Source organism: Cherax quadricarinatus, chromosome 51 (genome assembly GCF_038502225.1).
Source record: "Cherax quadricarinatus isolate ZL_2023a chromosome 51, ASM3850222v1, whole genome shotgun sequence".
Lineage (NCBI taxonomy): Eukaryota > Metazoa > Arthropoda > Malacostraca > Decapoda > Parastacidae > Cherax > Cherax quadricarinatus.
In genome coordinates, this window is record NC_091342.1 from 23,360,181 (window position 1) to 23,432,269 (window position 72,089).

Here is a 72,089-nt window from a genome sequence, read left to right on the forward strand (position 1 = left end):
AGGGGGACACGCACAGACCGACCCATAAATCCCCTCACCATTGTGATGCCGTGCATGAAAAAGGCTTTAGAAAACCCTCGTCAGCCAAGCCTATTCTCCCTGTTTTTTTTTCGCAGTCTAAAATAAAGAGGTGAAGGATAGAGGACACATGCGTATTTCCATTATTCCTTTTGCTTGTTCAGGCGTAGTCACCCATCTGTGTGTGTATGTTTACTCTTTTTACTCACCTGTTTGTGATTGCATGGGTCGAGCCTCAGCTCCTAATCCCGCTTCTCGGCTGGCCATCACTAGGTTCATACTCTCCTGGCTACTTGAACCCTTTCATTCCTATTCTTCAAGTCATGTATGGGTCATACCTCTACCATTTCACTAAGTCGTTCCACTTCCTGACCCTGTGACTCAACTGTGCTCTTAACTTACAGCTGTGCCCTCGTGTACTTGAGACCAATCTTTCAAACAGGCCACAGGTGATATGATTACATCGTAATCATGTCACCTGTGGTCCTGTCCTCTTACATTTGCAAGGTTTAGCTCCTCTGGTCTCTTTTCATGGATCGTACCTCTCAGCTCTTGGACTAGTCTCGTTACAAGTCTTTACACTTTTTAAAGTTTCTTGACATGCTTTATCAGTTGCGGGTTCCATACCGGCACTTCATACTCCAGGGTGGGCCTGATACATGTTGTGTATAGGTTCATGGATGCTTCCGTATTGAGGTTCATGGAAGCTACCCTTAAATTTGCCAGTCTCGCGATTGCTGCGGCCGTTATTCATTTAAGACTCAGGCACACTGCTTCCGGTTTTCTTTGCCCTTCCCCGATTTTCATAACTTTGCATTTGCTGAGGTTACATTCGAATAGCAACTTCTTAAATCACTCCTACATTTTGTCCAAATACGTTTGTAGTCTCTCATGATCTTTTTGTATTATCCTCGTTAGTTTCACATCATCTGCAAACAGGGACACTGACTGTATTTCTTTTGTCTTTTGTCATGTCGTTTACGTACACGAGAAACAGTATCGTTCCAAGTAGTGACCTTTGTGGGGCCCCACTCGGTACACCCGCCCCGCCCGACGCCTTTTCAATTCAATTCAATTCAAAGTTTATTCTCTATAAAGATTACTATGTTGAATTTACAGAATTTGGTTGTTGTGTGGTTTACATGTAGTTAAATAATGATTACAGAGTGTACCACTAGAACGCGTAGCGTGGCTAGGCATTTCGGGCAGACTTAGTTTAATTCTTTATTTTAAAATATTACAAATTATGAGGTAAGTTGGTATTATGGCTAAGTGACTAAATACTAGTTTGTGAGTTTAGCAATGTGAATGCTTTTGTTTTGGCACAGTACATAGTTTCAGTATTGGAGTATCATAGGATTCATTATTTTAAGATTGAGATTAATATTTCTGTTTATGGTCAAATGGGTGAGTGAAAGTGTGAACCACCAGGTGGTATTCGTCTAGTTAGTTGATGGGGTGTATCAGGGAGATAAGATGTTTTTTAATGGTAGTTTTGAAGGTGATGAATGTGTCTGCAGTTCTAGAGTTCTCAGGTAGGGTGTTTCAGATTTTAGGGCCTTTGACATACATTGAATTTTTGTAAAGGTTTAGTCGGACACGGGGAATGTCGTAGAGATGTTTGTGTCTGGTGTTATGCCTGTGGGTTCTGTCACAACTATCAAGAAAGCGTTTTAGGTCACGGTTGATATTGGAGTTTAAGGTCCTGTAGATGTAGATTGCACAGTAGTAAGTGTGGATGTACTGAACAGGGAGTAAGTTTAGATCTATGAAGAGTGGGGGGGTGTGTTGCCAGGGATGGGATTTAGTGATTATTCTTACTGCAGCTTTTTGTTGGGTTATTATTGGCTTTAGGTGTGTTGCTGCAGTTGATCCCCAAGCACAAATAGCATAGGTGAGGTATGGATAAATAAGTGAGTGGTATAGTGTGAGAAGGGCATTTTGCGGCACGTAGTATCGTATCTTGGAGAGGATCCCAACTGTTTTGGATACTTTTTTGGTTATGTGTTGGATATGGGTGCTGAAATTCAGGTTGTTGTCAAGGTATAGGCCTAGGAATTTGCCCTCATTATGTCTGGTAATTAGAGTGTTGTCGATCTTAATGTTAATTTGTGCATCTCCTGCTCTGCTACCAAACATAATATAGTAGGTTTTGTCAGTGTTAAGCGTAAGTTTATTGGCTGTAATCCAAGTCGATATTTTGATCAGCTCCTCGTTAACAATGGTGTTGAGGGTGGCAAGATTAGGGTGAGAGATGACATAAGTCGTGTCGTCGGTTTCAGGTGTTGGGATTCGTTTGGAAGATCATTGATGTATATGAGGAAGAGCAGGGGACCAAGGACACTTCCCTGCGGAACTCCAGTATCAAGTGGCCTTGTTGTTGATGCTGTGTCTTTAATGGTAACATACTGATACCTATTAGTAAGGTAAGATTTGAAATAAGCAAGCGCATGGCCTCTTATACCGTAATGGTCAAGTTTGTGGAGTAGGATGTCGTGGTCTACTGTGTCAAAAGCTTTTCTTAGGTCAATAAAAATTCCTAGTGGATATTCCTTATTTTCCAATGCTGTGTAAAGCAGATCTAGCATTTTTATGATTGCATCATTAGTGCTTTTATTTTTCCTAAATCCAAATTGGCAGGGGTTGAGTATGTTTTGTGCTGTTATAAATGAATATAGTCTCCTGTGCACGAGTTTCTCAAAGATTTTGGATAGCAATGGTGAGTTTGATATTGGCCAATAGTTGTTTAAGTCTGTAGGGTCACCACCTTTATGTATTGGTGTAACCCTTGCCATCTTGAGTAGTTTCGGGAAGGTGCTAGTTTCTAGTGACTTGTTAAAAAGTAATGAAATAGCATGCGAAAGGATATGGGCCACTCGCTTGTACAGTAATGGTGGGACATTAGACAGATTCCCTGAGTTGTTTTTAAGTGACTTTATAATCTCGGTGACTTCCGAGGGCTCAGTTGGTGTAAGATAGAAGGAATTTGGGAAATTCCCATCTAGGTAGTCTCCGGCATGGGCATTGGTATGTGGGATTTTATTGGCGAGATTAGATCCTATGGTTGAGAAGAAGTCGTTTATCTTGTTAGCTGTGTCAGTGGGATGTAGTGGTGTTTCATTAGGTTTAGTTAGGACAATATTCTTGTTTTTTTTCAGTTTGTGGGTCCCTAGAATCTGAGAGAGTGTTTTCCAGGTCTTTTTTATATCTTCTCTAGTGTCTGTGAATCTACTGGAGTAGTATAGTTGTTTGGCTTTCTTTATTACTTAGGTGAGAACTGATGAATAGTGTTTAAGAATATCTTTGTGTATTAAGCCCTGTCTATATTGCTTTTCATATTGGTGTTTCTTGTCAATGGATTTCAGAATGGTGCTGGTTAGCCATGGGCAACCAAGCCGTTTGTTTGTGATCTGTTTCGTTTTTATAGGACAATGTTGTATAGTCTAAGTAATTTGTTAAGAAAAATGTCTGTCCAGTCATCAATACCATTGGCCTTGGAGAATTCTGTAGGCCAGTCAACAATCTCTAGGTCAGCTGTGAACTTCCTTATTGAGGCCTCGTCATGGAGTCTAAATGAGACTTTGTTGTATTCAAGTGGTGGTTTATTAATGTTTGTCAGGAGGAAGGTAGGGTAGTGGTCTGTAGTGCTATCTGTGATTATCCCTGATTTAAGGTTGGCTACTATATTGGTCCATATGTGGTTGCACTTGTCTCAGTGAGCCTGGTTGGTTTAGTTATTGTTGGTATGAGAAGTGTGTTGTTCATATTGTTGATGAAATCAGTTACAGGCTGATCATCTAGTAATAATAAGTCGTTGTTTCCTTCATATTAAGTATTCCTTGACCCACTGTAGTGTTTTCCCTGTTATTCCTGCCTGCTGCTGTAGCTTTTGTGCCAGCCTTGTAAAGCACTTTATCGAACGCCGTCTTACAGTCTAAATTATACTGTCCATCCAATCCTTTTCCTCTCTCTCTCTTGCCTAACTTTAGTTACCTAGTCATAGAACTCTAGCATATTTATGAGACAGGATTTACCATCTCCAAAACCGTGCTGCTGGTGGTTTACGAATCCGCACCTTTCCAGGAGCTCCGTTGTTCTTCTTCTGATTATCTTTTCCATAGTCTTACATAGTACTATGCATCTCGGTGAGACTGATCTATAGTTTAAAGCTATCTGACTTTTTTAAATATCGGGACTACGTTCCCAGTTTTCCAGACTTCAGGCAGCTGCCCTGTCTCAAGTGATTTGTTGAAAATGGCTGAATGTGACTTGCATAGTTCCTCTGCTTCCTCTCTCAGAACCCACGGAGAGATGTCTGGTTCTAATCAAACATAATCTTTGATACATCTGGTATACCTTCGATGAGCTCCGAGAGTCCGGAGCCCGGCCATGGGTCAGGATCGTCTTAATCTTGCCTAATAAAATAACTTAAATCAAGCTATATGCAGACAACTGAATTTGAGATATCAAGTTAGTTTCCGTTTAATAATTGCACACTCAGCAAATCCGTCTTCGTATTCAGTTTTCCCTGGTTTTTCTCCTTCTTGGTTCTTCTTTATCCACCTCTTTTGGCCCCTTTCTCTTTACTTAAAATCTCATATTATTCTTTATTTTGTTACTTGCACTAATTCCATTTTTAAAGTTTCCATCTCTTCTCTCAAGACTATTTTAATTTTTTGTCAACTTATGTTCTCTTTCCTCACATCTGTACTATTTAATCTCTCTCTCTCTCTCTCTCTCTCTCTCTCTCTCTCTCTCTCTCTCTTTCTTTCTCTTTGTACATGTATGTTATACAGTACAGACAAGATGAAGAATTAGACACATGTGCAACATCTGGGTATCTTTATTTATAGATGTTTCGCAGTACAGTACAAGGACATAATGTGGAGACAGTAGAACTATATACAGAAGATGAGGTAATCAGTCCCTCAGCCTTGGACTTAGTGAAGAGCACCATAGTCTTGAAGATCTGAAGCACAGGCAGAAAGATCATCTCTTTTATTCTCTCTCTCTCTCTCTCTCTCTCTCTCTCTCTCTCTCTCTCTCTCTCTCTCATTACTATCCAAATATGTGTGTGTTAAAGTAGTATATTTACTCCCCAGCAGCACTCATTACAAACACTAAAACTCGAGAAACACGAAAACACAACACACAAAAAAACGCATCACACAACAAAAACACAACACTAAAAAACACACCAAAAACACAACAAGCACAAGAAAAAAAAAATTGAGCTGGCTGGTGTTTCCGCCTTCCTGGGTTTTCAATCACCTTGCAGGATGTTGTGTTTCTTTTTTTATTGGCAAACTATTTTATAAATAGTTTTTTTTAACCCATCGGAACACCACTCTCTTATATTAATTTATTTCCATTTAATTAGGGAAGATGAATTGGGCAAAACGTAATGACAAAATTATAGGACGTCTAAATATTAAGTTGGTAGTCGTAAGTCGGAGTCACACGTCGTAAGTCGGAGTCACACGTCGTAACTTAGGTCAGCTGAGTATACGAGTTGTAGTCACAGGTCTCAGATCACTAGTCGGGTCCTTCGCCACAGGTCACAAGTCAGGTCACAGAATGCGGGTCAGAGGTCACAAGTCAAGTGTCAGAACACACTACGAGAGGGAATACAGCTACAAGTAGTGTGGTGAAGCTTTACGGGTAGAATACAAGGTGCTGTCACCAGATCACTCGTAGAATGAGGTAATAACACCTGTTGCTGAGGCACATGTGTGGGAAAACAGGTGTGACCTGGATAATAATTTTTTTTTCAGCTAGATCAGGACTATCATGGTTGTCCTAACTACTGAACCATCATGACACTGTTACCATAGCATTGAAAGAAAGTGAAAATGTGGTGTACATGGATTATGCAAAGGCATTTGACAACTGCGATCCTGGTGTGTAGGAGTGGAATGACTGAAGTGGTGGCTGTGGTGGTGGCGTTAATGTTAGTAGTTGTAGTGCTGGTGGCGTTAGTGTTAGTAGTTGTAGTGCTGGTGGCGTTAGTGTTAGTAGTTGTAGTGGTAGTGGTGATGACGTTAGTATTAGTAATAATAGTGGTGGTGGTGGTGGTTGTTGTGGCAGTGATAGTATTGGTAGTGGTGGTGATGATTGTGGTAATAGTTGTGATAGTGGTGGTGGTGATTGTTGTGGTGGTGGAGGCGGAGGAGAGGAGTAAGGGGAGGAAGGGATGGGGGTAAAGGTGAGGTAGATACTCTCAGCTGTGAAATGTACACAAATAGCCTGATATATATTTAGCTTCACGCTTCTCTCCCACCTCCACTATTATCACTTCTTCCACCTACCTTACCTCCTTCTCCTACCTTCATTATGCCTTATCTCTTCCTGCCTATCCCCCACTTTATCTTCCATCTTCCCACTCGCTCTCTCGTGAAGATATCTTCATCAATTCATATGCGTGAAATACACTATGTTCAGAGCTGATAATTCCCGCGTGACAGTGGCTCCAGCTCTGCTGGAACGAAAAATGTGAAGCTACTGTAGCTAATGAAAGCTGAGAGAAATACTTGACGATATTCCCACTTTCCTACTGAAGTCTCCTAGCTCTGACTGACACAATGTCACTTGAAGCAAGAACTGCATGATGGGATATGACAGGGAAACATAGCTAGCTTTTGTTTCCACTATGTAACAATCATGCAGAAACATACTGCAGTGAAGCAACACTGCAGTGTAGCAACACTGCAGTGTAGCAACACTGCAGTGTAGCAACACTGCAGTGTAGCAACACTGCAGTGTAGCAACACACTGCAGTGTAGCAACACTGCAGTGTAGCAACACACTGCAGTGTAGCAACACTGCAGTGTAGCAACACACTGCAGTGTAGCAACACTGCAGTGAAGCAACACTGCAGTGTAGCAACACTGCAGTGTAGCAACACTGCAGTGTAGCAACACACTGCAGTGTAGCAACACTGCAGTGTAGCAACACACTGCAGTGTAGCAACACTGCAGTGTAGCAACACTGCAGTGAAGCAACACTGCAGTGAAGCAACACTGCAGTGTAGCAACACTGCAGTGTAGCAACACTGCAGTGAAGCAACACACTGCAGTGTAGCAACACTGCAGTGTAGCAACACTGCAGTGAAGCAACACTGCAGTGTAGCAACACTGCAGTGTAGCAACACTGCAGTGTAGCAACACTGCAGTGAAGCAACACACTGCAGTGTAGCAACACACTGCAGTGTAGCAACACTGCAGTGTAGCAACACACTGCAGTGTAGCAACACTGCAGTGAAGCAACACTGCAGTGTAGCAACACTGCAGTGTAGCAACACTGCAGTGTAGCAACACACTGCAGTGTAGCAACACTGCAGTGTAGCAACACTGCAGTGAAGCAACACTGCAGTGTAGCAACACTGTAGTGAAGCAACACTGCAGTGTAGCAACACTGCAGGGTAGCAACACTGCAGTGAAGCAACACTGCAGGGTAGCAACACTGCAGTGAAGCAACACTGCAGTGTAGCAACGCTGCAGGGTAGCAACATTGCAGTGAAGCAACACTGCAGTGTAGCAACACTACAGGGTTGCAACACTGCAGTAAAGAAACACTGCAGTGTAACAACACTGCAAGGTTGCAACACAACAGTGAAGCAACACTGCAGTGTAGCAACACTGCAGGGTAGCAACATTGCAGTGAAGCAACACTGCAGTGTAGTAACACTGCAGGGTAGCAACGCTGCAGTGTAGCAACACTGCAGGGTAGCAACACTGCAGGGTAGCAACATTGCAGTGCATCAACACTGCAGGGTAGCAACACTGCAGGGTAGCAACACACTGCAGTGTAGCAACACACTGCAAGGTAGCAACACTGCAGGGTAGCAACACACTGCAGTGTAGCAACACTGCAGGGTAGCAACACACTGCAGGGTAACAACACACTGCTGTCAGCATAGTTGCTGATCCCCCTTATATGTGTTGTATAGCGTATCATAGTACCATCCATGTGCTTTATATAGAAGATCCCTTTTAGGCCGAGTGATTGTTTGTGTGACGTCACGGGATGCGCATGTGTACGTACCTGCCTCCCTCTCAATCGGCGTATAGACATCCAGCTAGGCAGTGACACGGCAGGCTGGGCTCCATCTCCCATTACCACAGTCTGACAATATAGCGTTACCATCCAACAAGTGTGTCTACCTTCAACCCTCGTTATCTCCTTTAAGAACCCCTACGACACTGCAGGGTAGCAATACACTTCAAGGTAGCAACACTGCAGGGTAGCAACACACTGCAGGGTAGCAACACACTGCAGGGTAGCAACACACTGCAGGGTAGCAACACTGCAGAGTAGCAACACACTGCAGTATAGCAACACACTGCAAGGTAGCAACACTGCAGGGTAGCAACACACTGCAGGGTAGCAACACTGCAGGGTAGCAACACACTGCAGGGTATCAACACACTGCAAGGTAGCAACACTGCAGGGTTGCAACACACTGCAGTGTAGCAACACACTGCAGGGTAGCAACACTGCAGGGTAGCAACACACTGCAAGGTAGCAACACTGCAGGGTAGCAACACACTGCAGTGTAGCAACACACTGCAAGGTAGCAACACTGCAGGGTAGTAACACACTGCAATTTAGCAACACACTGCAAGGTAGCAACACTGCAGGGTAGCAACACACTGCAAGGTAGCAACACTGCAGGGTAGCAACACACTGCAAGGTAGCAACACTGCAGGGTAGCAACACACTGCAAGGTAGCAACACTGCAAGGTAGCAACTCTGCAGGGTAGCAACACACTGCAGGGTAGCAACACACTGCAGGGTAGCAACACTGCAGAGTAGGAACACACTGCAGTATAGCAACACTGCAGGGTAGCAACACACTGCAGGGTAGCAACACACTGCAAGGTAGCAACACTGCAGTGTAGCAACACACTGCAGTGTAGCAACACACTGCAGGGTAGCAACACTGCAGGGTAGCAACACACTGCAAGGTAGCAACACTGCAAGGTAGCAACACTGCAGGGTAGTAACACACTGCAAGGTAGCAACACTGCAGGGTAGCAACACACTGCAAGGTAGCAACACTGCAGGGTAGCAACACACTGCAAGGTAGCAACACTGCAGGGTAGCAACACACTGCAAGGTAGCAACACTGCAGAGTAGCAACACACTGCAGTGTAGCAGCACACTGCAAGGTAGCAACACTGCAGGGTAGCAACACACTGCAGTGTAGCAACACACTGCAGGGTAGCAACACACTACAGTGTACCAACACACTGCAGGGTAGCAACACTGCAGGGTAGCAACACACTGCAAGGTAGAAACACTGCAGGGTAGCAACGCACTGCAGTGTAGCAACACACTGCAGTGTAGCAACACACTGCAAGGTAGCAACACTGCAGGGTAGTAACACACTGCAGTTTAGCAACACACTGCAAGGTAGCAACACTGCAGGGTAGCAACACACTGCAAGGTAGCAACACTGCAGGGTAGCAACACACTGCAGTGTAGCAACACACTGCAAGGTAGCAACACTGCAGGGTAGCAACACACTGTAAGGTAGCAACACACTGCAGGGTAGCAACACACTGCAAGGTAACAGCACACAGCAGGGTAGCAACACACTGCAAGGTAGCAACACACTACAGGGTAGCAACACACTGCAAGGTAGCAACACTGCAGGGTAGCAACACACTGCAAAGTAGCAACACTGCAAGGTAGCAACACACTGCAAGATAGCAACACTGCAGGGTAGCAACACCCTGCAGTGTAGCAACACACTGCAAGGTAGCAACACTGCAGGGTAGCAACACTGCAAGGTAGCAACACACTGCAGGGTAGCAACACACTGCAAGGTAGCAACACACTGCAGGGTAGCAACACACTGCAAGGTAGCAACACACTACAGGGTAGCAACACACTGCAAGGTAGCAACACACTGCAAGGTAGCAACACACTGCATGGTAGCAACACACTGCAAGGTAGCAACACACTGCAGGGTAGCAACACACTGCAAGGTAGCAACACACTGCAAGGTAGCAACACACTGCAAGGTAGCAACACACTACAGGGTAGCAACACACTGCAAGGTAGCAACACACTGCAAGGTAGCAACACACTGCAGGGTAGCAACACACTGCAAGGTAGCAACACACTGCAGGGTAGCAACACACTGCAAGGTAGCAACACACTGCAGGGTAGCAACACACTGCAAGGTAGCAACACACTGCAGGGTAGCAACACACTGCAAGGTAGCAACACACTGCAGGGTAGCAACACACTGCAAGGTAGCAACACACTGCAGGGTAGCAACACACTGCAAGGTAGCAACACACTGCAGGGTAGCAACACACTGCAAGGTAGCAACACTGCAGGGTAGCAACACACTGCAAGGTAGCAACACACTGCAAGGTAGCAACACACTGCAAGGTAGCAACACTGCAGGGTAGCAACACACTGCAAGGTAGCAACACTGCAGGGTAGCAACACACTGCAAGGTTGCAACACACTGCAGGGTAGCAACACGCTGCAAGGTAGCAACACTGCAGGGTAGCAACACACTGCAAGGTAGCAACACACTGCAAGGTAGCAACACACTGCAAGGTAGCAACACTGCAGGGTAGCAACACACTGCAAGGTAGCAACACTGCAGGGTAGCAACACACTGCAAGATAGCAACACTGCAGGGTAGCAACACACTGCAAGGTAGCAACACTGCAGGGTAGCAACACACTGCAAGGTTGCAACACACTGCAGGGTAGCAACACGCTGCAAGGTAGCAACACTGCAGGGTAGCAACACACTGCAAGGTAGCAACACACTGCAGGGTAGCAACACACTGCAAGGTAGCAACACTGCAGGGTAGCAACACACTGCAAGGTAGCAACACTGCAGGGTAGCAACACACTGCAAGGTTGCAACACACTGCAGGGTAGCAACACACTGCAAGGTAGCAACACTGCAGGGTAGCAACACACTGCAAGGTAGCAACACACTGCAGGGTAGCAACACACTGCAAGGTAGCAACACTGCAGGGTAGCAACACACTGCAAGGTTGCAACACACTGCAGGGTAGCAACACGCTGCAAGGTAGCAACACTGCAGGGTAGCAACACTGGAAGGTAGCAACACTACAGGGTAGCAACACACTGGAAGGTAGCAACACTGCAAGGTAGCAACACACTGCAAGGTAGCAACACACTGCAGGGTAGCAACACACTGCAAGGTAGCAACACTGCAGGGTAGCAACACTGCAGGGTAGCAACACTACAGGGTAGCAACACACTGCAAGGTAGCAACACTGCAGGGTAGCAACACTGCAGGGTAGCAACACTGGAAGGTAGCAACACTGCAGGGTAGCAACACACTGCAAGGTAGCAACACACTGCAAGGTAGCAACACACTGCAAGGTAGCAACACACTGCAAGGTAGCAACACACTGCAGGGTAGCAACACACTGCAAGGTAGCAACACACTGCAAGGTAGCAACACACTGCAAGGTAGCAACACACTGCAGGGTAGCAACACACTGCAAGGTAGCAACACACTGCAGGGTAGCAACACACTGCAAGGTAGCAACACACTGCATGGTAGCAACACTGCAAGGTAGCAACACACTGCAGGGTAGCAACACTGGAAGGTAGCAACACTACAGGGTAGCAACACTGGAAGGTAGCAACACTGCAGGGTAGCAACACTGCAAGGTAGCAACACTGCAAGGTAGCAACACACTACAGGGTAGCAACACTGGAAGGTAGCAACACTACAGGGTAGCAACACTGGAAGGTAGCAACACTACAGGGTAGCAACACTGGAAGGTAGCAACACTGCAGGGTAGCAACACTGGAAGGTAGCAACACTGCAGGGTAGCAACACACTGCAAGGTAGCAACACTGCAGGGTAGCAACACTGCAGGGTAGCAACACTGCAGGGTAGCAACACTGGAAGGTAGCAACACTGCAGGGTAGCAACACTGGAAGGTAGCAACACTGCAGGGTAGCAACACTGGAAGGTAGCAACACTGCAGGGTAGCAACACTGGAAGGTAGCAACACTGCAGGGTAGCAACACTGGAAGGTAGCAACACTACAGGGTAGCAACACCTTATTTCCCCTTTCAGTTCAAGGGCTGCAGCAACCTTGATTGTGCTTAAGGGTTCTTATTCCAAGGAATTGGCACTTCCCTTGTTCTTCCTCGAATCAAAAGTTTTCATTCCCTTCCCTCCCATTCTCCAGGCGCCTTGCGACCCTTACGGGTTTAGCTCTTAGTCCTAAATACGATGTAGAGTATGGTCTCGCTTTTCATTTTTTTTTGTTTGCTTATTTGTTCCTGTTTTCTGTTTACTTGTGTAGTTTTTTTTAATGCAGTTGATCACTTCTCTACTTGTTTGATGTTTACCGTTGTACTTGTTTGATGTTTACCGTTGTACTTGTTTGATGTTTACCGTTGTACCTGTTTGATGTTTACCGTTGTACTTGTTTGATGTTTACCGTTGTACTTGTTTGATGTTTACCTTTGTACCTGTTTGATGTTTTCCTCTGTACTTGTTTGATGTTTACCCCTCTACTTATTTGATGTTTACCTCTGTACTGGTTTGATGTTTACCCTGTTTGATGTATACCCCTGTACTTGTTTGATGTTTTCCCCTGTATTTGTTTGATGTTTACCCTGTTTGATGTATACCCCTGTACTTGTTTGATGTTTTCCCCTGTATTTGTTTGATGTTTACCCTGTTTGATGTTTATCTCTGTACTTGCTTGATGTTTACCTCTTTACTTATTTGATATTATCTCTCTACTTACAAGTAATGTTAACCTCCAGACAGGATTACTTCTCAGACTCAGAAACTCAGCAAGTGGCAATAAACCTCCACAAATTGTTGGGTCTTTCTGGCAAAAACTCCTGCCAGTTTGCTTGGCACTATCAGCAGTGCTCACCTTTGGCACTCGGGTGATCCACCCATTCTCAGAGACATTGACCCACTCGACAAGAAACTCGCTTCGTTGGATGTTGTTTCGTTGTTCACTGATGTCCCAGCAGACCAGCGTATCGTCATCTTCCGTGAGGAGGTCTCCGACAACAGGAGATGGTCTGTGTTTTACAAGGAGTTCCTTACATAAATAACCCGCACATAGGAGAGAAGATTATGACCGAAACATCGTCATAAGTTTCTCTCTTTTATGTGCGGGTTATTTGTGTATTGTTCCAGCCACGGTATTGTGCCATTTTCTTTAAGGATTTCGTTGTACGTTAATAAAATGCAATATGCGACAGATAACATTTTATTGAGAAGACGTTTCATCTACTAGTGACTATATTATCTACTAATATATTAACATATTTGTCGATATATTCTACCACTGATGTACAAGAATTTCGTTCATCTTACAGAGTTTAGTAAATTCCATCTGTTTCTCCTTCGGTAAAAATGTTAAGCAGCAGTCTTTGACTTTTTTGCCTAAATTTCCTGAAACATTATCAAGCTACATCTGAGCGAGGAAAAAAAACAGAGGAGTAATATAATTATAGTTGTACCAATAATAGAATTATAATCCTATTAGTAATACAATTATAATGTTATTAGTATTACTTGTAGTGGAAATAGTGGTATAGTAATAAGAATAAATAGCATCTCAAGGCAGTGGAGAAGCACGTAACTACATCTTCCAACGCGTCCCCTAAGGCCTCACGAAGAAACAAATAACAAGAACAAATGAGCAGCCTCGGATCCTGTGCTAGGTAATAAAATAGCAGGTAAGACTAAGGAAATACAGACTTCAGGTCAAGAGAACACCTGACAACGTACTGAGAGGGGCAAGCATCTACAGAAAGAAAGCCAGGACTAAGATCAGTGTTAGCAATGCTGTGTATAAGAACCAATTCAACGAGGTGACGTCTGAGAAATCGAGAAGGGTATAGAGTTTTACAGACCAGTTTATAGGATGATTATGATTACTAATATGACAGAAGAGTTTTGTTGATGCCAGTAAGGCAGACGCTTTTCTCGAGTTATCAGAAAGAAAGCGGCCAGTTTCACCGAAGTATTGGTGCGTGCAGGAGGAACAAGAAATAGGGTAGACACCGGAAGTATCAGTGACAGAAGAAATGTAACTAGATTACTAAGATATTTATTAGTTTGGCGAAATGTAAATTTAATATCTACAGGAAGGAAGATGTTATTAATGTTTACCTCTGTACTAGTTGATGAATAAGATACATATGCAACACTTGGGCATCTTTGTTGCCTGCACAACAGGCTTTTTCTGTCGACTGAAGCCTGGTGTACAGACGAAACGTTCGGTAGTAAAGGTACCCAAGTGTTCTTGCACATGTCTTAGCCATCAACTTGTCGGTACTGTACACCATCAGTAATATGATACTCGTCTGCCACAACATCAAGACTGAGAGCCACTGCAACGCGAAGGCTCGCAGAAACGGGTGGTTTCTCCTAACATCTCTTGAGTGATGTACACTCACAGATAATAGGTGACCTATATCCCTTTTTAGAGTTTGCACCTCTCTAATATAATTGCAAAAGTCTCTTCCACAAATGGGCTATTCCAGGTACAGTGTGAACCAAGGTTTCAGTTATGTTTGAAATTAAAAGAGTATCCCACATGCAGGTGGCCCAAGTGTAGCTGGGTTCAACCGACCTAGCTACACCTCCTACAATGGATCCAACGACCTGGTGAATTTCCTTCACCAGTTCGTTGGATCCATTGGAGGAGGATAAAACTGGCCAGGCAATATAAAAGGTATACTGTTTTGAGGAGAGCTCTCGTTAATACCTCACGTAGCTACGTCATCTCAAAGTTTATTCTCTATAAGGATTACAATGCTGAGTTTACAGAATTTGGTTATTGTGTGGTTTACATGTAGTAAAATAATTACAGAGTGTACCACTAGAACACCTAGTATGGCTAAGCATTTCGGGCAGACTTAAATTAAATCTTAAGTTTAAAATATTACAAAATTATGAGGTAAGTTGGTATTATGGCTAAGTGACTAAATACTAGTTTGTGAGTTTAGCAATGTGAATGCTTTTGTTCTGGCACTTTACATAGTTTCAGTATTGGAGTATCACAGGCCAACTTATGACTAGTTAAGATTCATTATTTTGAGATTGAGATTGATATTTCTGTTTATGATCAAATGGGTGAGTGAGTGTAAGTGTTAACCACCAGGTGGTATTCGTGTAATTAGTTGACAGGGTGTATCAGGGAGATAAGATGTTTTCTGATGGTAGTTTTGAAGGTGATGAATGTGTCTGCAGTTTTAGAATTTTCAGGTAGGGTGTTCCAGATTTTAGGGCCTTTGACATACATTGAATTTTTGTAAAGGTTTAGTCGGACACGGGGAATGTCATAGAGATGTTTGTGTCTGGTGTTGTGCCTGTGGGTTCTGTCACAACTATCAAGAAAGCGTTTTAGGTCAAGGTTAATATTGGAATTTAAGGTCCTGTAGATGTAGATTGCACAGTAGTAAGTGTGGATGTACTGAACAGGGAGTAAGTTTAGATCTATGAAGAGTGGGGGGGGGGGGGGTGTTGCCAGGGATGGGATTTAGTGATTATTCTTACTTCGGCTTTTTGTTGGGTTATTATTGGCTTTAGGTGTGTTGCTGCAGTTGAACCCCAAGCACAGATAGCATAGGTGAGGTAGGGATATATAAATGAATGGTATAGTGTGAGAAGGGCATTTTGCGGCACGTAGTATCGTATCTTGGAGAGGATCCCAACCGTTTTGGATACTTTTTTGGTTATGTGTTGGATATGGGTGCTGAAGTTCAGGTTGTTGTCGAGGTATAGGCCTAGGAATTTGCCCTCATTATGTCTGGTAATTAGAGTGTTGTCGATCTTAATGTTAATTTGCGCATCTCCTGCTCTGCTACCAAACATAATGTAGTAGGTTTTGTCAGTGTTAAGCATAAGTTTATTGGCTGTCATCCAAGTCGATATTTTGATCAGCTCCTCATTAACAATGGTGTTGAGGGTGGCAAGATTAGGGTGAGGTATTATCAAGAGTTCGCCTCAAAACAATATAAACCCTGCCATAGCAACCAAGAGTTACCTCCACTTTACTACTACTGCCTACAACATGCGGTCATTAGATAAGTAAGACACGTGCAATAGTTGAGTATCTTTATTCCGGAATAAAGATTAACTATTGTACATGTGTCTTATCAACTTCTCGGTATTATATTCCATTATGTGTGACAGTCATGACAGGTGGTAATGATTACTTCTTGAGGTTATTTGTTGTGGTGAAGCCTGGAGAGGTATAGTCTCTGCCTGGAAGGGAGGGAGAGACTGCTGGTCGTTGTTCTCTAGAGGAAGACTTGAGGAACCAGACATCGACTACAGTTGTAGTTGTGTTGTTGGATGAAGCGAGTCCTGTTTTTGAGACTTCACTCTCTGATGCATACCTGACATGTGGTACGCCCTCCAGCGTCACTCTGACGTCACTGGCTTGCAGGAACCTGGCTATTCTCCCTGGTTTGTGGCAGTTATAGTCGTAAGGGTGAAACAAGGCTTAGCTGTGAGACACTGGGATGGAAGTCTTGGGAGAGCTAGGAGGGGGATGGGGGAGCAGTATACTGTAGTGGCCTAGCTGCGAGGTGGGAAATCACTTTCCCTACATGGGCCAGGAGCCATGAATCAGACCTTATAGTGACTGAAACAAGCAAGAATGACCATTCTACAATGGACAGTGTCAATCTCTAATAATTATTCCACTCACGTGTTTGGAGTTAACAGAGGAGGAGAGAGTGGTTCCCGAGGGAGAAGTTATGGAGAAGGGAAGAGAGAGAGAAGTTACGTGATAAGGAGAGTGAGTGGAAAAGGTTAAGATAGTAAGTTATTTAGGTACAGGTACACATAAATACAGTTATAATACATGGTGTAAATTACCTAGGATAACCCAAGCAGTCAGACAGACAGGTTTATGATGGGCACTACAGCGTTGACAAGGCTGTGGGTTACACTTACCTGTCATACATCTTAGCATTGACTAACACTGAATCACTTGCCACAACACAAGGTGTTTACTACAGTGAGAGAGTAAACATAACGCAGCACACCCTCCTTTCACCTTATCCTTCTCACACCTCCAACCCACCCACCAGTCCTTTACTACTGGCGGCACATAAAGGCTCCGCATCTTTATATATTAATGTATATATGTGCGAAGATATATCCAAATTTTTCCTCACAGACCCCCACTTACCCACCCACCCTCCACTTCACTTTACTCTGTCAACTGTATATAATTTCTGTTGCCCCCACTCTGTAATGTAGGTTTAAAAAAAAAAATTCTGCTGTGTATGAGACAGGTCATCCTGAGAGATGGTAACTCCCAGGTAATAGTAACTCCAGCTATGTTCTGTGGAAACCTTGGAAGCTGATGAACTGTTAATGGAATACTTGACGATGTCCTCATTGACCTACTGAAGTGTCCAGGCTCAGACTGACAGATTTTTTAACACTCTATGTGACGCATACTTCGTTATGGAATATGACAGGGAAACATAGCTAGCTTTTGTTCCCACAGTGTAACCGTTATATAGAACTTGGTAGCAGCACATTGTGTAACCGTTATATAGAACTTGGTAGCAGCACATTGTGTAACCGTTATATAGAACTTGGTAGCAGAACATTGCTGTTGTATTCAGTTCTGCTAAATAAAATAAAATAAATACTGGCGGGGCACCGCTGCTTCACTCTTCCTATCTTGACACAAAATATACCTCAAGGTACTGTGTCTACACTCACATATATAGTACTGCGTCTACACTCCACAACCAGCACTGTGTCTACACTCCACACCCAGCACTGTGTCTACACTCCACACCCAGCACTGTGTCTGCACTCCACACCCAGCACTGTGTCTACACTCCACACCCAGCACTGTGTCTGCACTCCACACCCAGCACTGCGTCTACACTCCACACCCAGCACTGTCAGCACTCCTCCACACACACACACACACAGCACTGTGTCGATACTCCAGGTAAGCTCTGTGTCTACACTCATGCACACAGCATTGTGTCTACGCTCCACGCCCAGCACTGTGTCTACACTCCACACACACAGCACTGTGTCGACACTCCAGGTAGGCACTGTGTTTAGACTGGAAAAATTCAGATTCAGGAAGGATATAGGAAAACACTGGTTTGGTAATAGTTGTGGATGAGTGGAACAAACTCCCGAGTACCGTCATAGAAGCTAAGACATTGTGTAGTTTTAAAAATAGGTTGGATAAATACATGGGTGGGTGTGAGTTGGACCTGACTAGCTACTAGGTCGGATGCACTGCTCCTCCCTTAAGTGACGTGTCTGACCTCACTAGGTCAAGGCATTGGCTTAAGCCGGTGAGCAGAATTGGAGCTGCCTCGCATAGACCAATAAGCCTGGTGCAGTGTTCCTTATTTCTTATGTTCTTATGTTTTTATGAGGGCAAATATTCTATTAGTGGGATGGATCTGTGAAGGACCTGCCTAGTATGGGCCAACAGGCTTACTGCAGTGTTCCTCCTGTCTTATGTTTCTATCTCCCACATGTCCAGCACTGTGTCTACACTCCCACACACACACAGCACTGTGTAGACACTCCAGGTAGGCACTGTGTCTAGACTCGACACCCATAGCACACTGTTATTGTTTCTATTTTAACAGTGCACCAGTGAAATCTTTCACTGCTCAGAAAACTTCTTCAAATGTTGGCACTAAAGCCAGTCGACACTGGTCGCGCTCACCTTAATGTGATGATAGAGCGTGAAACACACCTCACCCATCATATGCCATCATCCTCTAACGGCTGACTTGTATGCATGTAGTTATATATGTATATGTCGTGCCGAATAGGTAAAATTGGTCAGTTAGCAAGAACTCATTTAAAATATAGTCCTTTCTAAAATTTTCTTGTATACGTTTAAAGATTTGTTTTTAAATTTATGTTAATGGAAAAATTAATTTTCTACCAAAAGAACCTTAGAAAACTTATTATAAGAAGCGCAATTTAATATAACCTAATCCAGCTAAATATATTTTATATAGGGTTACAATAATTTAATAAACTAACACAATGAAATATATTTTTTCGTTAGATTCAAAATGATTTTTTGCGAAATTATTGCATACATAAATTTTCGCTTGCATTATTCGGCAAGAAATGCGTTGCTATTTAAGCCAAAATCGCAAATTTACCTATTCGACATGACATATATATATATATATATATATATATATATATATATATATATATATATATATATATATATATATATACACACACACACACACACACACACACACACACACACACACACGTTCAAGACTCTGTATACCATTTACGTCAGGCCCATACTGGAGTATGCAGCACCAGTTTGGAATCCACACCTAGTCAAGCACGTCAAGAAATTAGAGAAAGTGCAAAGGTTTGCAACAAGACTAGTCCCAGAGCTACGGGGATTGTCCTACGAAGAAAGGTTGAGGGAAATCGGTCTGACGACACTGGAGGACAGGAGGGTCAGGGGAGACATGATAACGACATATAAAATACTGCGCGGAATAGACAAGGTGGACAAAGACGGGATGTTCCAGAGAAGGGACACAGACACAAGAGGTCACAATTGGAAGTTGAAGACTCAGATGAATCAAAGGGATGTTAGGAAGTATTTCTTCAGTCATAGAGTAGTCAGGCCGTGGAATAGCCTAGAAAGTGACGTAGTGGAGGCGGGAACCATACATAGTTTTAAGGCGAGGTATGATAAAGCTCATGGGGCAGGGAGAGAGAGGACCTAGTAGCAATCATCGAATAGGCGGGGCCAGGAGCTATGACTCGACCCCTGCAACCACAAATAGGTGAGTACACACACACACACACACACACACACACACATGTGTGTGAACGACATGACGGAAGGGTTAGGCTCAGAAGTGTCCCTGTTTGCAGATGATGTGAAGTTAATGAGGAGAATTAAATCTGATGAGGACCAGGCAGGACTTCAAAGAGACCTGGACAGACTGGACACCTGGTCCAGCAAATGGCTTCTCGAATTTAATCCTGCCAAATGGAAAGTCATGAAGATAGGGGAAGGGCACAGAAGACCACAGACAGAGTATAGGCTAGGTGGCCAAAGACTGCAAACCTCACTCAAGGAGAAAGATCTTGGGGTGAGTATAACACCGAGCATGTCTCCGGAAGCACACATCAATCAGATAACTGCTGCAGCATATGGGCGCCTGGCAAACCTGAGAACAGCATTCCGACACCTTAGTAAGGAATCATTCAAGACACTGTACACCGTGTATGTCAGGCCCATACTGGAGTATGCAGCACCTGTTTGGAACCCGCACTTGATAAAGCACGTCAAGAAACTAGAGAAAGTACAAAGGTTTGCAACAAGGTTAGTTCCAGAGCTAAGGGGAATGTCCTATGAAGAAAGATTAAGGGAAATCGGCCTGACGACACTGGAGGACAGGAGGGTCAGGGGAGACATGATAACGACATATAAAATACTGCGTGGAGTAGACAAGGTGGACAAGGACAGGATGTTCCAGGGAGGGGACACAGAAACAAGAGGCCACAATTGGAAGTTGAAGACACAAATGAGTGAGAGAGATAGTAGGAAGTATTTCTTCAGTCATAGAGTTGTAAGGCAGTGGAATAGCCTAGAAAATGACGTAGTGGAGGCAGGAACCATACACAGTTTTAAGACGAGGTTTGATAAAGCTCATGGAGCGGGGAGAGAGAGGGCCTAGTAGCAACCGGTGAAGAGGCGGGGCCAGGAGCTAGGACTCGACCCCTGCAACCACAAATAGGTGAGTACAAATAGGTGAGTACACACACACACACACTGGGAGGTTCCACCTTTAGAACTGACTGAGGGCTCACAGCCTCAGAAAAGGGAATAAAACGTACTTCAGGAAAAAACTATTATCCACCTGAATATCCTATATGAATAGTTCATATAGGATAATAGTTCTGTTTGCGATTTCTTGAGTAAATTTTAAAGCAAAAACTGTAAACTAGTAGAAGAGTGTGTAGTGAGATGACTGGACGAATCTTATTGTGGCTAGCTGGTCTAGTGGCTAACGCGACGGGCTGGAGTTTTGAGACTCTCTGACCGCGGGTTCAATCCCGGCCGGGGTATGGTTTGTGTAGTGAGATGATGGTGAGGTAATTCTGCACACTTTTCCCGTTAATAAAATCTTAGTGATGATTTGAAAGTTGTTGTCAAATTCTATAGTATATTTTGTTAAGTATCTTTCAGAGGCTTTACGAAGACAACTAGTTAAAACGAGATTAATCTAAATGTTTAAGGCTGTTGCGGCTTAGGAATAGACACAGTGAGACTATTAGTCCAGGATGTAACTCTCGATGTTACTAAGATTATCCGGCGCTAACAAAAGGGACTTTCCTTAAAATTAGGAGGACATCGACCCTAAAGATTAAAGATTCTTTATTTCAGTATGATACAGTGTACAAAGGTGAGTGACATTTAGGTGTGCATGCAGAAAGCCCCTTAATATGCAGAGTATTTCTGGCACACTTAAGCTTCTCTTAAGATTAATAAGGCAATAATTAATTGATTGCTTATATATTCAGTCTCTTTGGTGATTGTGAAAATAGATTAGGAGTTACAGTGAATAAGAGAACTGAATAACCTATTAGTATATATGCTATATGGTTTTTATCGAGTTTAATTGTTTTAAGAATTACAGGTTGGATTATAATTATAGAAAATGAGGATTATAGCATATCAACAATGTAAACACATTCAATATTTTAATGGTTTTGCGGATTACAGAAATTGCTAACAAGAATATGTTTTCCATATGTTTGTGACAATAAGAATATGCATATATAGTTTTTTCATATTTAGCTGATGTTGGGATATGTAGGTTTTTTTTTTTTTTTTTACGGTAGCTTTGAAGATGGTGGGTGAGACAGTGGCTCTGGAGGTTTCCGGCAGGGAGTTCTAGATTTTGGGCCCTTTTATGTACAGTAAATTTTTACAAAGGTTAAACCGGACACTGGATATGTCACAGAGATTTTTGTGCCTAGTATTATGTCTTGCATAGTAAGTAGATATAGGTCTTTGAAGAGTGGGGAGGATTGGGATTGTGTAGCAGTGGACTCTGTGATCATTCGCATTGTGGCTTTCTGTTGAGTTATTAATGGCCTGAGGTGATTTGTTGTTGTGGATCTTCAGGCACAAATATCGTAGGTAAGGTAAGGGTAGATCAGTGTATGTATAATATAAGTTTATGGTACATTATGTATCTTTGAGAGGATGACAACTGTTTTGGACACTTTTTTTGTTTTGTGATGGATGTGGGTGTTGAATTTCAAGTTGCTGTCAAGGTGCAGATACAGAAATTTTCCCTCATTATGTTTAGCAATAAGAGTATTGTTAATTATAATGTTTAGTTGGACATCATTTGCTCTGCTTCCAGACATAATGTAGAGTGTGAGTTTATTGTTAGACATCCAGGTTGATGTTTTTAAGAGCTCTATTAACAATGTTGTTGAGTGATGCTGAATTTGGGTGAGAGATAACAAAAATTGTGTCGTCAGCAAAGAGAATAAGGTTAGGTTGTTGCGATACATTTGGAAGGTCGTTGATGTATAGCAGGAAAAGCAAGGGGCCAAGGAAGTTTCCCTGTGGAATGCCGGTGTCCAGAGGTCTTGTTGAAGAGAGTGTCCTTAATAGAGACGTACTGCTGTGTGTTAGTAAGGTAAGACTATATATGCAAGTGCATGACCCCTGATACCGTAATGATCAAGTTTGTGATGTAGGATGCTGTGGTCTACTGTATTAACAACTTTCCGTAGGTCAGTAAAGAGTCCTAATGGATATTCATTGTTTAATATAATGATTGAATGTAATGTTTAACTCACGCTCAGTGAAAGGACAATCATCAGTATTTTGATTCATGAAATAAGTCAGTTTCATTTTCTTTCAGAAACACTGTTTAGCTTTGTTCTATTATGAGATGGGAAATTTTCAAGACTGGATATTTTGACCTAGTTATTCCAAAGGAAAAAAATGTGGAACATTACCACCTTTTTTCCTTTTTTATTTATTTATATCTTTGTAGGCTAGACTAAGAGGTGTTGACCTGTTCAACCTGTTAAATTCTTTCCATTCCTGTTGCATGAATTGTTTTCCTTTCCTTACATTTTTTTTAGCAGAGTTCGTAACGTTGCAAATAATTCCGGGATTATGTGATCAATATGCTGTACCATTCTTTCAAGTTACACATGTTATGTTGTGGACCGTTATTACAATCTTCATGGTGTTTTGAACACTGACAGAGGAAGGTTTGTGTCCTCTGTTTCCTTCAGCTGTGAACAATTTCTCAATGGTAGTGAATAAATCATTAAGTGAATAAATGGTTCACAAAACCGATAAGTTGATAACTGAGACACTTGGGCAACATTTGAGTTCTTTATTCTGGAAACTCTTCGCCACGGAGTGGCTCCTTCACTCCAGTGCAGAAGTGCCACAAGTGTCTCAGGTGTCATAAGTGTCTCAAGTGTCACAAGTGTCACAAGTGCCACAAGTGTCTCAGGTGTCATAAGTGTCTCAAGTGTCTCAAGTGCCACAAGTGTCTCAGGTGTCATAAGTGTCTCAGGTGTCACAGGTGTCTCAAGTGTCACAAGTGTCTCAAGTGTCTCAGGTGTCATAAGTGTCTCAAGTGTCACAAGTGTCTCAAGTGTCACAAGTGTCTCAAGTGTCTCAGGTGTCTCAAGTGTCTCAAGTGTCTCAAGTGTCTCAAGTGTCTCAAGTGTCTCAAGTGTCTCAAGTGTCACAAGTGTCTCAAGTGTCTCAAGTGTCTCAAGTGTCTCAGGTGTCACAAGTGCCACAAGTGTCTCAGGTGTCACAAGTGTCTCAAGTGCCACAAGTGTCTCAGGTGTCATAAGTGTCTCAAGTGTCACAAGTGTCTCAAGTGTCTCAGGTGTCACAAGTGTCTCAAGTGTCACAAGTGCCTCAAGTGTCTCAGGTGTCACAGGTGCCACAAGTGTCTGAAGTGTCTCAAGTGTCACAAGTGTCTCAAGTGCCACAAGTGTCTCATGTGTCTCAAGTGTCTCAGGTGTCACATGTGTATCAAGTGCCACAAGTGTCTAAAGTGTCACAAGTGCCACAAGTGTCTAAAGTGTCTCAAGTGTCACAAGTGTCACAAGTGCCACAAGTGTCTCAAGTGCCACAAGTGCCACAAGTGTCTCAAGTGTCACAAGTGCCACAAGCGTCACAAGTGTCTCAAGTGTCACAAGTGTCAAGTGTCACAAGTGTCTCAGGTGTCACAAGTGTCACAAGTGTCTCAGGTGTTTCAAGTGTCACAAGTGTCTCAAAGTGTATCAGGTTTCACAAGTGTCACAAGTGTCTCAAGTGTCACAAGTGTCTCAAGTGTCACAAGTGCCACAAGTGTCTCAAGTGTCTCAAGTGTCACAAGTGTCACAAGTGCCTCGAAGTGTCACAAGTGTCACAAGTGCCTCAAAGTGTCACAAGTGTCACAAGTGCCTCAAAGTGTGTTTAAGTGTCACAAGTGTCATTCATCAAATCATTAAGTTAGTGTGCCAGTGGTCACGTACATCTAATACATCTCATCATTAAGTTAGTGTGAAAGTGGTCACGTACATCTAATACATCAAATCATTAAGTTAGTGTGCCAGTGGTCACGTACATCTAATACATCAAATCATTAAGTTAGTGTGCCAGTGGTCACGTACATCTAATACATCAAATCATTAAGTTAGTGTGCCAGTGGTCACGTACATCTAATACATCTCATCATTAAGTTAGTGTGCCAGTGATCACGTACATCTAACACCATTGATCGAAAACTTAATAAAGTTATCGCTATGATCTGGATTAATAATAAGTACTTTCCCTTATTATTTATTTTGTTGTTTTATTGTATATATATTCTGTGTTTGCGTATTGTTGTGTTCTTGCATTTTTTAATGTTTTTATATCTACATTTTGAACGACAGTTTATGTACTCACCTAATTGTGGTTGCAGGGGTCGAGTCATACCTCCTGGCCCTGTGTGTGTGAATGTGTGTGTCTGTACTCACCTATTTGTACTCACCTATTTGTGGTTGCAGGGGTCGATTCATAGCTCCTGGCCCCGCCTCTTCACTGATTGCTACTAGGTCCTCTCTCTCCCTGCTCCATGAGCTTTATCATACCTCGCCTTAAAACTATGTATGGTTCCCGCCTCCACTACTTCACTTTCTAGGCTATTCCACGGCTTGACTACTCTATGACTGAAGAAATACTTCCTAACATCCCTTTGATTCATCTGAGTCTTCAACTTCCAATTGTGACCTCTTGTGTCTGTGTCCCATCTCTGGAACATCCCGTCTTTGTCCACCTCGTCTATTCCGCGCAGTATTTTATATGTCGTTATCATGTCTCCCCTGACCCTCCTTGCCTCCAGTGTCGTCAGGCCGATTTCCCTCAACCTTTCTTCGTAGGACAATCCCCGTAGCTCTGGGACTAGTCTTGTTGCAAACTTTTGCACTTTCTCTAATTTCTTGACGTGCTTGACTAGGTGTGGATTCCAAACTGGTGCTGCATACTCCAGTATGGGCCTGACGTAAATGGTATACAGAGTCTTGAACGAATCCTTACTGAGGTATCGGAACGCTATCCGTAGGTTTGCCAGGCGCCCGTATGCTGCAGCAGTTATTTGATTGATGTGCGCCTCAGGAGATATGCTCGGTGTTATACTCACCCCCAGATCTTTTTCCTTGAGTGAGGTTTGCAGACTTTGGCCGTCTAAACTATATTGTGTCTGCGGTCTTCTTTGCCCTTCCCCAATCTTCATGACTTTGCATTTGGCAGGGTTAAACTCAAGGAGCCAGTTGCTGGACCAGGCTTGTAGCCTGTCCAGGTCTCTTTGTAGTCCTGCCTGATCCTCATCCGATTTGATTCTTCTCATTAACTTCACATCGTCCGCAAACAAGGACACTTCTGAGTCTATCCCTTCCGTTATGTCATTCACATATACCAAGAACAGCACAGGTCATAGGACTGACCCCTGTGGAACCCCGCTTGTCACAGGCGCCCACTCTGACACCTCGTCACGTACCATGACTCGTTGTTGCCTCCCTGTCAGGTATTCTCTGATCCATTGCAGTGCCTTTCCTGTTATGTGTGCCTGATCCTCTAGCTTTTGCAGTAACCTCTTGTGAGGAACTGTGTCGAAGGCCTTCTTGCAGTCCAAAAATATGCAGTCGATCCACCCCTCTCTCTCTTGTCTTACTTCTGTCACCTTGTCATAAAACTCTAGTAGGTTTGTGACACAGGATTTTCCTTCCCTGAATCCGTGCTGGTTGTCAATTATACACTTGTTTCTTTCCAGGTGCCCCACCACTCTCCTCCAGATGATCTCCATGACCTTGCATACTATACACGTTAGTGATACAGGTCTGTAGTTTAGTGCCTCATGTCTGTCTCCCTTTTTAAAAATTGGGACTACATTTGTCATTTTCCATACCTCAGGGAGTTGCCCAGTTTCAAATGATGTGTTGAAGATCTTTGTTAATGGCTCACACAATATCTCTGCTCCCTCTTTAAGGACCCATGGAGAGATGTTGTCTGGTCCCACCGCCTTTGAGGTGTCAAGTTCGCATAGCAGCTTCTTCACCTCCTCCTTGGTTATATGTACCTCATCCAGCACTTGCTGGTGTGCCCCCCTGTTCTGATTTCCTGGAGTCCTACTGGTTTCCACTGTAAATACCTCTTTAAATCTTGTGTTGAGCTCCTGACATACCTCTTGGTCGTTTCTTGTGAATTCCCCATCACCCTTCCTCAGTCTGATTACCTGGTCCTTGACTGTTGTTTTCCTCCTGATGTGGCTGTACAACAGCTTCGGGTCAGTCTTTACTTTTGATGCTGTGCCATTTTCATGTTGTCTCTGAGCCTCCCTTCTTATCTGTGCATATTCGTTTCTGGCTCTTCGGCTGATTTCTTTATTTTCCTGAGTTCTCTGTCTTCTGTACCTTTTCCATTCTCTAGTACACCTAGTTTTTGCCTCCCTACACCTTTGGGTGAACCAAGGACTCGTTCTGTTCTTCCCATTATTTCTGTTTCCCTTGTGAACAAACCTCTCCTCTGCCTCCTTGCATTTTGTTGCTACATAGTCCATCATTTCTTGTACTGGTTTTCCTGTCAGTTCCCTCTCCCACTGAATGTCTTGAAGGAAGTCCCTCATGCCTGAGTAGTTCCCCCTTTTGTAGTTTGGTTTTTCCCAGCCTATTCCTGCTACTCTCTCCACTTGGAGCTCAACTATGTAGTCGAAGCACAGAACCACATGATCACTAGCTCCCAGGGGCCTTTCATACATGATACCCTCGATGTCCGAACTACTCATGGTGAATACAAGGTCCAGCCTTGCTGGTTCATCCTCTCCTCTCTCTCTGGTAGTGTCTCTAACATGTTGATGCATGAGGTTTTCCAGTACCACATCCATCATCTTGGCTCTCCATGTTTCGGGACCCCCATGGGGCTCCAGGTTTTCCCAGTCAATCTCCTTGTGATTGAAATCACCCATAACTAGTAACTTTGCTCCCCCCATGTGTGCTCTCCTGGCCACCTCGGCTAGTGTGTCGATCATTGCTCTGTTGCTCTCATCATATTCTTCTCTTGGCCTCCTGCAGTTCTGTGGTGGGTTGTACATTACTGCAATTATCACCTTATGTCCCTCAGACTGGATTGTTCCTACTAAGTAGTCCCTTTCGCCCGTGCCATCCATTCCTTCCATTTTCTCAAAATCCCACTGGTTTTTAATGAGCAGTGCAACTCCTCCTCCCCCTCTCCTCCCTCTGTCTTTCCTGAGGATTTGGTATCCGGATGGAAAGATTGAATCTGTTATTATTCTGGTGAGTTTTGTTTCTGTGAGTGCTATTATGTCTGGGGATGTCTCTTTGATTCTTTCATGCCACTCCTCATACTTGTTTTTTATTCCATCTGCATTTGTATACCACACCTTCAACTTCTTTTCTAAGACTGTGGTCTGGGAGGTATATTGGGGTTGGGGAAGTGGGAGACCTGGTAAGGAACTATGGGTTGTTGCTGTGGGGGTGGAGTTTGTAATGTAGTGGGTGGGGGCATTGGATGTGGCATGGGTGTTTTGATTTAGAGTGTTTGGTTGCACTGGGGTTGACCTGGTTGGGAGGCTTCTATAGGAAGTTGTGAGGGAGGCTGTATTTGATCTTCTTCCTGGGTCTGGGATCTCCTGTCTGTCTTCTCCATCCCCTCTCTTTCCTCCTTTCGCCTTTGTACCATCTCTCTCAGTTTCTGCCTTTCTTCTTGTGTTCTGTCGCGGTCGAGATACACCTTCCTGTATGCCGGCATGTCCCTTAATCGTGCTTTCTCCTGCAGGATCCTGGTCCGAGTCGCTTCTGCCTTGAAGGTCACTTTCACTGGCCGGGTTCTTTTTTTTACAAACCCCCCTATTCTCCGAAAATTTTCCAGCTGGGTCATGTCGTCTTCTCCTATTGCTTTCATGATGCTTTCAATTGCTTTTTTTTCCCCTTGTTTTCTTGCTTCATATGTTTCCCCTTCAACTTCCTGGAGCCCATACACAAAGACTGACCTCACCCTTCCATTCTCCCACTGCATATCCCTGTGTATCCCCTCATTTAATTTGGTTTCCTCCACTGCAGCTTTCCTTTCTTCAGTTTCACTGGCTAATGTACTTGGGCTCAGTGGCCTGTCATTTTCCCTTCTCGGCTTTCCTTGGGCTCTGTTGTTGTCTGTTAGGGCCTCCACATAAAGCTTAGCTCTTTCATTTACTACAGTCTCCTCTGATAGAGCTTCCCCATGCAGTTGTGCCCCTTCTTTCCCTACAGTCCCCTTATTTGTGGCTGAGGTAGCAGTCTCTGTTGTCAATCCCAAAATGTTCTTTAGTTCTTTAGGCTGTTTCAGATTTTTCAGTTCCTCTTCTAAACTCTATATCCTAGCCTCTGCTGCTTTGACATGCACCTCCCACTTCCTGCTTTCCATATCTATCCTCTCTTCCATTCTCATGCTAAGTTCTTCTAGTTTCTTTTCCCATTCATGATCCCTTTTTATGAGCTCTGCTGCCCAATCTTCCTTTGCAGCTTCCTCCTCCTGTCCCTTGGTTTTTCTTGTTGCTCTCTGACAACCCATTTTTGTTTTATCCTGATTGCCTCAGAGTGGGAAACCTATTAGTTCTGTATGTTAGGTTAGTAGTGTGTATGTCAGAGTGTGGGGGGGGAGGTAGTGGAGGAACTGTGGCTATGTGGGAGAGGAGTGGAGAGGGGTGGGGAGGGGGAGGGTGAAAGGGGGAGGGGAGGGTGAACGTGGGAGGGGAGGGATCAGGGGAAGAAGTGAGATGTCGGTGAGGAGGGGGAGTGTATGTGTGAGTCTGGATATGTGTGTGTGTGTGTGTGTGTGTAATTTTGTGTGGAATTATGTGTGGGTTTATTATGTACTGAAAGGTACGTTGTAATGTAGAGTCTCAGTGGTCCTTTGCTGCCCACAACTTCTTGTGACCTGACCCCCCAACCTCCTGGGGCTTGACCGGCACGTACAGTGTGTGCATGTGTGTGTGTGTCTGTGTGTGTGCATGTGTTTGTGTGTGTCTGTGTGTTTGCATGTGTGTGTGTGTGTCTGTGTGTGTTCATGTGTGTGTGTGTTTACATTCTGAACCTGTGCTAGCGTGTGCGCGTGCCTGCATGAGTGTATAGGCGACAGCCAAACATTTAATACGTGGATTAAACGTTACCTGTAAATTATATCATGAGGGAGTAAATAGTCAGAGGTTGAGAGTTATTAACATGACACTTTAATTACTAAGGTTTATGGCCTATCAAATATAAATAGGTCATTAAGGTTAACTCTCCCCCCCCCCCACACACACACACAAACCTACTAGAGTTTTATGACAAGGTGACAGAAGTAAGACAAGAGAGAGAGGGGTGGATCGACTGCGTATTTTTGGACTGCAAGAAGGCCTTCGACACAGTTCCTCACAAGAGGTTACTGCAAAAGCTAGAGGACCAGGCACACATAACAGGAAAGGCACTGCAATGGATCAGAGAATATCTGACAGGGAGGCAACAACGAGTCATGGTACGCGACGAGGTGTCAGAGTGGGCGCCTGTGACAAGCGGGGTTCCACAGGGGTCAGTCCTAGGACCTGTGCTGTTCTTGGTATACGTGAACGACATAATGGAAGGGATAGACTCAGAAGTGTCCTTGTTTGCAGATGATGTGAAGTTAATGAGAAGAATCAAATCGGACGAGGATCAGGCAGGACTACAAAGAGACCTGGACAGGCTACAAGCCTGGTCCAGCAACTGGCTCCTTGAATTTAACCCTGCCAAATGCAAAGTCATGAAGATTGGGGAAGGGCAAAGAAGACCGCAGACACAATATAGTTTAGATGGCCAAAGACTGCAAACCTCACTCAAGGAAAAAGATCTGGGGGTGAGTATAACACCGAGCATATCTCCTGAGGCGCACATCAATCAGATAACTGCTGCAGCATACGGGCGCCTGGCAAACCTACGGATAGCGTTCCGATACCTCAGTAAGGATTCGTTTAAGACTCTGTATACCATCTACGTCAGGCCCATACTGGAGTATGCAGCACCAGTTTGGAATCCACACCTAGTCAAGCACGTCAAGAAATTAGAGAAAGTGCAAAGGTTTGCAACAAGACTAGTCCCAGAGCTACGGGGATTGTCCTATGAAGAAAGGTTGAGGGAAATCGGCCTGACGACACTGGAGGCCAGGAGGGTCAGGGGAGACATGATAACGACATATAAAATACTGCACGGAATAGACGAGGTGGACAAAGACGGGATGTTCCAGAGATGGGACACAGACACAAGAGGTCACAATTGGAAGTTGAAGACTCAGATGAATCAAAGGGATGTTAGGAAGTATTTCTTCAGTCATAGAGTAGTCAGGCCATGGAATAGCCTAGAAAGTGATGTGGTGGAGGCAGGAACCATACATAGTTTTAAGGCGAGGTATGATAGAGCTCATGGGGCAGGGAGAGAGAGGACCTAGTAGCAATCAGCGAAGAGGCGGGGCCAGGAGCTGTGAATCGACCCCTGCAACCACAAATAGGTGAGTACACACAACAGAGCAATGGTGGACACACTTGCTGAGGTGGCAAGAAGAGCTCACTCCAGCAGAGCAAAGTTGCTGGTTATGGGTGATTTCAACCACAGGGAGATGGACTGGGAAAACCTGGAGCCACACTGGGGTCCCGAAACATGGAGAGCCAAGATGTTGGATGTGGTGCTGAAAAACCTCATGCACCAACATGTTAAGGACACTACCAGAGTGAGAGGGGAGGATGAACCAGCAAGATTGGACCTTGTGTTCACCATGGGCAGTTTAGACATTGAGGACATCACATATGAGAGTCCCCTAGGAGCTAGTGACCACGTGGTTCTGTGCTTTGAATACATAGTAGAGTTGCAAGTGGAGAGAGTAACAGGAGGTGAAAGGGAAAAGCCTGACTATAAAAGAGGGGACTACATAGGTTTGAGGAACTTCCTGCAGGAGGTTCCGTTGGACAGAGAACTGACAGGAAAGCCAGTAAATGAAATAATGGAATATGTAACAACAAAATGCAAGGAGGCAGTGGGAAGGTTTATTCCCAAGGGCAACAGAAACAATAGGAAGACCAGAACGAGCCCCTGGTTTACCCGACGGTGTAAGGAGGCAAAAACAAAGTGCAAAAGAGAATGGAAAAAGTACAGAAGGCAGAGAACACATGAAAATAGGGAGATTAGTCGCACAGCCAGGAACGAGTGTGCACAGGTAAGGAGGGAGGCCCAACGACAGTATGAAAATAACATAGCATCGAAAGTCAAGACTGACCCGAAACTGTTGTATAGCCACATCAGGAGGAAGACAACAGTCAAAGATCAGGTGATCAGACTGAGGACAGAAGGTGGAGAATTCACAAGAAATGATCAGGAGGTATGTGAGGAGCTAAACAGGAGATTTAAGAAAGTTTTTACAGTAGAGACAGGAAGGGCTCTGGGAAGACAGCACAAAAGGGAACATTAAGAGGGAATATACCAACAAGTGTTGGATGACATACGAACAACCGAGGAGGAGGTGCAGAAGCTAAATGACCTTGATACCTCAAAGGTGATGGGACCGGACATCTCCCCGTGGATCCTTAGAGAAGGAGCAGAGATGCTGTGCGTGCCCCTAACCACAATCTTCAACACATCCCTTGAAACTGGGCAATTACCTGATAAATGGAAGACAGCAAATGTAATCCCCATATTTAAGAAAGGAAACAGAAATGAGGCACTAAACTACAGACCTGTGTCTCTGACTTGTATAGTATGCAAAGTCATGGAGAAGATTATCAGGAGGAGAGTGGTGGAACACCTGGAACGGAACAAGATTATAAATGAAAACCAGCATGGGTTCATGTAATGCAAATCCTGTGTCACAAACCTTCTGGAGTTTTATGACAAGGTAACAGAAGTAAGACACGAGAGAGAGGGGTGGGTTTATTTGCATTTTCCTAGACTGCAGGAAGGCCTTAGACACAGTTCCTCACAAGAGATTAGTGCAGAAGCTGGAGGATCAGGCGCATATAACAGGGAGGGCACTGCAATGGATCAGGGAATACCTGACAGGGAGGCAACAACGAGTCATGGTACGTGAAGAAGAGGTATCACAGTGGGCGCCTGTGACGAGCGGGGTCCCACAGGGGTCAGTTCTAGGACCAGGAAGGAATAGACTCTGAAGTGTCCCTATTCGCAGATGATGTGAAGCTGATGAGAAGAATTAAATCGGATGAGGATGAGGCAGGACTGCAAAGAGACCTGGACAGGCTGGAAACGTGGTCCACAAACTGACTTCTCGAATTCAACCCTGCCAAATGCAAAGTCATGAAGATTGGGGAGGGGCAAAGAAGACCGCAGACAGAGTATGGGCTAGGTGGACAAAGACTACAGACCTCACTCAGGAAGAAAGATCTTGGGGTGACCATAACACCAAGCACGTCACTGGAGGCACACATCATCCAAATAACTGCTGCAGCATACGGGCGCCTGGCAAACCTGAGAATAGCTTTCCGATACCTTAATAAGGAATCGTTCAAGACACTGTACACTGTGTATGTTAGGCCCCTACTGGAGTATGCAGCACCAGTCTGAAACCCACACATGGTCAAGCACGTCAAGAAGTTAGAGAAAGTACAAAGGTTTGCAACAAGGCTAGTTCCAGAGCTCAGGGGAATGTCGTACGAGGAAAGGTTGAGGGAAATCGGACTGACGACACTGGAGGACAGAAGGGTCAGGGGAGACATGATAACGACATACCAGATACTGCGGGGAATAGACAAGGTGGACAGAGACAGGATGTTCCAGAGAGGGGACACAGAAACAAGGGGTCACAATTGGAAGCTGAAGACTCAGATGAGTCACAGGGACGTTAGGAAGTATTTCTTCAGTCATAGAGTCGTCAGGAAGTGGAATAGCCTAGCAAGAGAAGTTGTGGAGGCAGAAACCATACATTGTTTTAAGAAGAGGTATGACAAAGCTCGGGAAGCAGAGAGGGAGAGGACATAGCGATCAGTGAAGAGGCGGGGCCAGGAGCTGAGTCTCGACCCCTGCAACCACAATTAGGTGAGTACACACACACACGCACGCACACACACACACACACACACACACACACACACACACACACACACACACACACACACACACACACACACACACAGTAACGGCCAGTGAAGAGGATGGGCCAGGAGCTATGAATCGACCCCTGCAACCACAACTAAGTGAATACAACTAGGTGACTACACACACATACACACACATACATTCACGCATACACACACACACCAAGGAGGAAGTGAAGAAGCTGCTATGCGAACTTGACACCTCAAAGGCGGTGGGACCAGACAACATCTCTCCGTGGGTCCTTAAAGAGGGAGCAGAGATATTGTGTGTGCCATTAACAAAGATCTTCAACACATCATTTGAAACTGGGCAACTCCCTGAGGTATGGAAGATGGCAAATGTAGTCCCAATTTTTAAAAAGGGAGACAGACATGAGGCACTAAACTACAGACCTGTATCACTAACGTGTATAGTATGCAAGGTCATGGAGAAGATCATCAGGAGGAGAGTGGTGGAGCACCTGGAAAGAAACAAGTGTATAATTGACAACCAGCATGGTTTCAGGGAAGGAAAATCCTGGGTCACAAACCTACTAGAGTTTTATGACAAGGTGACAGAAGTAAGACAAGAGAGAGAGGGGTGGATCGACTGCATTTTTTTGGACTGCAAAAAGGCCTTCGACACAGTTCCTCACAAGAGGTTACTGAAAAAGCTAGAAGATCAGGCACACATAACAGGAAAGGCACTGCAATGGATCAGAGAATACCTGACAGGGAGGCAACAACGAGTCATGGTACGTGACGAGGTGTCAGAGTGGGCGCTTGTGACAAGCGGGGTTCCACAGGGGTCAGTCCTAGGACCTGTGCTGTTCTTGGTATATGTGAACGACATAACGGAAGGGATAGACTCAGAAGTGTCCTTGTTTGCAGATGATGTGAAGTTAATGAGAAGAATCAAATCGGATGAGGATCAGGCAGGACTACAAAGAGACCTGGACAGGCTACAAGCCTGGTCCAGAAACTGGCTCCTTGAGTTTAACCCTGCCAAATGCAAAGTCATGAAGATTGGGGAAGGGCAAAGAAGACCGCAGACACAATATAGTTTAGATGGCCAAAGACTGCAAACCTCACTCAAGGAAAAAGATCTGGGGGTGAGTATAACACCGAGCATATCTCCTGAGGCGCACATAAATTAGATAACTGCTGCAGCATAAGGGCGCCTGGCAAACCTACGGATAGCGTTCCGATACCTCAATAAGGAGTCGTTCAAGACACTGTATACCATTTACGTCAGGCCCATACTGGAGTATGCAGCACCAGTTTGGAATCCACACCTAGTCAAGCACGTCAAGAAATTAGAGAAAGTGCAAAGGTTTGCAACAAGACTAGTCCCAGAGCTACGGGGATTGTCGTACGAAGAAAGGTTGAGGGAAATCGGCCTGACGACACTGGAGGCCAGGAGGGTCAGGGGAGACATGATAACGACATATAAAATACTGCGCAGAATAGACACGGTGGACAAAGACAGGATGTTCCAGAGATGGGACACATACACAAGAGGTCACAATTGGAAGTTGAAGACTCAGATGAATCAAAGGGATGTTAGGAAGTATTTCTTCAGTCATAGAGTAGTCAAGTCGTGGAATAGTCTAGAAAGTGAAGTAGTGGAGGCGGGAACCATACATAGTTTTAAGGCGAGGTATGATAAAGCTCATGGAGCAGGGAGAGAGAGGACCTAGTAGCAATCAGTGAAGAGGCGGGGCCAGGAGATATGACTCGACCCCTACAACCACAAATAGGTGAGTACAAATAGGTGAGTACACACACACATACACACTCATACACGGCTCCAGGAGCTAGGACTCGACCCCTGCAACCTCATCTAGGTGAGTACACACACACACACACGTCGCAAGGAGGAATGGGAAGCAAGGAAAGTGGAGAGCAGGAGAAATCAGGCCCACGTGGAAGAACAAACACAAACCCCTCCAGTACCACCCACAGAAGGAATACAACCATGGCAATCCCAAAACAACCAAACGACCTAACCCAAAAACCCACTCACTGCACCCTCTGCCCCCATCCCCCTCAGCACAAACCCCACCACCACAGAAACCCACAGTAACCCACACATCCCCCTCTGCATAAACCCCACCCCCACAGTAACCCTCAGTAACCCGTACATCCCCCTCATCTCAAACCCCACCTCCACAGAAACCCACAGTAACCCACACAATGTACCCTCTCCCCCCATCCCCCTCACCACAAACCCCACCCTCACAGTAACCCACAGCAACTCACACACTGTACCCTCTATCCCCATCCCCCTCACCACAACCCCCTCCCCCATTGTAACCCCCCATAGGTCCTCTTCCTCCATCCCCCCTCACCACCACCACCACCCCCACTGAAACCCCCCATAGGCCCTCTGTCCCCACTCCACAGACCCCACCCCCACACCAACCCCCTATAGGCCCCTGCTCCCCCTAACCCACCTCTCTCCCCAGACCACAGTTATTGAAAGGAAGTTGAAGGTTTGGTACACGAACGCGGATGGAATAACGAATAAATGCGAGGAGTGGCACGAAATAATCAAGGAGTTGTCCCCAGACATCGTAGCGGTTACAGAAACGAAACTCACTGGGATAATAACAGATGCAATCATCCTACCCGGATATCAGATCCTGAGGAAGGATAGAAGGAGCAGGGGGAGAGGATGTGGCTTGATCTTCAGATAGTTCCTGACTATGGAACTGAACTTCTCCAGGCCGAGGGACTGACAACCTCAAATTCTACGACTTTTGATGGACTGATTACATCGTCTTCTCTACTGTTCCTGCCTACTTTCTGTATACGACTGAAGAAGCGAAACGTTTCGGAATAAAGTTGCCTAACTGTTGCCTATGTGTCTTACCTACCAACCTGTCGGTATTGTATACCATTTTGATGTTCATCTTGTCAGACACTGCAACACATAGGATCTTGTACAGAAAACAGACAAACTTTTCAAGTGAGAAGATCTGAGAGGGACCTGACCTTTCAGTGGTTACATTCTCACTACTACTACTACTAACCTCTCCTTCCGACAGTAAGTCTCCGCACTGTCGCTTGATCTTCAGATAGTTCCTGACTATGGAATGAACTTCTCCAGGCCGAGGGACTGACAACCTCAAATTCTACGACTTTAAGGGTGATGGACTGATTACATCGTCTTCTCTACTGTTCCTGCCTACTTTCTGTATTCGACTGAAGAAGCCTACTGTGTAGGCGAAACGTTTCGGAATAAAGTTGCCTAACTGTTGCCTATGTGTCTTACCTACCAAGGATAGAAGGAGCAGGGGGAGAGGAGGGGTTGCAATACTGTGGGGTTATCAAGAAATGGAAGGTATGGACGAGATTGGAGAAAGGGATTACATAGTAGGTACAGTTCAGTCAGGGGAACACAAGGTAGTCTTTGCAGTTATGTATAACCCACCACAGAACTGCAGGTGCCCAAGAGAGGAATATGATGAATGCAACAGAGCAATGGTGGACACTCTAGCTGAGGTGGCAAGAAGGGCCCACTTAAGTAGAGCGAAGTTACTGGTCATGGGCGACTTCAATCACAGGGAGATTGATTGGGAAAACCTGTAGCCACATGGGGGTCCCGAAACATGGAGAGCCAAGATGATGGATGTGGTGCTGGCAAGTCTCATGCACCAACATGTTAGGGATACTACCAGAGAGAGAGGGGAGGATGAACCAGCAAGACTGGACCTCGTGTTCACCCTGAGTAGCTCAGACATTGAGCACATCACATATGAAAGGCCCCTTGGAGCTAGTGACCATGTAGTTATGAGCTTTGAATACATTGTGGAGGTAAAAGTGGAGAGGGTAACAGGAGTAGAAAGGGAAAAGCTAGACTATAAAAGGGGGGACTACACAGGAATGAGGACCTTCCTGCAGGAGGTTCAGTGGGAACAAGAGTTGGTAGGAAAATCAGTAAACAAAATGATGGACTTTGTAACAACAAAATGCAAGGAGGCAGGGGAAAGGTTTGTTCCCAAGGGTAACAGAAATAATGGGAAGGACAGAACGAGCCCTTGGTTTACCCGAAGGTGCAGGGAGGCAGAAACTAAGTGCTCTAGATAATGGAAAAAGTACAGAAGGCAAAGGACTCAGGAGAATAAAGATATTAGTCGACGAGACAGAAACGAGTATGCACAGATAAGAAGGGAGGCGCAGCGGCAGTATGAAAATGACATAGCATCGAAAGTCAAGTCTGACCCGAAACTACTCTACAGCCACATCAGGAGGAAGACAACAGTCAAGGACCAGGTAATCAAGCTGAGGAAAGAAGGTGGGGAGCTCACAAGAAACGACCAAGAGGTATGTGAGGAGCTCAACATGATATTTCAGGAAGTATTTACAGTGGAGGCTGAAGGGACAACGGGGAGATAAAACAGTGGCATACAGCAACAAGGGATATACCAACAAGTGTTGGATGAATTACACACAACTGAGGAGGAGGTGGAGAAGCTCCTAAGTGACCTTGATACCTCAAAGGCGGTGGGACCGGACAACATCTCTCCATGGGTCCTTAGAGACGGAGCAGAGACATTACGTTTGCCACTAACCAAAATCTTCAACACTTCCCTTGAAACTGAGCAACTACCTGAAGTATGGAAGAAGGCAAATGTAGTCCCCATCTCTAAGAAGGGAGACAGAAATGAAGCCTTAAATTATAGACCAGTGTCACTGACATGTATAGTATGCAAAGTCTTGGAAAAGGTTATCAGGAGGAGAGTGGTGGAGCACCTGGAGCGGAACAAGATTATGAACGACAGCCAGCACGGATTCATGGAAGGCAAATCTGGTGTCACAAACCTACTAGAGTTTTATGACAAAGTAATTGAAGTAAGAAATGAGAGGGAGGGGTGGGTTGATTGTATTTTCTTGGACTGCAAGAAGGCAACAGGCACATATAACAGGAAGGGCACTGCAGTGGATCAGAGAATACCTAACAGGGAGGCAACAGCGAGTCATGGTCCGTGTTGAGGTATCACAGTGGGCGCCAGTGACGAGCGGGGTCCCACAGGGGTCAGTCCTGGGACCAGTGCTATTCTTGGTATATGTGAACGACATGATGGAAGGGATAGACTCAGAAGTGTCCCTGTTTGCAGATGACTTGAAGTTAATGAGGAGAATTAAATCAGATGCGGACCAGACAGGTCTACAAAGAGACCTGGACAGGCTGGATGTGTGGTCCAGAAACTGGCTCCTAGAATTTAACCCCGCCAAATGCAAAGTCATGAAGTTCGGAGGAGGGCAAAAAAGACTGCAGACAGAGTATAGGCTAGGTGGCCAAAGGCTGCAAACCTCACTCAAGGAGAAAGACCTAGGAGTGAGTGTAATACTAAGTACATCGCCAGAAGCACACATTAACCAGATAACTGCTGCGGCATATGGGCGCTTGGCAAACCTGAGAATAGCGTTCCGGTATCTCAGTAAGGAATCGTTCAAGACTTTATACTCTGTGTACGTCAGACCCATACTGGAGTACGCAGCACCAGTTTGGAACCCACTTCTGGTCAAACACGTCAAGAAATTAGAGAAAGTGCAAAGGTTTGCAGCAAGGCTAGTTCCAGAGCTAAGGAGAATGGCCTATGAAGAGAGGTTAAGGGAAATCGGTCTGACAACACTGGAGGACAGGAGGGTCAGGGGAGACATGATAACGACATACAAAATACTGCATGGAATAGACAAGGTGGACAGAGACAGGATGTTCCAGAGATGGGACACAGAAACAAGGGGTCACAATTGGAAGCTGAAGACTCAAATGAGTCAAAGGGATGTTAGGAAGTATTTCTTCAGTCATAGAGTAGTTAGGAAGTGGAATAATCTGGCAAGCGATGTAGTGGAGGCAGGAACTATACATAGTTTTAAGACGAGGTATGATAAAGCTCATGGAGCAGGGGGAGAGGGGACCTAGTAGCTGTCGGTGAAGAGGCGGGGGCAGGAGCCGAGTCTCGACCCCTGCAACCACAATTAGGTGAGTACAATTAGGTGAGTACACACACACACACACACACACACACACACACACACACACACACACACACACACCACACAGACACACACACACACACACACACACACACAGACACACACACACACACACACACACACACACACACACACACACACACACACACACACACACACAGACAAACACACACACACACACACACACACACGCACACACACACACAGAAACACACACACACACACACGCACACACACACACAGACACACACACACACACACACACACACACACACACACACACACACACACACACACACACACACACAGACACACACACACAGACACACACACAGACACACACACACACACACACACACACACACACACACACACACACACACACACACACACACACAGACACACACACACACACACACACACAGACACACACACACACACACACACACACACACAGACACACACACACACACACACACAGACACACACACACACACACACACACACACACACACACACACACACACACACACACACACACACAGACACACACACACACACACACAGACACACACACACACACACACACACACACACACACACACACACACACACACTCACACACACACACACACACTCACACACACACTGATAGGTCATATAGTGTTTATAAAGCACAAATAATATATACAGAGGCGAAGTAAAATATCTTCCTTTGTGTAAGAAGTTTGTCAATAAATTTTAACATGTGCTGCACACGGATTACAATTATGCAGCTGCGATTTGTATAATCTGCATTGACACAAATGTCTAAGTTTAATTTAAATTTAGATTAATTTTAAGCGCTGAGCAAGGAAGGTATGTGCGTGTAGAATACATACAAAAGTAATTGCAGACGATACTCAATAGTGGTACCCTAACCCGCATCACATCCAGGTGTGTGTGTACTCACCTATTTGTGATGGTAGGAGTCGAGTTGTAGCTCTTCATCCCGGCTGTTCGCTGGTCGCTACTAGGTCAAATCTCTTTCTACTCCATGAGCTTTATCGTATCTCTTCTTAAAGCTATGTATAGATCCTGTCTCCATTACATCACTCTCCAGATTGTTCCACTGCCCGACAACTATAGCGTTGTCAGAAGAAATACATCCTGACATCCCTGTGATTCATCCAAATTTTCAACTTCCAGTTGTAACCCCTTGCTGCAGTGTCCCACCAGGCCCCGTGGCCTGGTCGCTTTACACAGCGAGGGTTCGGGTTCGTTTCCCGGCGAGGGTAGTAACATTGGACGTGTTTCTTTACACCGGTTGTCTATGTTTCATCCCAGCAGTAAAATAGGTACCTGGGTGTTAGTTGACTGATGTGGGTCGCATCCTGGGACAAAACTGACCTAATTTGCCCGAAATGCTCAGCATAACAAGCGGCTTTCCATACAATAGAATGTCATTGATGTCAGCTAGGACTGTATACCTTGTTCATGTACTTGTAGTAAATAAATTATTATTATTATTATTATTATTATTATTATTATTATTATTATTATTATTATCCCTATCCATCATATCAGTTCCTCTCGGTATTTTATGTCATTATCATGTCTTCCCTATCGCTCCTGTCTTCCAGTGTCTTCAGGTTAACCTCTCCTGGTAGGACACACTCCTTAGTTCCACATGTGTGTAGTAGTTACTAGTTGGCGCATGTCGATAGACACTTGGCCTCTCCTCTTTCTTTTTTTTTTTTGTGTGTGTAACACTGGAGGCCGGCCTCATACATATGTTACTAATGCTTACATAAGGTCCTAGTTGTGGAGCCACAGCTCATGGTGTTAGTTACCATATAGTTACCATTTTGTCCCAGGCACATGTCAATTAGACACTAGGCCCGTTGCATATGCGCGCGCGCGTGTATATATATATATATATATATATATATATATATATATATATATATATATATATATATATATATAGAGAGAGAGAGAGAGAGAGAGAGAGAGAGAGAGAGAGGGGAAATTATTTCCCAGTGAAAGTAGGCCTTAGACAAGGATGTGTGATGTCACCGTGGTTGTTTAATATATTTATAGATGGGGTTGTAAGAGAAGTAAATGCGAGGGTCTTGGCAAGAGGCGTGGAGTTAAAAGATAAAGAATCACACACAAAGTGGGAGTTGTCACAGCTGCTCTTTGCTGATGACACTGTGCTCTTGGGAGATTCTGAAGAGAAGTTGCAGAGATTGGTGGATGAATTTGGTAGGGTGTGCAAAAGAAGAAAATTAAAGGTGAATACAGGAAAGAGTAAGGTTATGAGGATAACAAAAAGATTAGGTGATGAAAGATTGAATATCAGATTGGAGGGAGAGAGTATGGAGGAGGTGAATGTATTCAGATATTTGGGAGTGGACGTGTCAGCGGATGGGTCTATGAAAGATGAGGTGAATCATAGAATTGATGAGGGGAAAAGAGTGAGTGGTGCACTTAGGAGTCTGTGGAGACAAAGAACTTTGTCCTTGGAGGCAAAGAGGGGAATGTATGAGAGTATAGTTTTACCAACGCTCTTATATGAGTGTGAAGCATGGGTGATGAGTGTTGCAGCAAGGAGAAGACTGGAGGCAGTGGAGATGTCATGTCTGAGGGCAATGTGTGGTGTGAATATAATGCAGAGAATTCGTAGTTTGGAAGTTAGGAGGAGGTGCGGGATTACCAAAACTGTTGTCCAGAGGGCTGAGGAAGGGTTGTTGAGGTGGTTCGGACATGTAGAGAGAATGGAGCGAAACAGAATGACTTCAAGAGTATATCAGTCTGGAGTGGAAGGAAGGCGGGGTAGGGGTCGGCCTAGGAAAGGTTGGAGAGAGGGGGTAAAGGAGGTTTTGTGTGCGAGGGGCTTGGACTTCCAGCAGGTATGCGTGAGCGTGTTTGATAGGAGTGAATGGAGACAAATGGTTTTTAATACTTGACGTGCTGTTGGAGTGTGAGCAAAGTAACATTTATGAAGGGGTTCAGGGAAACCGGCAGGCCGGACTTGAGTCCTGGAGATGGGAAGTACAGTGCCTGCACTCTGAAGGAGGGGTGTTAATGTTGCAGTTTAAAAACTGTAGTGTAAAGCACCCTTCTGGCAAGACAGTGATGGAGTGAATAATGATGAAAGTTTTTCTTTTTCGGGCCACCCTGCCTTGGTGGGAATCGGCCAGTGTGATAAAAAAAAAATATATGCTCACCTAATTGTGGTTGCAGGGGTCGAGACCCAGCTGACCCCTCCTCTTCACTAATCGTGTGTGTGTGTGTGTGTGTGTGTACACACCTCACCTATTTGTACTCACCAGTGTTTGAGTGCAGGGGTCGATTCACAGCTCATGGCCCCGCTTCTTCAGTGATCATGTATGTGTGTGTATAGGTTTGTGGGGGAGGAGTCGAGACTTAGCTCCTGGCCCTGCCTCCTAGACCACTTTGATAGGCATCATTGATTTCTGGCCTCTTATGCCTTAACATATCTTCTTTTGAAGTTTCGTATTGAGTTTGCCTCCACCACTGCCTCATCGACGTCAATTCAATTGTCAACCATCCTGAGTCTAAACAACTGCCTCCTTACATCTCATGGCTCATCTGTTTCTTCAGCCTCCACCTGTGTTCCCTTGATTGTGATCTTAGATTCTTTCTATCTGTCCTATTAACTCTTAAACTCTATTCTGTTTAGCTTTATTTTTTGAGTTTAACATCTTAACTTTTTTGGTTGGCTTAAAATGTTCTATTTCACCTGGTTGTTGAAGGTTCCAACATCTGAACTCTCTCTTCATGAACCTCTCCGCACATTTCACCTGGTTGTTGAAGGTTCCAACATCTGAACTCTCTCTTCACGAACCTCTCCGCACATTTCTTCCTCCAGTTAAGTGATTCTTTGGTCATTTTTTGATGACAAACGTTTCAGATTTTACAATTTTTTATTGAGAGATTTTGTTACGTTCTGCTCTTGTTAGATTAATATAATTATTATGCTAGGTTGGTAGACAGCAGGTTGGTAGACAGTAGGTTGGTAGACAGCAACCACCCAGGGAAGTACTACCGTCCTGCCAGATGACTGTGAAACAGAAACCTGTAACTGTTTTGCATGATGGTAGGATTGCTGGTTTCTTTTTCTGTCTCATAAACACGCTAGATAACAGGGATATCTTGCTACTCCTACCTACACTTTGGTCACACTTCACAGACACGCACATACATATATATATATATATATATATATATATATATATATATATATATATATATATATATATATATATATATATATATATATATATATACATACATCTAGGTTTTTCTCCTTTTTCTAAATAGCTCTTGTTCTTCTTTATTTCTTCTATTGTCCATGGGGAAGTGGAAAAGAATCTTTCCTCCGTAAGCCATGCATGTCGTATGAGGCGACTAAAATGCCGGGAGCAATGGGCTAGTAACCCCTTCTCCTGTAGACATTTACTAAAAAAGAGAAGAAGAAAAACTTTATAAAACTGGGATGCTTGAATGTGCGTGGATGTAGTGCAGACCCAAACTTATGCCTAGAACAGAAGTCGAAGATCAAAATGAATTTTTTATGAGAGAGCCACAAAATTTGATTAACACAAGCCTATCCGATGTTATCCTGACGCCAAATGACTTCGAACAGGCGATAAATGACATGCCCATGCACTCTGCCCCAGGGCCAGACTCATGGAACTCTGTGTTCATCAAGAACTGCAAGAAGCCCCTATCACGAGCCTTTTCCATCCTATGGAGAGGGAGCATGGACACGGGGGTCGTCCCTCAGTTACTAAAAACAACAGACATAGCCCCACTCCACAAAGGGGGCAGTAAAGCAACAGCAAAGAACTACAGACCAATAGCACTAACATCCCATATCATAAAAATCTTTGAAAGGGTCCTAAGAAGCAAGATCACCACCCATCTAGAAACCCATCAGTTACACAACCCAGGGCAACATGGGTTTAGAACAGGTCGCTCCTGTCTGTCTCAACTACTGGATCACTACGACAAGGTCCTAAATGCACTAGAAGACAAAAAGAATGCAGATGTAATATATACAGACTTTGCAAAAGCCTTCGACAAGTGTGACCATGGCGTAATAGCGCACAAAATGCGCGCTAAAGGAATAACAGGAAAAGTTGGTCGATGGATCTATAATTTCCTCACTAACAGAACACAGAGAGTAGTCGTCAACAGAGTAAAGTCCGAGGCAGCTACGGTGAAAAGCTCTGTTCCACAAGGCACAGTACTAGCTCCCATCTTGTTCCTCATCCTCATATCCGACATAGACAAGGATGTCAGCCACAGCACCGTGTCTTCCTTTGCAGATGACACCCGAATCTGCATGACAGTGTCTTCCATTGCAGACACTGCAAGGCTCCAGGCGGACATCAACCAAATCTTTCAGTGGGCTGCAGAAAACAATATGAAGTTCAACGATGAGAAATTTCAATTACTCAGATATGGTAAACATGAGGAAATTAAATCTTCATCAGAGTACAAAACAAATTCTGGCCACAAAATAGAGCGAAACACCAACGTCAAAGACCTGGGAGTGATTATGTCGGAGGATCTCACCTTCAAGGACCATAACATTGTATCAATCGCATCTGCTAGAAAAATGACAGGATGGATAATGAGAACCTTCAAAACTAGGGAGGCCAAGCCCATGATGACACTCTTCAGGTCACTTGTTCTATCTAGGCTGGAATATTGCTGCACTCTAACAGCACCTTTCAAGGCAGGTGAAATTGCCGACCTAGAAAATGTACAGAGAACTTTCACGGCGCGCATAACGGAGATAAAACACCTCAATTACTGGGAGCGCTTGAGGTTTCTAAACCTGTATTCCCTGGAACGCAGGAGGGAGAGATACATGATTATATACACCTGGAAAATCCTAGAGGGACTAGTACCGAACTTGCACACGAAAATCACTCACTACGAAAGCAAAAGACTTGGCAGACGATGCACCATCCCCCCAATGAAAAGCAGGGGTGTCACTAGCACGTTAAGAGACCATACAATAAGTGTCAGGGGACCGAGACTGTTCAACTGCCTCCCAGCACACATAAGGGGGATTACCAACAGACCCCTGGCAGTCTTCAAGCTGGCACTGGACAAGCACCTAAAGTCAGTTCCTGATCAGCCGGGCTGTGGCTCGTACGTTGGTTTGCGTGCAGCCAGCAGCAACAGCCTGGTTGATCAGGCGCTGATCCACCAGGAGGCCTGGTCACAGACCGGGCCGCGGGGGCGTTGACCCCCGAAACTCTCTCCAGGTAAACTCCAGGTAAGATGACAAGAAACAGATGATTGCTGATGTTATGAATGAAAAGAAGTTGGATGTCCTGGCCCTAAGCGAAACAAAGCTGAAGGGGGTAGAGGAGTTTCGGTTGGGGGAAATAAATGGATTAAATCTGGAGTATCTGAGAGAGTTAGAGCAAAGGAAGGGGTAGCAGTAATCTTGAAGGATCAGTTATGGAAGGAGAAAAGAGAATATGAATGTGTAAATTAAAGGATTATATGGATTAAAGTAAAGGTTGGATGCGAAAAGTGGGTCATAATAAGCGTGTATGCACCTGGAGAAGAGAGAGAGATTTTGGGAGATGTTAAGTGAATGTATAGGAGCCTTTGAACCAAGTGAGAGAGTAATTGTGGTAGGGGACCTGAATGCTAAAGTAGGAGAAACTTTTAGAGAGGGTGTGGCAGGTAAGTTTGGGGTGCCATGTGTAAATGATAATGGGAGCCCTTTGATTGAACTTTGTATAGAAAGGGGTTTAGTTATAAATAATACATATTTTAAGAAAAAGAGGATAAATAAGTATACATGTACAAGATATGATGTAGGGCGAAATGACAGTAGTTTGTTGGATTATGTATTGGTAGATAAAAGACTGTTGAGTAGACTTCAGGATGTACATGTTTATAGAGGGGCCACAGATATATCAGATCACTTTTTAGTTGTAGCTACACTGAGAGTAAAAGGTAGACGGGATACAAGGAGAATAGAAGCATCAGGGAAGAGACAGGTGAAGGTTTATAAACTAAAAGAGGAGGCAGTTAGGGTAAGATATAAACAGCTATTGGAGGATAGATGGGCTAATGAGAGCATAGGCAATGGGGTCGAAGAGGTATGGGGTAGGTTTAAAAATGTAGTGTTGGAGTGTTCCGCAGAAGTTTGTGGTTACAGGAAGGTGGGTGCGGGAGGGAAGAGGAGCGATTGGTGGAATGATGATGTAAAGAGAGTAGTAAGGGAGAAAAAGTTAGCATATGAGAAGTTTTCACAAAGTAGAAGTGAAGCAAGGAGGGAAGAGTATATGGAGAAAAAGAGAGAGGTTAAGAGAGTGGTGAAGCAATGTAAAAAGAGAGCAAATGAGAGAGTGGGTGAGATGTTATCAACAAATTTTGTTGAAAATAAGAAAAAGTTTTGGAGTGAGATTAACAAGTTAAGGAAGCCTAGAGAGTTAGTTTTAGTTAGTTTAATATGTTTATTATGCACCCCATACCCATCCTGTGGGCGGTAGTCAAAAGATTACAGAGGTACATAATTGGTCCAGGGACTGGACTCCAAAGTTTTGATAGCTGAGCAAGTTACAGAGGTAATGAACTCACAATTTACAAAGGTAATGAACTCACAATTTACAAAGGTAATGAACTCCAGGTAGGTCTAGTCACAATCATGACAAGTTACAAAGGTATTTACAGATTACAGAGGTACGTAATGGGTCCAGGGACTGGGCCCCCAAAGTTTTGATAGCTGAACTAGGTACAAAGGTAATGAGCTCACAAGTTACAAAGGTAATGAATTCTGTAGAATGGTTACTTACGTTTATACATGGCTACAATCATGAACAAATTATAGTGTAATGAGCAATTCAAACTTCCACACCCGGTCACAATGTAATGAGTTATTGGTGCAAATATTGATTGTTGAGTCACACACACACACACACACACACACACACACACACACACACACACACACACACACACACACACACACACACACACACACACACACACACACTAGAGAACAAATGGATTTGTCAGTTAAAAATAGGAGAGGAGAGTTATTAAATGGAGAGTTAGAGGTATTGGGAAGATGGAGGGAATATTTTGAGGAATTGTTAAATGTTGATGAAGATAGGGAAGCTGTGATTTCGTGTATAGGGCAAGGAGGAATAACATCTTGTAGGAGTGAGGAAGAGCCAGTTGTGAGTGTGGGGGAAGTTCTTGAGGCAGTAGGTAAAATGAAAGGGGGTAAGGCAGCCGGGATTGATGGGATAAAGATAGAAATGTTAAAAGCAGGTGGGGATATAGTTTTGGAGTGGTTGGTGCAATTATTTAATAAATGTATGGAAGAGGGTAAGGTACCTAGGGATTGGCAGAGAGCATGCATAGTTCCTTTGTATAAAGGCAAAGGGGACAAAAAAAAAGAGTGCAAAAATTATAGGGGGATAAGTCTGTTGAGTGTACCTGGTAAAGTGTATGGTAGAGTTATTATTGAAAGAATTAAGAGTAAGATGGAGAATAGGATAGCAGATGAACAAGGAGGCTTTAGGAAAGGTAGAGGGTGTGTGGACCAGGTGTTTACAGTGAAACACATAAGTGAACAGTATTTAGATAAGGCTAAAGAGGTCTTTGTGGCATTTATGGATTTGAAAAAGGCGTATGACAGGGTGGATAGGGGGGCAATGTGGCAGATGTTGCAGGTGTATGGTGTAGGAGGTAGGTTACTGAAAGCAGTGAAGAGTTTTTACGAGGATAGTGAGGCTCAACTTAGAGTATGTAGGAAAGAGGGAAATTATTTCCCAGTAAAAGTAGGCCTTAGACAAGGATGTGTGATGTCACCGTGGTTGTTTAATATATTTATAGATGGGGTTGTAAGAGAAGTAAATGCGAGGGTCTTGGCAAGAGGCGTGGAGTTAAAAGATAAAGAATCACACATAAAGTGGGAGTTGTCACAGTTGCTCTTTGCTGATGACACTGTGCTCTTTGGAGATTCTGAAGAGAAGTTGCAGAGATTGGTGGATGAATTTGGTAGGGTATGCAAAAGAAGAAAATTAAAAGTGAATACAGGAAAGAGTAAGGTTATGAGGATAAAAAGATTAGGTGATGAAAGATTGGATATCAGATTGGAGGGAGAGGGTATGGAGGAGGTGAATGTATTCAGATATTTGGGAGTGGACGTGTCAGCGGATGGGTCTATGAAAGATGAGGTGAATCATAGAATTGATGAGGGGAAAAGGGTGAGTGGTGCACTTAGGAGTCTGTGGAGACAAAGAACTTCGTCCTTGGAGGCAAAGAGGGGAATGTATGAGAGTATAGTTTTACCAACACTCTTATATGGGTGTGAAGCATGGGTGATGAATGTTGCAGCAAGGAGAAGGCTGGAGGCAGTGGAGATGTCATGTCTGAGGGCAATGTGTGGTGTGAATATAATGCAGAGAATTCGTAGTTTGGAAGTTAGGAGGAGATGCGGGATTACCAAAACTGTTGTCCAGAGGGCTGAGGAAGGGTTGTTGAGGTGGTTCGGACATGTAGAGAGAATGGAGCGAAACAGAATGACTTCAAGAGTGTATCAGTCTGTAGTGGAAGGAAGGCGGGGTAGGGGTCGGCCTAGGAAAGGTTGGAGGGAGGGGGTAAAGGAGGTTTTGTGTGCGAGGGGCTTGGACTTCCAGCAGGCATGCGTGAGCGTGTTTGATAGGAGTGAATGGAGACAAATGTTTTTTTAATACTTGACGTGCTGTTGGAGTGTGAGCAAAGTAACATTTATGAAGGGGTTCAGGGAAACCGGCAGGCCGGACTTGAGTCCTGGAGATGGGAAGTACAGTGTCTGCACTCTGAAGGAGGGGTGTTAATGTTGCAGTTTAAAAACTGTATTGTAAAGCACCCTTCTGGCAAGACAGTGATGGAGTGAATGACGGTGAAAGTTTTTCTTTTTCGGGCCACCCTGCCTTGGTGGGAATCGGCCAGTGTGATAATAATAATAAAAAATAATTATTATGCTCCCCATACCCATCCCCAAAAGATTACAGAGGCACATAATGGGTCCAGTGACTGCACATGAACATTACAGAGGCATATAATGGGTCCAGTGACTGTACCTGAACATTACAGTGGCACATAATGGGTCCAGTGACTGTACCTGAACATTACAGAGACACATAATGGGTCCAGTGACTGTACCTGAACATTACAGAGGCACATAATGGGTCCAGTGACTGCACATGAACATTACAGAGGCATATAATGGGTCCAGTGACTGTACCTGAACATTACAGTGGGACATAATGGGTCCAGTGACTGTACCTGAACATTACAGAGACACATAATGGGTCCAGTGACTGTACCTGAACATTACAGAGGCGCATAATGGGTCCAGTGACTGTACCTGAACATTACAGAGGCGCATAATGGGTCCAGTGACTGTACCTGAACATTACAGAGGCACATATGGGTCCAGTGACTGTACCTGAACATTACAGACACATAATGGGTCCAGTGACTGTACCTGAACATTACAGAGGCACATAATGGGTCCAGTGACTGTACCTGAACATTACGGAGGCACATAATGGGTCCAGTGACTGTACCTGAACATTACAGAGGCGCATAATGGGTCCAGTGACTGTACCTGAACATTACAGAGGCACATAATGGGTCCAGTGACTGTACCTGAACATTACAGAGGCACATAATGGGTCCAGCGACTGTACCTGAACATTACAGAGGCACATAATGGGTCCGGTGACTGTACCTGAACATTACAGAGGCACATAATGGGTCCAGTGACTGTACCTGAACATTACAGAGGCACATAATGGGTCCAGTGACTGCACCTGAACATTACAGAGGCACATAATGGGTCCAGTGACTGCACCTGAACATTACGGAGGCACATAATGGGTCCAGTGACTGTACCTGAACATTACAGAGGCACATAATGGATCCAGTGACTGTACCTGAACATTACAGAGGCACATAATGGGTCCAGTGACTGTACCTGAACATTACAGAGGCACATAATGGGTCCAGTGACTGCACATGAACATTACAGAGGCACATAATGGGTCCAGTGACTGTACCTGAACATTACAGAGGCACATAATGGGTCCAGTGACTGTACCTGAACATTACAGAGGCACATAATGGGTCCAGTGACTGTACCTGAACATTACAGAGGCACATAATGGGTCCAGTGACTGTACCTGAACATTACAGTTGCAGATAAATGGTATGATGATACCGACAAGATGTGGAAAAAGACACTTATGCACAGTTCTGGACATTTATTAACGGAAACGTTTCGCCACGAGTGGTTTTTTTTGTTCGTCACTCGTGGCGAAACGATTCTTTTATTGTCCTGAACTGAACATAAGTGTCTTTTTCCACATTACAGAGACACATAACGCGGTCCAGTCCAGGGACTGGACCGTAAAGTTTTGATAGCTAAACAGGTTACAGTGGTGAACATCAAAATGGTATACAATACCGACAGGTTGTTAGGTAAGACACATATGCAACAGTTAGACAACTTTATTCCGAAACGTTTCGCCTACACAGTAGGCTTCTTCAGTCGAATACAGAAAGTAGGCAGGAACAGTAGAGATGTGAAGACGATGTAATCAGTTGGATCTGAGAGGGACACGACCTTTCAGTGGCTACATTCTCACTACTACTACTACTACTACTACTACTACTCTGCACCTCTCCTTCCGACAGTATTTAAGTCTCCGCACTGTCGCTTGATCTTCAGATAGTTCCTGACTATGGAACTGAACTTCTCCAGGCCGAGGGACTGACAACCTCAAATTCTACGACTACAAGGGTGATGGACTGATTACATCGTCTTCACATCTCTACTGTTCCTGCCTACTTTCTGTATTCGACTGAAGAAGCCTACTGTGTAGGCGAAACGTTTCGGAATAAAGTTGTCTAACTGTTGCATATGTGTCTTACCTAACAACCTGTCGGTATTGTATACCATTTTGATGTTCATCTTGTCAGACACTGCAACACATGGCATCTTGGTACAGAAAACACCTTGGACAAGCTTTTCAAGTGAGAAGTGTTGGATCTGAGAGGGACACGACCTTTCAGTGGCTACATTCTCACTACTACTACTACTACTACTACTACTACTACTACTACTACTACTACTACTACTACTACTACTCTGCACCTCTCCTTCCGACAGTATTTAAGTCTCCGCACTGTCGCTTGATCTTCAGATAGTTCCTGACTATGGAACTGAACTTCTCCAGGCCGAGGGACTGACAACCTCAAATTCTACGACTACAAGGGTGATGGACTGATTACATCGTCTTCACATCTCTACTGTTCCTGCCTACTTTCTGTATTCGACTGAAGAAGCCTACTGTGTAGGCGAAACGTTTCGGAATAAAGTTGTCTAACTGTTGCATATGTGTCTTACCTAACAGGTTACAGTGGTAATGAACTATTTACATTTTATATCTGGTTACAGTCGTAATGAATTATTTATGGAAGCATGAATTAGGTCAGAAAAATATTATTCAGTAAGATAAGATAAGATAAGATTTCGTTCGGATTTTTAACCCCGGGGGGTTAGCCACCCAGGATAACCCAAGAAAGTCAGTGCGTTATCGAGGACTGTCTAACTTATTTCCATTGGGGTCCTTAATCTTGTCCCCCAGGATGCGACCCACACCAGTCGACTAACACCCAGGTACCTATTTGCTGCTAGGTGAACAGGACAACAGGTGTAAGGAAACGTGTCGAAATGTGTCCACCCGCCGGGAATCGAACCCGGGCCCTCCGTGTGTGAAGCGGGAGCTCTAGCCACCAGGCCACCGGGCTCAGGTACTAATCAAAGCCAACCCTTCTCACTCATATATTTGTCTAATCTCTTTTTTAAGAGGCACGTAAGTTCCCCCGTCTTCTAATAACATGTTCATTTTTCCACTATAATCTACCTTGTACATAATTACTATCGCATTTGCTTTGTCTGTTTCGTAAGGTGAAGTCTAGGATTTTCCTTAATTCATGGTATAACAAATCTTTGCAAAATAATTGTCCTCAAGGATTTGTTAAGTTATACCATGAATAAAGAAAAAATCCTAGACTTCACCTTACGAAACAGACAAAGCAAATGCGATAGTAATTATGGACAAATTAGATTATAGTGGAAAAATGAACATGTTAAGGTTACCCAAAGTCTTAGCTTCTATTGCTCTACTTGGTAGATTGTTTCACACATTTTTGGTTTGAATATTTGTTGAGTCTCTAGTAGTGTAGGCTTCTTCTAGTAGTGTAGGTTTCTTTTAGTAGTGTAGGCTTCTTCTAGTAGTGTAGGCTTCTTCTAGTAGTGTAGGCTTATTCTAGTAGTGTAGGCTTCTTCTAGTAGTGTAGGCTTCTTCTAGTAGTGTAGGCTTCTTCTAGTAGTGTAGGCTTCTTCTAGTAGTGTAGGCTTCTTCTAGTAGTGTAGGCTTCTTCTAGTAGTGTAGGCTTCTTCTAGTGAATCTGGGTTTGCTAGCACCTTCAGTAAATTCTTAAGTTTAATTTGCTTTACTTTTTTTTACGGAATCAGCAGTTTGATTTCATTTTCATTTTTGTTTCCATAACCACACTTCGAAATATTTATATTTTTCTTTGAAATGCTTAGTTAGATCATAATATTTTCTTATGTTATAATCTAGTCAACACTGGATGCTGTTTCCTCTCATTAATGACACCTTGCAGTGAGCGTTATTTTAAATATCAAGTAATTACTTTTACCAAATGAGTTCAGATAATGGTCTGTGCATGATTTAATATTGATAATGTTGATTATAATTATTTTTGTCTTTCCATGGTCGCTTTTCAGTAATAGTTCCGTGTAATTTTATATATGCAGTCCCTCATTGATTATGTCACATAATTCTTTCTGTCATGTTGCATGAACCTCCTGTCTCGACCCACCATGCTCAAAACGTACACACAGAATCACGTGCACATGAAAACACACAAGCATACAAGCCAAAACACATCAAGAAACCGAAACACAAGAAACAAATATATAACATACAAATAACTTGATGTGGGAGAGGAAGACGATATCATTCAAATGGATCTGGTTGGGATGGAAATTATCAGCGAGGAAGACGCATGGCAGGAATGACACGCTCATGTCTTCCACCCTCCTCCACCTCTTTGTTTTCCATTTGATACAGGCTCACTCATTTTTTTATGCTTGTGTGATGTAAACACCTGGGCAGTTTTGAAGAGACGTCAGGTATTAATAGGAGCAACGAACTCGCCAGGTAAATATCGTATTGATTAAGGAGTCTTAAATCTTCAAGAGTTTTAGTGGTAGTTTGGACCATCTCCATCTTGCCACCTGCACCCTAATATTCTCATATGCAAGATGCAAAAATCTTTCACCTCCCCCGTGGTTGTTTTGCATATATATATATATATATATATATATATATATATATATATATATATATATATATATATATATATATATATAATTAGTGTAACCACGAACGAGTGGTATTGATCAATTAGCTTAGAAATTGATGAAATTAGCTTAGAAGCTCCCACACCTCCGTATGCCCTCGGATGGCGGCCCAACAGCTAGCTGAGGGCTGGCTGCGCCATTCTTGTAGGGTTGGGTGGTCCTGTGGTTTAAAGCGTCATGTGGTTCTCGTTTTCCATGAGGCAGGCCAGTACAACATGGGTTCGAATCCTTGGCTAGCGCGCACACACACACACACACACACACACACACACATATATATATATATATATATATATATATATATATATATATATATATATATATATATATATATGTGTGTGTGTGTGTGTGTGTGCGTATGTATCCAGCCAAAAACAAAATGGTGCAAATTCAATATCTGGGGCATCTGTAAACATGAAATATCAGGGAAAATGAATGGGGCATGCAACTTTGAGCATCCCAAAAAATGCCGCGACCTCCTGTCTAAAGGAGCGTGTCGTTCTACCTCTTGGAAATTCTTCCACCCTGAGATGTGTCATTCTTCAGTCCTTGAAAAACAATGTTACAATACCAGTTGCACCGCATACCATTTAAAAGGGACCAGGAGGCACACACCCCGTACAACACATCATAGCAGCTATGGTAGTTATGACAACACCCCAAGTGATTTTTTAGTGGTAGGAAATGAATAAAGAAAATGGAAAGAGATAAAATAGTCCACCATCTTGGAGCCTTGTTAGACTGAAGGCACAGCCAGTGGCCCCTCCGGACTCACAACTACTGATGCCAACAACGAAATCCCTCCAGAAAACATGCAACACAACCGCATTTATATTTACTAATATACAGGGCCTTAAGCCATCCACCAACAACAAAATACCTTTCATTAGTGGACTTCTAGGGAAGTCAAATGCACCGTTTGCAGCCTTCACGGAGACCCACGCAAAACATTACTTTGACAGTGATATATGGATACCTGGGTACAACCTTTTCACATGCGACAGAAAGAACAGGAAGCAAGGGGGGGTTGGCCTGCACGTCAAAGAGTCGCTCATTTGCACAAAGATACTGAACACCACGAATGATGTAGTTGAAATTTTGACAGTATAAATCGAGAATCAATACTTAGTCATTGTACTTGTATATAAGCTACCAGATGCAACTTCCCAACAGTTCAAAGAACAACTATCAAATATTGACTCCTGTCTGGAAAACTTTCCAGCCCCATCCCGAAACATCTTGCTGCTTGGTGACTTCAATCTAAGATATACAAAATGGAAGAATATAGCAAATGTTGTAGCAGAAATACTCCCTGGAGGCAGCTCAGATGAAGTCACACATACAGGAGCTGCTGAATTTCTGCAACAAACACACCCTAAGTCAGCAGATAGTGGAGCCAACAAGACTGGAGAACACACTGGACCTTATTTTCACAAATTATGAAGACCTGGTAAGAAACATAACAATATAAAAAACAACAAATTCTGATCACTATCTAATCGAAGTCCAGACTTATATGCATAGGAGTCCTGATCACCAAAACGCATAAAGCTTTGAGGGTACCTTTACCAAATTCAACTTCAACAGCAAGAACATCAACTGGGATCATGTAAACTATGCCCAAAATGAAACATGTTGGGAAGATATCTTGAATTACATGGACCCTAACCAATGACTGAACTCTCAATACGACTTTGTGTTCAGCGAGCCACTAATCAGTCTAAAGATAGACAATCCAAAAAAAATTTTCATGAATGAGCCACAAAACCCTGCCAGTGTATGCCAAATTTCTGACATAACCCTGCCTCTACTAGACTTTGAGAAAGCCATCGATGACATGCCCATGCACTCAACCCCAGACCCCAAACTCGTGGAACTGCAAGAAACCCTTCTCACGGGCCCTAAGTATGCTATGGAGAAGGAGCTTAGACACAAGCAAGATTCCACAGTCACTAAAAACAACGGATGTAGTCCCACTCCATAAAGGTGGCAGCAAAGCAGTAGCTAAGAACTATAGACTAATAGCGTTAACGTCCCATATAAAAATCTTTGAAAGAGTTCTAAGAAGCAGGATAGAAAACCACCTGGACTCCCAAAAATTGCACAACTCAGGGCAACATGGGTTCAGAGCAGGTCGCTCTTACCTCTCGCATCTGCTAGACCACTATGATATGGTCTTAGATGCACTGGAAAACAAACAGAATGCAGATGTAGTATACGCAGATTTTGCAAAAGCCTTTGACAAGTGCGATCATGGTGTAATAACACGCAAAATGCTTGCTCAAGGGATAACTGGAAAAGTAGGCAGATGGATCTTCAACTTTCTAACCAATCGAACACAAAGAGTAGTGGTAAACAGAGTTAAATCGGATGCTACCATAGTGAAGAGCTCTGTCCCACAAGGCACAGTACTCACACCTATCCTGTTCCTCATTCTCATATCAGACATAGACAGAGATGTAAACCATACCACTGTATCATCCTTTGCAGACGATACTACGATCTGCATGAGAATGTCATCCATTGAGGACACGGCAAAGTTCCAAGAAGATATAAACCAAGTTTTCCAATGGGCAACAGAGAGCAATATGATGTTCAATGAGGACAAATTCCAGCTACTCCTTTATGGAAAACTGGAGGAAATAATAGCTAGGACTAAGTATACTACAAACTCTAATCACACAGTAGAGCGAAAAAGTAATGTGAAGGACCTGGGAGTGGTAATGTCCGAAGACCTCACCTTCAAGGACCACAACAATGCCACTATCACATCTGCGAGAAAACTGATAGGATGGATAATGAGAACATTCAAGACAAGAGATGCTAAGCCAATGATGATCCTTTTTAAATCACTTGTTCTCTCTAGGCTGGAATACTGCTGTACATTAAGTTTCCCTGAATCCCTTCACAAAATATTAAATCCTCACACTCCAACAGCTCGTCAGGTTCCAAAAACCATTGGTCTTCATTCACTCCTAACTAACACATGCACACGTTCCTGCTGCATGTCCAAGCCCCCTCCACACAAAACCTCTTTTACCCCCTCCCTTCATCTTTTCAGAGGGCAACCCCTACTCCTCCTCGTCTCCGCTACAAATTTATACACCCTCCAAGTCATTTATTTTCCTCGAGCCTCTCTAAATCACCAAACCACCTCAATAACCCCTCTTCAGCTCTCTAAATAATACTTTTTGCAACGCCACCACCTAATTTCCACACTACGAATTTTCTGTATAATATTTACACCACACATTGCCCTTAGACAGGACATCTCCACTGCCTCTAACCGCCTCCTCCTTGCTGCAACATTTACAACCCATGCTTCACACCCATATAGTGTTGGTACCACTTTATTCTCGTACATTCCCTTCTTTGCATCCATGTATAACGTTTTTTTGTGTCCACAGATACCTCAATGCACCACTCACCTTTTTTTCTTCAATTCTTTGATTAACTTCGTCCTTCATAAACCCATCCGCTGACAAATCTACTCCCAAATATCTAAACAAATTCACTTCTTCCATACTCCCTCTCTCCAATGTGGTATCCATTTTTTTAGCTGACTCGTTTGATATACTCATCACCTTACTGTTATCTGTGTTCACTTTCAGCTTTCTACCTTTACACACCCTCTCAAACTCGTCCATGTTGTACTGGCGGGCCAGTACAACATGGGTTCGAATCCTTGGCTAGCACAGTGTTGTTATATATATATATGCATGTATATGTATATATATATATATATATATATATATATATATATATATATATATATATATATATATATATATATATATATATATATATATATATGCACACACACACACACATGGATGTGCCATAAAATCCTTGAGGCTGTGGTAACAGTAACGTCATAGTTGGTGCCGCTAATGCAAACATGTCTCAGAAGTGCTCGTTGTTACATATCATCCTATTAGAATCTTTTTGGCTGATCGGATACACTGTTGGGCCTGCTACATGCATGGATCACGGTTCGAGTCCTTATTCATTTTGGTTTATTCATAAATATACCAGTTACATAGTTATGTATCTTCTATATACATACGTTATAAGTTTCATAGATACGTAGTTAGATATATATACGTCTGTTGTTATTTTAATATTAACAGTAAAAAATATTATAAATTAATAAAATTGATCAGGGTTGCATTATAAATATTTTAACAGTACAAGAAATCACTCTTATCTCTTTCTGCAGCTTCATTTATTATGTATTCTTCAGCTCAATTCTTAAATTGATTTTTACTACAACTGGCTTTGAGATGACCAGGTAGCCCAAGCTAGTCCTTAATTACTGTATAATAAATGCTTGAGACATGTCCACTTAATGTAGGTACTACAAAATTGTGTAACCTTCCTCTAGCACAGTACTGGTTTAAGTGCCTAACATTTACAAAATTTGAGGCAGTATTTTCTGGACAATATTTGTTAGCAATTTTCTATACCTGGTTTAGTTTCTGCTGCTTTACTTTATCTTCCACTTCCAACACTTTAAGATGTCCCGTAGCTCGGTTGGTAGCGCACTCAGCTCACACATTGAGATCCGTGGTTCGATACCCTGTACAGGTGGAGATATTGGGCATGTTTCCTTAATACACGTGCTGTCCCTGTTCACCTAGCAGCAAGTGGGTACGTGGGTGTTAGCCGACAGGTGTGCGCCGCATCCCGGGGTACAAAATTAACCTAGGTTAGCCGAAATGCTCTGCATAACCAGGGGCTTTCTGTATAGCATGTCACTGATGCCAGCTAGGTCTGTATAAGTTGTATCATGTACTTTTAGAAATAAAGATTATTATTATTATTATTATACGTCCAGTATCTGCAGGTCAACCTGGCTACATGTTATCTGGGACACAGGTCCAGGATGAAACCTCCCGTCTTGTTTACTATTATATTTTAACCATTCCTCAGCTTTATTGTTAGCACAGAGTACCACGTAGAGAAGTAATCTACATCACATTATACAAGAGCTAGACAAGACAATCTTGCTGGCGCTGGTCAGTGTTGTGCCTCTTTGGAGACAAACTTTAACCTGGCATTTGTTTTTTACACTAAACAAGAGAAACGCCGACAGGTGGTAAATAAACAATGCAGTGGTCCTTATTGGTACAAAAGTTTACTCAGGAGTGAATGAAACATTTTATCAATAAAGGTACACTACATTAAGTGTTTATTTACCTAACTACCCATTCACTGTTTTTACAACGATGTGAACTATTAGTTAACCAGACATGCATGGATCAAAGAAAATTCTTAGATATTTAAAAGATTAGATTTTAGATTTTGCCACCGAAGTGGCTAGTTTATTGTGCACCCCATATCCATCCTGTGGACGGTAGCGCGAGAGCATATGGATACACAAAAAGCCTAGGAACTAGGCCCCAAAGGGTTAACAGGAATACATATGGATTTATATCTACATATCTATAGTTCACTTATCTGTTACAAGCAAATTTAGGAAATTTGCTTAGTATATCTGGTATCTTATTTTCATTAATAAGATATCTTGACATGTCACATAGGTTATTATACTGTCTGTCTCTGTATTCCTCAATAAGTGGACAATTAAGCACATAGTGTTCAAGAGAGTGACCATATGCCTGATCACATAATTTACATTTAGTTTGATCATCATCTGTGTGTCTCCCAAACTGCCAGAAGTACTTGTAACCAAGCCTAAGCCTGGCCACTACAACATCAGTCAGTCTGTTCACATTGCAAGTTGCTCCATAAACATACTTATCTACGTTCATGTTATCATAGTGGGTTATAGATCTACTCAGGCTTCTAACTGCATTCCTATAACAATCATTTTCATTATTTACTTCTCTCCTAATATTATTCCTAATGCTAGACACAGTTATACCAAAGTTATATTCTACATTCTCCTTCTCGATACTCTTCTTGGCTAACATATCAACTTTATCATGAAGGAGTAATCCAATGTGTGATGGGATCCATAGCAATTGTACATTAATTCCTTTGTCCCTAATTTTTGAGTATCTATACCTGGCTTCCCCAATGAGCATGTTGTTGGAGTCATTATATGAGCCAAGAGCCTTCAATGATGACATAGAATCAGTAATGATGATAGAGTCAAGCTCAGTGTCATAGGTTAGCTTTAGCGCCATTAGGATTGCAAACAATTCAGTTTGCAGTGTAGACGCCCAGTTGTTAATTCTTATGCCTAACTCAACAAATTTATTATCGTTCTTAACTAGGGAGGTGGCAACAAGAGCAGATGCAGCCCTGCCAGAAGACTCCTGTTTAGATCCATCAGTGTATATAACTTGTGATAACTTGTTACTACCAGCTAGGTGAGAAATTTCTTCTTGAGCAGATTTAAGGAAGGGATTACTAGCAATGAGCTTCTTGGGAGGGACTTGTAGGTATGTGATATTAAATGAACACATCTTCCATGGAGGGGTGAAATGCTCTTGTTGCCTACAGTGATACAGTTCATGCAGGTTATAAAACTTAATGCAATTGCACGTTTTCACAATCCATTTAGATCTGTGTGTATTTACCTCTAGACACTTGGTAAGATTCACTGTGACAGTGTCTGGTTCGTTTCTCAACATTCTAATACCGAGTACAGTGTTAATTTCAACAATCCTATCACTGATACTAGAAATACCAAGCTCCTTCCTCATAGAAGTTGATGTTGAGATTGGTTCCTCGTTGCACTGTACAATTATTGACGTTCTTCATCATTTAGAACCAAATAACATATCTTGTACTTTGTCCAGATAAGATACTATAACCAGAGGTTTGGTAAATTGGGGAAGTAAGAAGGATAGGTAAGGATGGAATGTGAAGGAGGGGTAAGTGGGGGTGAGGAGAGGGGCTAATAAAGGTAAGTGGCCCAACCACTTTGGCGCATGTTAATAAAGGTGCGTGTTGTGTTACGCATAATAATCAGATGACTGTGTATACCACACCACCCATCAGACACTTGTATACAAGATGCATACGTGCATGACAGTGAATTAGTGGTATGTACATTTTTGTAATTGCCTTTTTTTTTTTTTTTTTTAACGCAGCGCAGGAGGCAAAATATTTGGGCTAGTTGTGAGGCGCCTGCTGGAGTTGGTCAACTGATCTGATTTTGAGGCGGTGTCCTGCCGTAGGTGGTCATCAGTTGCTATTTCGTTAGATGTAAGGTGTCAACAGTAAGGATGGTTTTATTCGGGCTTTGCCCAGGTGCAGTGACAATGACTCAAGAAATCGTAATGACACGATTACAAACAAACCATACCCCCGGCCGGGATTGAACCCGCGGTCATAGAGTCTCAAAACTCCAGCCCGTCGCGTTAGCCACTAGACCAGCTAGTTGGTCTAGCTGGTCTAGTGGCTAACGCGACGGGTTCAATCCCGGCCGGGGGTATGGTTTGCAGTGACAATTTTGTGAACAGTTGACCGTACGACTCCAGTTCCACTTATAATTCCTTAACTATGTCCTGTGAGTCTTGTCCTAACACCGAAAGAGCGCTGTCGTATAAATGTGAAGTTTACATTTAACACTAATGGGCACGTCATTGGCCGAGCACAGAAAGAGAATGAGCCTAAGATACTCGCTGATTGAGCTCTGCATGTTGCTAGCAAGGGCCCCAAATTTGTCTTGCTGACTATAGCAATTTGTTTCATGTTGCTAAGATTAGATTTAAGCCAGCCTACAGAGAGCATATGCCAATACCTTGTAGCTTTTCACATATATTATGTTTACTGTATCGAAAGACTTTTGTAGCTCTAAGGTAACCATGCCTATAAAGTTTCAACATTTAGGTTCGGCTGTCATTGTTCTCAACACATCTGAAAACTCGATTGTCAAGCCTTTTAGCAAAAATGCTTATTGACTTGGGCATGAATTATATTATTAAACAGTCCTTTAGATATGTTTATGTTCTTGTGTACTCCTGACTATAATATGTTCCTCTCTCCTGCCTATATTTCGTGATACCATCAGGTAGGATCTACTAAACTTGAAAAAGCCTGCAGTTTCCACGACACGCCTAAATAGTTTCCAATTATTGCTTTTGGGTCTTTATCATGTACTGAGAAATTAAAGTTTGGAACCGAGGAAATGAGGTTTAATTCAACTGTACGTTTTTTATACAATTATTAAATTTGAAAACCAGTTTCTAATTATCGAATTCTATATTATGGTCACAATCGCGTACATAAAACAGCACTGCTATTATAACCTGTTCTAACGTCTCTTCTGTGCTCATACACACTTTACACGTCTAACATTTATAATACATACGGTCTTTCAGCATGGTTGCATGGATCCACATACACACCCTTGTCAGTATTATTTGACTTAGTTATGACTACTACCCTTTTAACAGTGGTAATGTACCTGTCTGCTTTATTAATGTCTCGTCGATAACGCAAACCCTTTATTTCTTCATTATATGCCAGTATTAAGTATTTACTAAAGTTTCTAGGTGCGAGATTCTGAACTCTATGGAAAGATTTCCTGGCTGAAGAATGAGCTTGTAAGATAAGCCACTGTGGATAATGTAGGTCATTAAAAATATGTATATTTTGTATATCATCATCTATATAACTTTGGATGGCATACACTACAAGCTCTTAGAAACATTAACTAAATTACCGACTCTTGTAGCTTGTTGGCAGTGACATGAACAACAATGTTGTACTCGCCCGAGTAACTGTCTTTTCCATACACTTTTTTTCATATTTCCGTCCACCCGACTGATAAAGGCGTCAAGAAAAGAGTTTACCATTCAGATTCAGATTTGATAGAAGGATCCAAATCGTTTATCAAAAAAAAAAAAAAAAAAAAAAAAAAAAAAAAAAAAAAAAAAAAAAAAGGCAAAATAAATCATAAATCTTGCATAGTTCTGGTGGAATACTTTCTGGTATCGAGTTTGTATTTGTGATAGATTTTCAAATAGAACTACAGTGGGTTTTTATTTCCTAAACAACATTTGTCTTTTAACAACCGTGGTCAAACAGCCTGGGTCCCTAGACTGTTTGAAATGTAAATTAAAGTGAGAGTACACAAGCGAGTGTTCACCAGAAATACACGTGGCAATTAAACCTTCGACAGTATTTTACACTCCATTATCATGCTTCATCTTCAGCTTCATACCATTCCGGAGCATGGAGTTCAACTCTTCTTCAAGCTGAGAGACTGATCCTCTTCAAGGAGGGCTCCTTGGCGCGGTGAAGAGGCTCTTGGTCTGAGGAATTAGACCTTTTGGTCTCCTTCCTCAGACCGAACGTAATTACTCCCCAATCCCCCCTTCCCTATCCCATCCTCCTCATCCCCCCTTTTCCCTTTCCTCCTCCTCCTCCTCCTCTCCCCATCCCTCCCCTATCCCTTTCCTGTTTTCAGCCCTTGGGATTCTTCCCACAGGTACTCTAGTTCCTAGGTAGGGGGAAGGGTACCGTGGTCCATCCCATTCCATTGAGGTCCATGATGGTGGTATAGTTTGCCGTGGAATCTAGATTGCCTGTGGATGTCCCACTCCCTCTCCGGTCTCCCGGGGGGTGGCTTTGGGTGTCTTTCGGGTCACGGGTGTATCTCTGGAAGCTGCCTTTCGGATTCCAGGGGGTGGTGGCCGAAGGAGATATGCTTTGTGGCGGGTATCCGGCTGCCTTTTCTTTTGTCCGCCGAGGTGACTCGGTAGATGTGAGGTTGCTCTCCCAGATTGCTTGTCTACTGCACCATCCCCCCAATGAAAAGCAGGGGTGTCACTAGCACGTTAAGAGACCATACAATAAGTGTCAGGGGCCCGAGACTGTTCAACTGCCTCCCAGCACACATAAGGGGGATTACCAACAGACCCCTGGCAGTCTTCAAGCTGGCACTGGACAAGCACCTAAAGTCAGTTCCTGATCAGCCGGGCTGTGGCTCGTACGTTGGTTTGCGTGCAGCCAGCAGCAACAGCCTGGTTGATCAGGCGCTGATCCACCAGGAGGCCTGGTCACAGACCGGGCCGCGGGGGCGTTGACCCCCGAAACTCTCTCCAGGTAAACTCCAGGTACTGGCATGAAGGGCAGGGCATGGTACAGGTTTCATGTCGCATCTGCACTACTTGCGGTGCTGGGGCCCTCTTGAGCGTGGAGGGGAATTTACGGTTCTTTCATTCCTCCTAGGAGCTATCCCTCCACCTTCACCCCCTCCTTTTTTTTATTTTTTTTTCTAAAAAGCAAAAAGAAAGAAGTGACATAACCATGGAGTCCCAAGTCTGTGAAACAGCTCCCCCCGGGCTCCTTTCTGGTACTACACCTTGTTCCAACCCTACCTCGCTATTTGACCACTTCCAGTCTCATTCTCATGCCATAGCCTTGTACACCGATGGTTCCAAGTCTTCTGACGACGTCGGATTCGCAGCAGTGTTTCCGGACAGCATCGTGCAAGGGCATTTATTATCCTCGGTTAGCATTTTTATGGCTGAATTGGATGCCATTCTCGAAGCACTTATCCGTATTGCATCTACGCCTGTGTCACCATTTACAGGCTATAAGAAAATTTCATACACCTCATCCCCTGGTTCTTCATATCCAACTTTGGTTACACCGTATCTCTAGCAAGCACAGATTTTTTTTTTTTTTTTTTGGGGGGGGGAGGGGGAAGGTCCCTGGTCATGCTGACGTACAGGGCAATGAACAGGCAAACACTGCTGTGTGGTCAGCAGTACATAACCTCCCAACTTCATATAGAGGTGTTCCATTCATAGACTATTTTGCTGTAATTCCTACCCACCTCTGCACCCGTTGGTAACAACGTTGGTCTAATCTGCTACATAACAAATTACATTCTATTAAACCATGTATAGGTTTCTGGCCGTCTTCTTGTCATCAGTGTCAAGGTTAGGAGACTACTCTCTCCCGTCTTTGCATTGGCCACACTCGTCTTACTCAAGGGTATCTCATGGAGAGGTGCCTTGTTTCACTTTGTGAGAATTGTCAGGTTCCAGTTTCTGTTAGCCATATTCTGTTGGACTGCCCACTCCATCAACGACCATGCAGAATTTACCTTCAATGTTGTCATCACTCTACTGCCCTTACTTTAGCTTCCCTTTTTGCTGATGTACCTTCCTTTAACCCAGACTCTCTCCTTGACTTTTTGACAGCAGCTGATTTACTACACAAACTCTGATGATGCCTCTAGCACTCCTCACAGCCCTCTCTACCTCAAACTCTTGCTACCCTCTACCCCTGCACTATCCACTGCCCTGCTACACTCCATAATATAATAATCCCTCCCCTTCTTGCTACCCAGTACCCTGCACCCTTCCCTGCCATGCTGGGCTGTATTAGGTTTAGCACTTCTCTTTTATTATAATAATAATAATAAATGAAAGACTGATCACCTCATACTTTTTCTTCAGTATTGATGGACTGATCACATCATCTTTACTATGCTGCAACACTTACTGCCTTCGTATTTGACTGAAGAAGCCTACTGCGTAGGCAAAATGCTTCAACATTAATGTGGAGAAAATTCTCCAGTAAAGGGGGTATCTCTCAGCCCTCTGAGGGACTTTGCCCTCCTGGAAGGGGCTATTGGACTCTTCCTTCCTTGCAAACAGCTTTATGAGGACCACATGCTTGTACCATAGAGTCATGAGGCACACTTTTCTCTCCTTGCTAGAGTTCTTGTTGCAACTACACAATCAACGTAATTACTATTTTTTCCTTAGCAGTTATGAAGGGAAACCCTGTGCCCACTTTATCTACAAGTTGGTACTATTAGAAATTCTAGTCTATAGCTAGATAACAAGAAATCTTGTATTGATTACTGTAGCGATGTGTAGCAAGGAAGAAAAATAAAGCTGAGTTCAGCATATCCTTTGTGGGGATGATGAGGAGGGCGACGAGGATGGGGTGCCTCAGAGTGCTTCAGGGAACGGATGGGACGTGTGTCACAGGGGCATTGCCTCCTTATCATTAAAAGACAAAGGGACAGTAGTGATCAGTGCGTTCTGGACTCTTGTTCATTCTGACAATCTCAGGAAACTTGGAAAGTTAGATTAGTTCCATTATATGAGTCAGGAAATTCGTGGTAGAACTAATCACGTAATGTTACTGCGTTTCCGTGTTCTCCCTGCTGTGGATAATACTACGAAACTCTGAACAAATGATGGTACTGAATGGTGAAGTGCAACCAGTATTGCGAGTGATTGCAGTAAACATTCCCGACGTAGTGGCGAACATAAGTGCAACATTCCCCGAGACCCTCAAGCCTTCAGTCAAGTCACCGATATCGGCCTTAATGGCGCTGTCGATACCATAAACTCATGTTACACGAGCAAGGTAAGTTTTAATCTCACCTGTAACGCTATATAAACTGCAGTTTTGGGCAGACACAAGGTGATTAGGGCTGTCCTATACGAGGCCGTGATAGGAGAGCTTTACGCCCAAACCAAGTGAGTACCACTAAGCATTTCCTATGAGAATGAAATGCTGAGATATACACTCCTTTGGGGCAAATATATAAATAACAAAATTATTAATCCACAGCCACAGTGGACCTGGAACGGCACTCCGAAGGGATAGCCAGGGAGAGGCTGCTGGACATCATGCTGTTAACAGAAAGTACCGAATGCTATATGTTGTTTCATGCTGGAAAGTGTACTTATCTAACCAGTTCTCCACAGTTAAAGATACCCAGTTGTTGCACGTGTATCTTACTCATCAACAATATTTTTTTCTCTCCTTGAATATTAATATTCAGGAAGATAACGTACGGATAACCTACAACTTAGTAATCGTCATCCTCTGAAGCAGACAGATCATAAACATAACATTCCTGGTTCCAAATTAAACTTTTAAAAACAGCAACTCCAATCAGCCGGGAAGCAAACCAAACCCTTCCACGGTGACACTGTAGCCCAGAAGCTTACTCTCAACGTTATTTGTAATTACATATATATCAGTCTTACCGACAAACAGCAAAAGTAAATGAAGACGCAGAAGATTTTGTCATACAAAAGTGCTCTCGAGGCTGTATTCTTAAGACTAGCCTAAATTTAAACTCATTCCGTGTCTGGCGAAGTTGAGCTCGTTTCTTTGCTGACTTTGATGGTCAACTGGTGTAGAGAAATTATAATTAGAAATCCCGTTTAGAACTTTGTAGGTTGTAGGATCGAGGCGTTTGACATACTCGTCAGCATATAAATGATATGGACAATAAACATAATATGGGGCCCACATTGGTTATAACATAGGTACACAAAAAGGTTTCTTGCTTACCTCTGTTCAGCTCCTGAGTGTTCCTGTAAGAAGACCCACAAGCCAGTTTTCAGTAGATACTGCATATCATGGCAGGTGTGACTCAGTTTGTCACATCTGTCGCTCACTTGTGCCATACCTGCATCTCACTTGTCATACCTGCATCACACCTGCATCTCGCCTTTCCTCTCATCACATCAATACATGTTTGTTTCTACCCACAGTTTATTCTTTAGTACATCATTTGTTACACCCGTATTAGTGGGGTTTTTCGTTTTTTCACTGGCCACACTTTTCATTTTTCATATTTCTCTCTCTCCAACATTACCACACTTAATAACGTAAATACACACCTAAACAAATGAGCACCAATTATATATTCATTCAAACTCTCAAGTAAACATAATTTTCCACACCTGGGTACACTTGCAGCGAACACACACACACACACACACACACACACACACACACACACACACACACACACACACACACACACACGGACACACCTGGTCAAGCACTTCAAGAAATTAGATAAAGTGCAAAGGTTTGCAACAACGCTAGTTCCAGAGCTAGGGGATTGACCTGTGAAGAAAGGTTAAGGGAAATCGGCCTGATGACACTGGACGACAGGAGGGTTAGGGAAGACATGATAACGACATGTAAAATACTGTGAGGAATTGACAAGGTGGACAAAGACAGGATGTTCCAGAGATGGGACACAGAAACAGGGGGTCACAATTGGACGTTGAAGACGCAGATGAGTCAAAGAGATGTTTGAAAGTATTTCTTTAGTCATAGAGTTGTCAGGAAGTGGAATAGTCTGGAAAGTGATGTAGTGGAGGCAGGAACCATATATAGTTTTAAGACGAGGTATGATAAAGCTCATGGAGCAGGGAGAGAGAGGACCTGGTAACGATCAGTGAAGAGGTGGGAGACACGAGAGAGAGGGGTGGGTTGATTGCATTTTCTTGGACTGCAAGAAGGCCTTCGACACAGTTCCTCACAAGATATTAGTGCAGAAGCTAGAGGATCAGGCACGTATAACAGGAAGGGCACTGCAGTGAATCAGAGAATACCTGATAGAGAGGCAACAACGAGTCATGGTATGTGATGACATATCACAGTAGGCGTCTGTGACGAGCAGGTCCCACAGGAGTCAGTCCTAGGACCAGTGCTATTTTTGGTGTATGTGAATGACATGATAGAATGGATAGACTCAGAAGTGTCCCTGTTCGCAGGATGATGTAAAGTTAATGAGGAGAATTAAATCAGATGAGGATCAGGCAGGACTACAAAGAGAACTGGATAGGCTGGACACGTGGTCCAGGAACTGGCTTCTCGAATTTAACCCCGCCAAATGCAAAGTCATGAAGATCTGGGAAGGGCAAAGAAGACTGCAGACAGAGTATAGACTAGGTGGCCAAAGACTGCAAACCTCACTCAAGGAGAAAGATCTTGGGGTGAGTATAATACAGAGCACGTCTCCGGAAGCACACATTAACCAGATAACTGCTGCAGCATATGGGCGCTTGGCAAACCTGAGAATAGCGTTCCGATACTTCAGTAAGAAATCATTCAAGACTCTGTACACCGTGTACATTAGGCCTATACTGGAATATGCAGCACCAATTTGGAACCCACACCTGGTCAAGCACGTCAAGAAATTAGAGAGAATGCAAAGGTTTGCAACAAGGCTAGTTCCAGAGCTATGGGAAATGTCCTACGAAGAAAGGTTAAGATAATTTGGCCTGACGACACTGGAGGAGAGGAGAGTGGGGCTGCAGAAAACAGTATGAAGTTCAACAATGAGAAATTTCATTTACTCAGATATGGTAAACACGAGGAAATTAAATCTTCATCAGAGTACAAAACAAATTCTGGCCACAAAATAGAGCGAAACACCAACGTCAAAGACCTGGGAGTGATCATGTCGGAGGATCTCACCTTCAAGGACTATAAACATTGTATCAATCGCATCTGCTAGAAAAATGACAGGATGGATAATGAGAACCTTCAAAACGAGGGATGCCAAGCCCATGATGACACTCTTCAGGTCACTTGTTCTATCTAGGCTGGAATATTGCTGCACACTAACAGCACCTTTCAAGGCAGGTGAAATTGCTGACCTAGAAAATGTACAGAGAACCTTCACGGCGCGCATAACGGAGATAAAACACCTCAATTACTGGGAGCACTTGAGGTTCCTAAACCTGTATTCCCTGGATTATTATTATAATCAAGGGGGAAGCACTAAACCCATAGGATTATACAGCGCCTATGGGGGGATGGAAGGCATTCAGGCTTAATTCAGGGAACTGGAGCACAGATCCAGTTCCCTAGATCAAGAGCCCCTCACCAGCGTCAAGGAGCCTTCCTTGAGGGGTGTATTCCCTAGAACGCAGGCGGGAGAGATACGTGATTATATACACCTGGAAAATCCTAGAGGGACTAGTACCGAACTTGCACACGAAAATCACTCACTACGAAAGCAAAAGACTTGGCAGACGATGCAACATCCCCCCAATGAAAAACAGGGGTGTCACTAGCACGTTAAGAGACCATACAATAAGTGTCAGGGGCCCGAGACTGTTCAACTGCCTCCCAGCATACATAAGGGGGATTACCAACAGACCCCTGGCAGTCTTCAAGCTGGCACTGGACAAGCACCTAAAGTCGGTTCCTGACCATCCGGGCTGTGGCTCGTACGTTGGTTTGCGTGCAGCCAGCAGTAACAGCCTGGTTGATCAGGCTCTGATCCACCAGGAGGCCTGGTCACAGACCGGGCCGCGGGGGCGTTGAGCCCCGGAACTCTCTCCAGGTAAACTTCAGGTAAACATACAAAATACTGCGTAGAATAGATAAGGTGGACAGAGACAGGATGTTTCAGATATGGGACATAGAAACAAGGGGTCACACTTGTAAGTTGAGGACTCAGATGAGTCAAACGGATGTTAGGCAGTATTTCTTCAGTCATAGAGTTGTCAAGCAGTGGAATAGCTTAGAAAGTGATGTAGTGGAGGCAGGAACCATACACAGTTTTAGGATGAGGTTTGATAAAGTTCATGGAGCAGGGAGAGAGAGTACCTAGTAGCAATCAGTGAAGAGGCAGGGTCAGGAGCTGAGTCTCAACCCCTGCAACCACAAACAGGTGAGTACAAATAGGTGAGTGTACACACACAGCAATCAGTGAAGTGGTGCGGCCAGGAGCTGTGAATCGACCCCTGCAACCACAAATAGGTGAGTACAAATATGTGAGTACACAGACGCACAGGAGCTAAGAACCGACCTCTGCAACCACGTATAAAAGAATATAATATAGACGAATACGGAGGCGCAGGCTGGGACGAGTTATGGTTGTTATGGGTGGGCGGAAGTGACGAATGGGGTACCACAAGGGTCAGTACTAAGATTAGCAGTTCCTCCTGCACGTAAGCGACACATCACAAGGTTATGTACGGCATTTCCCCTGTTCAAGAATAATATAAAAGTAATGAAAAAACTGGAGAGTAAATATTACAAGGCAACGTGCATATGCAAAGATGGTCAACCAAATGATTACCGCAATTTAACTCCAACAAGTGGAAAGTAAGTAAAATGTGAGAAATATTGTAAAACTTGTAGATAAAGTCATATATACATACAAAGATGGCGGGCAATACTTAAGGTACAGCCAGTCAAATGTTTACTCTCTGCATAAGTGGTCACTATCACCAGGTTCTTGTTAGACGCAAACCAGAAAAATATTATGTCAGCCTCATCTGCGTCACTGACGCCTGTAAACATATATTTTCTGCCTTATTTACAGACGCATTTTTTCCGTTTCCAGCTGCCATTAATCTTTCAAAACACCGTTTATTGCATTGATTTTTACTTGACACTTGGTTCATTGCAAAATTAATTGCCATCACGCGTCTCTTTATTTCTTGACATATTAGAACCGAACTCTGACGCAGAGACCTACACACACCTACATTCACACCTACACTCAGACTTACACTCAAGCGTACACTCAAACTTAAATACCGAATTTACACTCATTTCTCTTTTACCTCTTGTTAGATAATAGCGCACCTAGCTAGAAAAATAATGTAAGAAGCTGCCGTACACTGGAACCGAACACTGTACAGAGGCACTGTTCAACACTGTGCATTGGCTTTAAAGAACAATATTGTACAAGGATGCTGTACAACTGTGCTGTACGACACTAAACTTTGTACAACTACACTGTACAAGAGAAGTGTACAGCGACACTGTACAACTGGATTACATGGAGTTGCCAAGCGGGATCCACCAGAGCACAGCGCGCGCGCGCACACACACACACACACACACACACACACACACACACACACACACACACACACACACACACACACACACACACACACACACACACCACCTGCGGAAGTTGGACTGATACTGGGTGTACTGCAGCTTCTGCCAACACCCGCATCTACATCCACATACACGCGCGCGCGCACACACACACACACACACACACACACACACACACACACACACACACACACACACACACACACACACACACACACACACACAAACACAAACACAGTTGTCAGAAAGTGGAATAGTTTGCCAAGTGATGTAATGGAGGCAGGAACCATACATAGTTTTAAGACGAGGTATGATAAAGCTCATGGAGAAGGGAG